Below are 64,774 nucleotides of genomic sequence, written 5' to 3' on the forward strand. Positions count from 1 at the left end.
TAGCCACAGCTGCCCTGGGGCGCACTGACAGAGGCGAAAAGTCATACAAAATCTATAAAATGAATTTCCAGTCAAATTTGACTTACAGTTCAGTGCAAAATTCTTGAGCTACCCCATATTTCTTAATACTTTGGTAGAAAAATGGGAAAAAGCTGCAGAAATGTATTGCTTGCGTATACTAAAATACAGTATATAAGGCTTCTTGAAGGTAATTCAAAGCGCTTCTTTGGATGTTGGCTGCCTTTAGTTCTGTTCTCTGTCAAGATGATCCCAGACTTTGGGTTCATTACTCCGTAAGTTCTGTGACCACGGACATGGACATCAGTGGCTCAGGAAGTAGCACTGGTCCTCTAAAAGGTCAGTGATTTGATTCTCCAGTCTGCATATCAAAGGATGGGAAATCATTTTAATATATCAAACATAAATAAATTATAACCCTGTGTTGCTTCCATCTGAGTATGTGTGCGAATGTTAGCCTTTGTATGAATGTGTGTGAATGGGTGAATGAGGTTTGTAGTAAAAAATGCTTCGAGTGCTCAGTTCACAGGTCCATTTACCATTTCTGACGGGGCTTCAGTGAAGAGTATCAAATGAATGAGCAGATGCATCATTCAGGTCCTGTATCAGGTCTTGGTTGGATTTCTTTTTTCCATTTCAAAGACATGACTTTCATTTCTTCTGCAAATAGTTTTTAGGCCCACTCCTTCTTTTCTTCTCCATTTGTAGTTTTCATGGCTGTTTTTTTAAGGAAACACTGCACACAATGCTGAGGTATGCCAAGTTGTCAGCTAAAAGGTCTTTGGGAATGACTTTGTTGATACAAAAATACAATTTTATGTCAGTCAAACTGTCTTTGGCCTTTTTTTGTGGATTCAACGAAAGAAATGGAAACAAATGATTTGAAGTGGTTAAAGATACAATTTAAAGTCGGCTCTTTGCTAAGTTTTGTGTTATGTGTAGACACAACACTGATTCTCGAGTTAGTGCTTTTGCATGCTTCAGCATGATCACGCAGGGATTCTTCTGGTTTCCATGGTGCATAGCGCCATCTGGTGGTAGTAAATAATTTACAGTTCTTCCGTTATGGTTGTCCTACACGATCCCTGAAAGACCCATAATTTAACTCAGTCTAAAATAAGAAATTATCGATTGACTATTGTAAATAAAAAATAACATGTCTCTTATTGTTTACTGGGCACTTTAGCAAATCGGTTTAATGAAAAAACAAAAAACAGCGGCGTCAGACTCGTCGGTTTCCCGTCCAGAGGTCGTCCAACTGCCCGCCTGATCAGAAGTGGCTTCGGTTGCGGTTGGCTGGCTGTCAGTCTGTGGGAGCGGTGACAGCTCAACGGGTCGTTTTATCTTTAGCTTTGTGCCCAATACAGTCGCCACAATGTTTGAGGAAGCCAGCGAGGTGTTCGATAACATGTTTAAATCTTCGTTTCCCCTCACCTTCATCGTCTTCATCCCGGCGGTGCTGATCCTGGTGTCTCCGCTCCCGGCCGAGGCGTCGCACGAGTTCACGGTGTACCGCATGCAGCAGTACGACCTACAGGGACAGCCGTACGGTAAGGTGGCTGCTTCTTTAGCCTGCTTGTCACAAAAAAGCAGACGTCCCTGCGTGAAGTTGGTGAGACTGGGCTCAGTGTCCGACACCAGTTAGCCTTGCTGTCATACACAGTAAGCGCCCAATTTCCTGAAGCGGAGTTTCAATGACAACAGGCTGCTAATGTAGCTTAGCATAAGCTAGCTCATTTCCCCATGGCCCAAGCAGGAGCCAGGCTCCTTTAAATAATGCAACCAGAGCTCAGAGCTGAAGACGTATCCTCATTTAGTACGTTTAATGATTTTAACTTAAATGCGAGAGGCGCAAAACCCTGGCAGGCCGTTGCTCCTCAAATTGATAACTAGCTGGATGAGTGAATGACCTGTAGGGCTGTATAACATGTACACTGAAGAGTGACTGAGGAGATGAAGGGTGTCTTAAAGGGATTCCTCTGTCTAGTATCTGTGGCAGAAATAAGTAAATAGCAGCTGTCAGCCTTGACAAATAGTTCACCACTCCAAGGTCTGTGCCAAGCAGCTTTTTTCACCCTCAGCATCCCTGTGTTGAAAGATTAGTTTCAGGTCTCACTCAGTGCTGCTCCAAACCTTGTGTCTTGTGTCCTCAGGTACCAGGAATGCCATCCTGAACACGGAGGCCCGTACTGTGGAGGCAGAGGTGCTAAGTCGTCGCTGTGTAATCATGCGGCTGGCGGACTTCTCCTATGACAAGTACCAGAAAGCCCTGCGCCAGTCAGCGGGGGCTGTGGTCATCATCCTGCCAAGGAACATGTCTGCTATGCCGCAAGACATAGTGCAGGTAGCGTGCCAGTCTGTAACACCACAATCCACTATCGCATGCTTCTTCATTTTCAGTTCAGTGCTGTGTTGGTTTCCACGGTGGGTTTAGTATATAGTGAAGTCAGAGTTTATTTCTATAGCACATTTTAAACAAGTTGACCCAATTGCTCCACAGGTTATGCAAAATATACACTCTGCATGAGGTTCAGCGCACGTTCCTTTGACTGTTTCCAGGTTGATTGTTCTTTCATATTAAAGGTACTGTGTTAGGTTTGAATCCAGTCAAGGCCACACGATCAGACTTCAAAGGCTGAAGTTTTGGGATTGCGTTTGCACCATAGCACCTTTTGGCCCATCATTCTTTTTAATTTAGTGAAGCTGTGGTTTTGCTGGCCAGAGTGCTTTTGTTTCAATCAGGGCAGGTCGCAGTCACATTTATGACAAGCCCGTCTGATTTGTATATTATTGGCTTATTTTAGTAACTCTGGTGTTTGTTTTTACATAATCGTCGGCCATTTTTTTAATGAAAATTCACTAAAGCAAAGAGAAATATATAAGCCTACCCTGTCCTAATAAAAGCTCTGCTACCATTGAGTGAGTCATCACTGATTTCGTTAGTGTGCGCTATAATTTATTGCATTACAACAGCAGGTAAGCTACTTTGTGCTCACAGCTTTAGTTTATATTTATAATTTGCAGAAGATATGACCAAGTAAGGCATCAGGTCTTGAGAGAAAAATGTGCTCTTGATGGTTGTATTAAGACATTTCAGAACGTGTGGCTTACACGTTTACATCGCAGGAAGGCACAAATGCAGACACACCCAGTGTTGACATTTTTTTATGCATAGTATATTTTTTCCCTTTCTGCTGCTAATAGTCTGCACAGAGATAAAACTAAAGCATAATTTTACAGCAGTAAGTGCCATGCTCGAGGGCACCTCAGTTGTGATAGGAACAGGAAGGCAGTTGTTTTTTTGACAGCACCACCCCTTTGAGCTGTTTTTGACGGGTTTCTTTGCACCATATAAGCCTGAGCGTGTGCTGTGTTCCTGTGTTCATGCTCTACATCTTGTGACTAATTAAACCTCCCACTTCACGCGTGGGAATCTTCTGGAAAAGGAGGGACGTATAGTAGTAGTAGGCATTTGATGTGTTATGTTAAACTAATTAACATGTCTGGTGAATTGTTATCTGCACAGATTTTTGTTACACAGCTCTGTAAATGTGTAAAGCAGTTTGCTGCTTCCGCCCATCATTTGTTCTTCTCGGCGCTGGCAGAGATGAAGCGGTTGAGTCACATTTCCTTCCCTTTTATTAACTCTGCTGTCCTCGACCGTGTCTCCCGGTAGCAGTTCATGGAGTTGGAGCCTGAGATGTTGGCTACTGAGACCATCGTCCCCGTCTACTTCGCCATGGAGGATGACGAGCTGCTGTCTATCTACACACAGACCCTGACCTCCTCATCCTCACAGGGCTCCTTATCAGCGGCCGAAGGTAGAGAACCTGCTGATGATGTGTATGATTTTAAACGTCACGTTTTAGATTTTTATAATGTTTTTTGTGCTTTCTCTAGTCCTGCTGCATACGGCCACAGCCAACGGCTTTCAGATGGTGACCAGTGGAGCTCAGAGCAAAGCCGTCAGTGACTGGGCCATCACCAGTTTAGAGGTGAGCCACATTACAAACTGATTGGATGTTCATTTATCTTTTCTGATTTCATCCTTGTGTTGTTCCTTGCCAGACTTTGGCGGTGGATAATGCTCCTGCTTTACAGCCATATGTTAACCATACTTACCTCTGTAACAACTGATCCATGAGATAATTGCCAGAGTGTTTACTGCGCCTTATGACAAATAAAAAAAGGAGAAATTAGATATCAGTTATATGCATTTTAATTTGCTTTATGTTTTAGTTTGTTGCTCACAGTTAGTTTATATAAAAATATATATTTGGGGAGGTTGGGGTTTAAAAAAGTCACGTTGATGTAGAAGTCTAAAAAGCTCATGTAGCAGATATGACACCATTACTAGAGGTGGGAACATCCCATAATACACTATTATTTTTTATATTTTGTTATGCTGAATATTGCAATAACATATATGTGAGTTATCAGCTTTTTTCAACTGCAAACGATGTGCTTAAAGGTAAACTTTATCAATAACTTTTATCTTACTGGATAAAACAAATAACTCAAAAATTATTTATGCAAAATGAGATCATCGAGCACACAAACGCTGTCATTAAATCCAACCATAACTGAAATCAGTTTGCGATCGAATACGGTCATTCGATTTGTTTCTGATCATCACAAAGACACAAATGCAGAAAGTTTCCAGATTCATGTTTAACTGTTACATTTGCACCCAGCAACGTTCCTCTGTGGTGCATGAGGTGGGTCCTCTTGTTCTTGTGTTTTAATTCATAAAATATTTAATGTCCCCTGTGTAAATACAATATTACCACACAAAATACTGCAATACTATGCTGTATCGTGTTTTCCCCCCCCACCTCTAATATTTAGATTGCAGGGACCTCCAGTGTAAGATTACAGTTTCCATGTTTGCTACGTGTGTGTTACTTCCAGTAACACTTCCACCACATGGTCAGTTGTCATTGTTGTCATTGCTGTTGTATCTTAGTCACTATTGTAAACTCTGTGTAGGATACCTGCATGTTCATGTCAGGTAGATGTAAAGTATTAGGTGGCTCCACAGTGTCGCCGTTTACACGCTTGTTTGACAAATGTCGCTCCCGGGAGAAGAGACGGATCCCTTTGGCAGTCCTTTGTGAATAAGGAAAAGTAGCTTCATGTATGTTAGAATATTACAGCCTTTTTGGAAGATAATTTTTTTGTCTACAGCCAAAGCAGTACGGTGGTTACGACTATGTTTTACATAATGAAGGGTCACAGTTTTGTTTGGATCGTTTCTCTGAGAGCTTTTGAAGGCGTTTTCGTCCTACGGTGAACACGAGGAAAATCAACTGAGTGAAATGAAACGCGGTTTAATTTACTCATTGGGAACATGGTGCTTGATTCTACTCATTGGTCTCTTAAATGTTGCCAAGGCGAGTTGTGTTAATTAGTATTTTTGTTTTCATAAAAAACACTAATACATAACAAAAACCTATTCAGAGGATTTTCTCTCTGCTTTGAGGTGGAACCTGCTGCTGCCTGAAGCTCTGACTGTTGGTTTAGTGTTTTGTGTGCGACTTCTGAATATGTGGGTGGGCTTAAACTCCTGAACGAGAAACAGTCGAGCAGGTCAAAAGCTGTGGATTTACTCAGCAGGGATTACTCTGACTCAGTGTTTCTGGATGGGAAATAATTCAAAGAGTTCTTACAATAAACTGCAGTTTTAAACTGCTTGGCGCTGTTTGACTTTAGGTACTTGTGTGTAGAGCGATATGACCAAAACCTCATCTCCCGATATCAGACATCTATCGTCCGATAACGATGTAAATCACAAAAATGTAACATTTTCTGTAAACTCGTGAATCTCGGGCAGCTCGACTTGCGTGAAGTGTTTCCAGCTGTGCGTCATGTAGCTGGAGTCGAGTTTTTTAACCGATGCTGAAACGATACATTTTTAGACACAAGTTGTAACGGCGCCGTTTTCTTTGTGAGTATTTATTACACGGCGTGCTGCGGGGAGAAGCCTGTTCTAACGTTTGAGTCTAAGATCTATTTTTTAGCACCTGGCGGCTCTTTTTTACTTCTCATCCGTAAATAATCTGCATCTTTCACGTGATTCAGTTTATTTTGAAAAGTCTCAACAGGATCTTGAGCTTTATTGTGAAAGGTTTATGTGGAACATAAACAAGCGGATACGCGATGGCGTTACCGTCGTTGTTGCTAATGACAACGCATAAAAACAGGCGCTTGTCTGTCCGTGGTGTGGTTATATCAAATATAAGAGAAAGAGAGAACTTTAAGAAATTAATATAAACACTACAGTGACATCAGAACCATGAACAAATATTGCCGTAAACAGTTTATTTTGTGACACCACGAAACAAACGATAGCGTGAAATGAAACGATAGATGTTTTTATATCGTCATCAGATATATATGGTTATATCGAACAGCCCTACTCATGTGTAAATAGGTGATGATGAAGAAGAATAACTGTAACACTGCTAAAAACTGCTAAAACACATGATCATATCTTTTGCTCTCAGCACATTAATTTGCCAAAATAGACTGAACGCAATGAACAAAGTCATTGATTTTGACTGTTAGCATAAATAAATATTCTAATAAAAACACTTTGATTAAAGGCTGCATGTGTTTTAGTCATTACATTTTTTTCAGGTTTCTTCCTGTTTTTCCTGCCCGCTGTTGCTAGGTGTTGGCGCATAAGTGGTCATGTGATTGCTGGACTGTTGTTGAGAATCAACACTCTAAATTAATAAAATATTCATAAAATAATAAAATAAATACGTATAAATAAAATTGAATTGTTTTCTTTTAAACATGTAAATATAAATAAAAGAATACAGAACAAAAAACATAAATGAATGAATAACAATTCATGTTATTTAAAATTTACACGCTCAAAATGAATCTGAAGGCTTTGTCATCTGTCCTGCACAGTTCACAAGAATCTCTCCTCCTCCGAGAGTGGTCGTCAGATTTTAATGAAACAACTTGACTCTTAGTCTGTAAAGTCGGGACACTGATGGGAGCAAGACTTTACATTAGAGTAACCTTTGAACTGTATCAGACGAGCGCGTTGATGTTGTGATGTCCAAATGGACAGAAGCTGTGTTTGCCTGAGAGTTTCATGGACTATCTCAGTACCACAAACTCACCCCTTTGTTAAAAGAAAGAAAAATATTAGTTGTTTATGATCTTGAACAGAATGACTGCAGTTAGTGTGTACTCATATTTAATGAAACCTCTGTAGGGGATGCTTATCTCTGAACTCGCTTTACTCTAATTGGAGATAATTTATGTGAATTTCAGGAGCACATGTCACTCCATCCTCTGCTCTCTTTTAATAAATGTAGGCACGGCCCTGCTGGTGAAAGGTGAAGATTAGAGCTGATGCAGCCTTTAAGTACATTATATTGACTAAAAACAGTCATTTTGAGCTTTGTGTTAAAAAAGCGCTTCAGTCTGACTGCAGAGGATCAGCAGATTAGCAGAAGAGTGGAATTAACTGAACACAGTGAGATTGTTTTCTGTTCCTCTTTTATTCTCAGCGTGATATAACGGCTGAATCTGTTTGCTCACAGGGCCGTCTGGCTGGAGTTGGAGGAGAGGACCTCCCCACCATCGTGGTGGTGGCTCATTACGACTCCTTTGGTGTTGCTCCGGTATGCTTCTTTTTTCCTAACTCGGTCATCACTGACAACTTGGACACAGTCAGGGGGTTTGTCAGGAAATATCTCCAGGATTTGCTGAAGTAGGAGAGGTTATATTTGTGGAGAGCTGGTCAAAAAAGAGAAAATAGGGCAGCAAAGTAATCAGCCTGTGCTCTGTTGTGTAGTGGCTGTCATACGGAGCAGACTCAAACGGCAGTGGAGTGTCCATGTTACTGGAACTGGCCCGACTCTTCTCCAAACTCTACACCTACAAGAGGACGCACGCTGCGTGAGTAACAACGATCACGTTACGATTCTTTCTGATCATTTGTGCCTCAGGTAGCACCGTGGTGCGATGTCTTTAAGCTAGACGTCGCGCTGAAGGTCTGTTCTGCCCCTGCGTTCACAAACGCATGAACTCGAGTGACATTCGTAATCCATACGGTTTAATATGATGTCAGCTATAACAGCTTCCGCTCTTCTGGCAAAGCTTTCCACGGGGTTTAAGAGTTTTGTCAAGAATCCCCCAAACTGTTCTTTCAGAAGCATTTTTGTGAGGTCAGACACTGATGTTGGCTCTGCTCTAATTCATCCCAAAGGTGTTCTGTCGGGTTGAGGTCAGGACTCCACGCTCGCTCATCCGTGTCTTTGTGCACTGGTGTGCAGTCATGTTGGAACAGGAAGGGGTCGTCCCCGAACTGTTTCCACAAAGTTGGGAGCATGAAATGGTCCAAAGTATGCTGAAGCATTAAGAATTCCTTTCACAGGAACTTCTCACATCTTACATAAAGGGCGAGCCCTTTTCCCTTTTCCCACTCCAGAGAACAAGTGTCCGCTGCTCCAGAGTCCAGCGGTGCTTTGCTTCACGCCAACACTTTGCATTGTGCTTGGTGATGAAAAGTAAGATGATTGAGCTGCGTCACTTCTGTCTGCCGTTTATTTACTTTGTGGCAAAATGTCGAGGAAAAGTGCCGAGTTTTATCTGAAGCTTGTACCACTGATATTAATCTTTAATAACTGTCAAAATTGAGAGGAAACCAAAACCACTGCTGTACAATGCTCTCTGCCGGCTTAGTTGAATTGGTCACATGACTGCATCAAATGACTAAAATGCTTTTGAAAGCCTCCGTTTACGCTGTCCACACCGCGACGCGAAACCGGCGCTTTCCAATTTATCCACTTTGAAGAGCGTTTTCAAAAAACGCCGTCTCAGTGTGGCTGGAAGGCCAAAACGGAGAGAAGAAGACGGGTTTTCAAACAAAAACATATCAGTGTGGACGTCTGCGCTCTATGATTGTCGTTCCAAATCACTTCTGCTTCACTTCAGCTGTCTCGGTGCAACGCTGGAGTTCACTGAGATCCTTTCACACGTTTGTAGGAGCGGTCTGCATGACTTTATACACCTGTGGCCATGAAAGTGATGTGAACGCCTGAGTCCAGTGACTTGGATGGGTCAGTGAATACATCTGCAGCAAAGTGTATATGAGAAAACAGACGTAGCATTGATCGCTGACCTCAGTAGTTCATGTGAACATAAGCCAGAGTCTGTTTGTTACGTCTGTCTCATTTGTTATGGTCAGGCTGCTTCTTGAGGACTGTATTGAATTATCTTTGCACTCGGCTGAGATAACGAGCACATCTGACCGTGTTAAACACTCAGAGTGGTCACTAATATCCTGATATGGTGTGTCTGAAAGTACTTAACAGCAGAGGAAGTGAAAGAAATCACTTGTTAAAGACTGTGAAAGTGGACTTTACCATAAGTGCAGCGTTGGCACTGCTGTAGGTCTTATATAAGATGGATGTAGTAAGTGATGGCATCCGTCAATGGTTTTTAATTGGAGCTGAACTGAAGCCTAGAGATTGGCTTCATCATCATTTTTTCCCTGCTGGAGCCAAGTGCGATCAAACATGGGAAGCTGTGTTATTACACAACAACCAAATCAAAACGATGTGACTGCAGGGCTGCGCTTAGCTCCAACTAAACTCCATCAGATGCTTATTTACAGTAAAAGAGATGTGCTGAGCATCTCACTTCAGCTGATTGGGTAATGCCTCCTCAAAGTAATTTACACAAACACAGTATAGATTTGAATTTAAGGACCCTCCTGACATCACTGTAGTCAGTCCAAGCCACATATACTGTCAGTCTAATTTTATTCCTATTTATGGATATTATGGAAACGAGGGTGACACATGACTGGTAATCTGTGTTGTCTTGTTTTATTGAAAATCTGTGAATTTCTCTGTTATTTTGACCATTTGTTGAACGACCACAAGCACTCAGGAGATTTAGATTTGATCGATTGTTATTTCTATAGCCCCGAATCACAACAACAGCTGCCTCACGGCGCTTCATAACAATCAATTTACCCACTCTGAACAATCACTCGGCAACAATGGAAAAGAAACAGGAAGAAACCTTCGGCACAGGCTCAGGGAGGGACGTTCAGACATGCAGTGGAGGAGAGATTGATTTAGTTTGTTCGTTGTTATTTGTGCTTCTTCCACTTTAGCCTCAATTTCAAGTTGTGGCCGTTGCACTTTAGATAAAACTCGTTGGACATTTGCGTCATTTTAGAAAAACCTTGTTTTTTATTTTCCGTAGGCGCCATAATTACAGGCTGCATCGTTTAAACACCACATTCTGTTGCTGACCATGTGTTTACAACCACAGTGATGGCTGCTTCCAGCCGGATAAGACGCCATGTCTCAAAGCTTAAAAGTGTGCTTAGAAGGCACCGCCCACACCATCACATCACCACCAATCACACAAAGGCAGGGCAGATCCATTCTTTCATGTCACATCAGCTTGAAGCATTTTGGACATTCCCCTCTGGGCTCCCATCTCTGATTGGATTGATTTGTTGCCATGTGATTGGCTGTTTAGATGTTTGCAGTGAGTGCATATACCAATATTGCAGAAACCTCTCATGTGTGAATCGTGCTGTGTTCAGGTACAACCTGCTGTTCTTTCTGTCCGGCGGAGGAAAGTTTAACTACCAGGGCACCAAACGCTGGCTGGAGGACAATTTAGACCACACAGGTATCGTTCAGCAGTCTCACACAAACCCTGCAGCATTCATGCGTCCATAATCCACATTTCAACAGCAAGTTAATAAAAACATATTTTATAATTATTGAATGTAGTTTGTAGTATTTTTTAGTAGTAATGTGTTTAAAAGCTGGTTACATCTGTTGTCTCTTCTTCCCGTCAGACTCCAGTCTGCTGCAGGATAACGTAGCCTTTGTGTTGTGTCTGGATACTTTGGGGAACGGAGACTCTCTGCACCTCCATGTGTCCAAACCTCCCAAAGAGGGAACCCCTCAGTATTCCCTTCTGAAAGAGCTGGAGGCGGTAAGAAGTCACAGACTCGATGAGTCTTGGAGCAGCTTAGACGGATCACCTTTCTTCTTACACCCAAAGCAGAGGTTACATTCTTCTGTCTTCCTCCCAGGTGGTTGCGAGTCAGTATCCAGAGGTCAAGTTCTCCATGGTCCACAAGAAAATCAACCTGGCTGACGACATGCTGGCGTGGGAGCACGAACGTTTTGGGATCCGCCGCCTGCCCGCCTTCACTCTGTCCCACCTGCCCTCGCACCGGCTGGCTCAGCGCTCCAGCATCATGGACGTGCGGTCAGTGTCCCCCTCCTCTCGCCACGGAGCGGGAGAGCCCCCTGCTGGGTGGGTTCATTACTGCAGTTTCTTGAATCACCAAAAAATAGTGTTTCCATTCCAGCTGCCGGTCATGAGCTGTGGTCAGATTCTTGTTTTGTTGATGTTTTTGCTCAGGAAGGTTGTGACTGAAATGGTCGTTATGATGAGATGGTCATGTTCTTTAAACTGCATCGATGCACCGTCTACATAACCTGTATTTCTTTTTTGTTTTTACTCCATTTGCTTTATTTGATGATATTTTCCACCAAGATTCAGGAAAATCTTAGCAAAGGCATCATCTAGATGGTCTTTTTTACTCTGCAGACAGGCAGGACTTTTCCATGCTGTCAATAATGTTTATGATGTTTAATCTAAACGAGGTTGTAAGGAGTCAGGAGAGTCGTTTCCTCTCCTGTAGCTGTCGATTTGTCTTTTCTCTGTGAGCGAGCATCTTCTCAGACTTCCTACGTCTCAGCCTGTCTGTGTGTGAAAACAGACGCTCTGTGATCAGCTCCCTGGTTTCTGCTCTTCGCCTCGGACGACTTCCTGTCGTCTAACTGTCTGCAAACTCGTATTTGTGTCTTACAGGCCTCACGTAGATGTGAAGAAGCTCAGCAGGAACACCAAGCTGGTAGCAGAGGCTCTGGCGAGGGTCGTCTACAACCTCACAGAAAAGGTCTAAACAGCAATTTTTAAAAAGGTTTAAACCGATGAAGATTGTAGGCACTGTGATGCTAATGTGACCTGTTTCTTTAAACTTAAAGGCAGCACCTGGAGACCTGCAGATTTTCACTGAGCAGATGGTACGTCACCTGTCTGTCCTGTTACATCATCCGAGTCGCACGCCTCCCTGGAACCTGATTCATTTTATTTTCCTAAAACATACACAGTGCAGCAGATAACTTGATTTTTAGTTCTGAATCTGGATTCGTTACATCTTCAGTCTCTCAGCGATCACAGGTGTTGAGCTCACGTGTCTTTTGTAATATGGTCGGTCTCCTACCAGCAGGTGCAGGACGAGCAGCTGTCAGCCGTGGTGGACTGGCTCACGGCGCAGCCCAGAGCTGCTCAGCTGGTGGACAAAGACAGCACCGTGGTGTCCACCCTGGAGTATCACCTGGGACGCTACCTCAAGGATGTCAAAAGACACTACGTCAAAGCTGACAAGAGGTAAAAAAAAGGAAAAAATCCACACCCGCAGCGATGGGAGGGAGGTTTATTTGATGTATTTCGTAGGTTTTGATCTGTGTCCTCGTCAGCATGTCAGCTCTTCATTCTCTCCTCTTCAGGGATCCAGAGTTTGTGTTTTATGACCAGCTGAAGCAGACGATGAATGCTTACAGGTACGGCTTCAGGGAGCTGGTTTTCTCTGCACAGAGGGGCTTTAAGGCTCCTCGTACCTCTGCAGCTCACAGCTGTGATGTCATAATTATTTTGAAACTTTGTTGCATATGAGATCAAATTCATAAATAAAACATGATGTAGTAACGCTCTCTGCCCCATGTTAAACTTTTCTTTCTCCTCACTCAGAGTGAAGCCCGCTATCTTTGACCTGCTGCTGGCTGTCTGCATCGCAGCCTACCTGGGGATGGTGTATTTGGCTATCCAGGTAAGTGTCACTTTATTCATGATGGCATCGTTTCGACTCATTAGGGGACACTTAACTCTCACATCAGATCCAGGGAACCAAATACTCCAGTCGGGTAATTCACTGAGCACAAAATGATGTAACGAACATCAGCGGAGACGAAAATTAAATTAACCATAAGGGCTTGATTTGATTCACAGTCACAGTTTAGAATCACAGGCTGAATCAGGATGTTGCTGTTCGCACTCCTGACAGTCTGGAGATGAACGCGTTCAGATTTGGATCACTGCTGTGGTGCTGTTTGGTGGATTTGAACACAGTGTTGCATAATGTCCTAAAACGACTGCGTGGGCCCGTCAGTGTCTTTGTCATCCAGGACCTGCAGAGACGCTCTGGGCGCTGTACCCACGTGAGGCCCAACAGCTGGTCTTTCATCCTGGTACCCAGCGGGTTACAAATATGCTCCCCCAGTTATACTGGATTGTGTTGCAGGTGGAATAAAGTTCACCACAGCAGAGACTTTCACATCTCTCACATTTACTCTGTGTGAACGGCTGGTGAAGAAAACGGCGTCCTCCTGTGGCCCCGTCCAGCTCCTCTCATGTTCCCTGGTGTCTCCTCCACACTCTGAGGATCTCTGTTAATTTTCTGTCAAGGCCTCTTTTTGTATAGGACACACCATCTTATTCTTTCGCCTTTTTAAAAGCAAACACTAACAGTGTTAACAAAGAGATCAGGCCTAGATTAACAGATTTATTGCACTTCTCAACAATGCAGCGCCATCTGGTGGCAGGCTGCTGCATAACCTTCAGAATACAACAACTTAGCGGCTTTAAGCATCAATTGAAATGGAAAACAATTAGTCAGGTACCGACTACAAGAGCAGCTAGATTAGCCCCAAGGCCAGCTTCAGAATACCCTAACCCAGCGGTCTCCAACCTTTTTTGCGCCACGTACCGGTCCGAGGCCCGGGGGTTGGGGACCGCTGCCCTAACCCACACCTCACCAGGTGTAGTTAGTCGGGCAGTACCTGAAGACGAGTCCACTGCGGAGCTGCAGAGGTCTGCAGAGTGTGTTGGGCTCATGAGACTAACCCTGTTTCTTTTGTCTCTTTGCAGAACTTTGGAGTCCTGTACAGTGTTGTCCGTAGAATCACTCAACCCAAGGCCAAGGCCCACTAAGGCGTGCAGCAGCATTTACTGCCCCGGACCCTACTGTACCCTTTTTCCTCAAATTCAATAAACTCTAGCCAATAAGACACTGAGGCTGGACCGAGCTGCTGTTGTCACGATGGTTTCCAAACCAGCAGAATCACTTCCGTTTCCTTCGTCCGTAATGCACAAACAATGATGTCAGATCCTGTCTTGCTGCCAACTTTGACCCGTTTGGTCTCATGGACCAGAATAATCAGGAATCATTTCAGTCTCCACAGATGTCTCTGTCATTCATTCAGCGTGGTCACTCATGTTGTTTTTAACCTCTAATGACGGGGGTTAATGTCACAGGTCATGATGAGATTGGTTGAGATGTCACGTGGCTGCACCGATCGCTCCCCGTCCCTCTTCTCGGCGTACTTCACGAGCCAAACGTCGTGACATCACGTGTTGTCTCAGGCAGCTAGAGGGAGAAGCTGACCGCACAGTTTATCCCAGAATTTCCTTTTGTCAGGAGGGCTGATCACCAGGGAGTCTCTCTAAATATAACGCTCGCACGATCAGCCGCTGACGGTTCGCTGTGTCTGAAATCGTCTAGTGTTGTGTCGAGAGCGACTGGAGCGTTTCCTTTGAGTGAAACCCTCAAACACGAGTACTGTTTACGGACATGACGTCGATCTGTCTAAATGAAATGTGAAGTAGTCTTTAGATCGTATCTCCATGCCTTTAATACAAACCCCGTCACATCATTAATGTAGTTGTGCAGTGATAGTTTTCACTTTGGCGTTTCTGTTTGCTTTTCGTGCCATTTGTTTGTTTCCTGTGACGTGTCGTCTTTGTCTGATTTGCCTTTTTTTAAATCTCCAAACTGATTTAGAGAAACGGTCACGCTGGTGGCACCAGCTGCTCGGAGAGCTTGTTTCAAAATGTCACATGGAGCCATGTTTTGTTTTTCTTCCTTATCTAATCAATAAAATGAGCCCCTCCCCTTTCACCCCTTTTCTAATCAGTAGATGGGACCTTTTGCTGACTTGCAAAAATATGATTTGACCAAATCAGATATTTTTAAATCCTTGCCCTCGTCTTTGCTTTGGGTGAAAAGTGTTAATTTGCTTTTTAAAAAAATGTATTTTCTCTGTTACCACATGACCTGTGACCCCTCCCCCTCCCAATCAGCAGACCCGTGGAGGGGGAATATAAGTTATAATTTATTAAATGGCTTTGTTTTTGTTTCGTGCACTGAATCTGCTTCATCTGCAACACTTGATCTTTGCAATGAAAGTGAAAACGGTTGTGATTAAAAATAAATGACACATGAAAAACACTCAAATCGTTCTTTACCCACATGTTTTATTTCATGAGAAAAAAGGAACGATAACATTGGCTGAATGGTATTAAAATCGTATTACAAAAAAGCAAGTATGAGGTTTGTTTTTATCAAGTAGTCGTGTTTCAGAAAGTGGCCAGATTCAGTTCAACCTCGGGGGTCATTTGTACATCTTTGTGCATCAAGGGTCCAAAACAAGTTAAAACACATTTGAAATTAAGAGATTTAATTATTCATCCTTCAGTTGCTAAATCCACCTTTTAATTTTGATCTACTGATGAACAATAAAAATAATATTAAATTACAGTGCAATGCGTAAAAATACCTGCAGGGCTTTTTCTGGCCCTGTCGCTCTGTTAGCGCTCCTCTTTGCTCCCACAGACACTCGCCTCATCAGCTCGGGTGGAAATTTTGGCACAATCAAATCATGACAAAGCTTTGGGTCAAAAACTTTGAGGCAGTCTCTGAAAGTTTGTTTCTGCCACTGAATTTCTTATTTCATCTTTTTGCAATTGAAATTTTGATTAACTCTACTTGCCTTTGTTTTTCAGTGGTGGAAAAAAAGCTTCCATGTTGACCAGAAACAATCTGAACGCCATTTTTGTTGTTTGTTTATTGGGCGAGGACGAAGCTGAGGTGCCGAGATCAACGTGTAATAATCCGCTTACTGCAGCCTCTTAAATAAGGTGACTTCTCAAAGATGCCGTTACACCGATGAGTCTGTGGAAAGTTCCCTTTGTGTCGTCACTCCCTAAAACATTTTTAGTAACTGCGAACCAGCCAACATACCTGAACAACAAAAACACCTGATTGGACCTCATCAGTAAGGTCGCCCTGTCAGTTATGAAGCTTTGGCGACTGTATGCATACAGGGACCAAATACATCCTCATTTTACTTTCCATCACCTGCAACAGGAGGTCCTGTGAGTCCTTCATTCATTCATCATCACTCCCCTAAACATAAGGGAGTGGGGGTGATGAGGTGAGAGCGCACAGCGGGCTCTGCTGCTAACGTCTCGGTCCTGTTTGTGCACTTTAACATCGCGCCCCGATGTTCTTAGTGTGCGCTGATGGGGAGCGATGAGGTCAAGTTCACACGACCTCAGCTGTAAGCCAGTGTTGACAGGATGGTTTTAGTCAACTCTGAGCCGGGGGTGGGCGATGTGGGTGAAATCTGTCATAATGATCATTTTTAATATTCATAATTTGTACTTGCTGATTAAAAACACAATGAGGTTCTGAAGGACAGTAACCAGGGTGGAAGCAGTTAGCAAATTGGCTAGTGTTACGCATAACCATACTGCCCACCCCACGAACAGTTACTTGTACAGACATCAGCGCAGTTGTACGAGACGTTTCTGAGAGCGCCACGTCAGGCTTTAGGGGGCGAGTCACACCCGATCCAGGACGTGGATTTTTGAGGGTTTACTGCAGACTTCATTCTGAGCTCATCGGCAAACTACGGATCGTCTCGCCTCACAGCAACATGTCGGATCAACCGTGTCACCTACAGTACAGATGTGTCACCACTACAGTAAAACGAGCGCAAGCCCGCATTCAGATTAAATGGAAGAGGTCGGAGACTAGATCCAGATGTTTGCCACGTAGATGGACAAGCCCCCCCCCCCCCCCCGAAAATATCCGACCTGGGCTGTCAGATCACGATCAGCGACTCACACGCAGCAGGAAAAACAACGACACATCTGACATACAAACTGCTCTCTCTCAGGAAAAATAACAGCAGCAAATTAAAATAAATCAATGCAGATAATCTGCACCAACAGATACTAAGGAAAAGGAAATAAGTTAGCTCTTAACCCCCCCCCCCCAAACACGATGCGAGCAGTGTGGAAGACACACAAAGCAAAGCGGATCGTCTCGTAGGGACAGACGACATCTGCAGCCTGCTCCAGCAGCACAAGCATGCTGTTCATCCAAACAAGCGCTTGAATTTGATCGAGAAGGTGGAGAAACTGAAATATCCCTTATTTTCGACAGCGGCCGTTCCCACTAAAGTGCGAGCTGGAAACCAGCGAGGGAAAACCGAGGGAACAGTTCCCTTTCACTCGAGTTCAAGTTATTAATATGCTCAAATTAGAAATCATAGAAAAATCTTCCCTTGGGCTGGGGGAAACGTTTCTGGGATATTTGTGTTCGGTGGCCTCGCTGCACCAAAAACATAGAGAAAACAAACAGATCGCTTTTAGGACGAGTTAGTAAAAACTTCATGATTACACAGCTGTAGGATGTTTCGTGATCATTTCATAGCAGTTCCAAAATCATTCCGATGTCATGCATTTCTGAATTCCATAATCTGCGCATACATAACGTTTTGTTTGTCATCGTTCAGTCTTTCCATGATTATTATTGGCTCCTTTTTTTAGCCGCCACCACCTGAAATCTTTTGATTCTGAAACCCAGTCAATCAAGTCCAGCTATTTGCTGTCATTAAACCAGCTTGTACGCCTTCATGTCAGCGACAGATGCTCTGCGACACACACACACACACACGAGAACAAATAATTTAAAAAACAAAGCAAATGAACTTTCCGTACAGGAATGACAGGTGGATATTCCTAATGCCTGCGATGGTCAGTACAAGAGAAACAAAAGATTAAAAAACATCCACTTTACACACACACACAGCCTGGTTTTTTGAAATCAAGATAATTGAAAGCAGGCAGCCAGAGCCGCCTGGTCCCAGCCACCGACTTGTGCGATGATATGAAAATCAATACATGTGGTGAAGCGGCCATAAGGCCAGGCAGCCTTTCTCACACCACTGCGCCATGTTTGTTTTTTACCCTTCCTCCTCATATCATAGGTCAGAGAGGACGGGCGGAGGTGTAAGATGGAGGAAGCGATTCATTAGGAATTACTAAATATCTAAATGTCTACAGAACCATTTACTGGCCAAAACCTTTCCTTGCCTGGGCGCTGCGGTGCTGTGCACGGTGCTGCGCAGGGTGCTGTAGGCCCCGCACAACTGTACGCGACAATCACAGTCCAGCTCTCATTCAAACTGCTCGTTTCTACTGAATCTGTCAAATGTAAAGTTAACAAGAGTAAGACAAAAAGTCGGCTGAAATAACATTCACAGTGCTCCAATTAAACCAATCTGGAAACAAAATGACAGCGATGATTTGAAATGTTCTAAAAACAAATACAGAGAGTAAAAAGTCATCAGACGCGATGTTTCCCTTTCAAGATGCTCTTCCTTTAAAACATGCTCCACGCTGAAGGAGGGCGTCTTTGTCTTGCATGTACCAGCAGCCTAGTGCCAGGTGGTGGCGACGGAGGGCCTGTTATAAATGCTTCTCCTTTGTGATCCCGTTCTGCACGTGTTTCCTGGAAAGAAAGCCAGATGGGAGAGAAAGGAGTGAGAATCCTGAGGTGATCAGCAGAAGTGAGACATCAGCAGACACGGGGCATATCAGAAGTGTTCAAGGCCAGGCAGATAAGGACCAAACAGCACGCCCGGGGCTTTCTTACACGAACTCATTTGCCTTTGGGACAGGAGCGCACATCTGATAACTCAGCCTACCTGAGTTAGTATTCAAAATGAGGCTAGTTTTAGACACAGCACAGCAGGGATGCACATGGCAGCCCCTCAGATAACGACATGAACCTATAACCTCAGCTAAAAGTACACTTTGCTTTTTGTCAGCACTTCTTAGTTTAAAGCTCACTGCTGCAAATACAGATTACACAGGAAACAGCTTGTGACTATCATATCATGTGGTGACTTTTGATGTAAGCTAACTGCTTCCACAGGTTATGAAAGTGCATTTCTTCTGCTTAACCAGCTGTTGGTGAGCTGTGGGACTGTGGAGCTCTGCAGGCAAATATGTATTACAGCATGTAGCAAACCAAGTTTACACAGCGGCACCCAGGTGAAAACAGAGGTTTTAAATTCTGTCACGGGCTGTGAAAGGGATTTTAAAATGTAATATTTCAGTTATAAACAAATGTAATTTGAGGTACCAGAACTTTTTCTGTAACTTTACACATTGGTCATGTAGAAAAACTGAGACTACTGTTGAAACTGAACTTCTTTTTCTTATCTTGAGAACATGTTTAGCTAAATGTCTTTTCACTGACAGAAAGCGGAGTGTCACTGCTCCAGCATCCGGTGTCCCACAATGTCAAATTAATTTACTATCTCTGCATTAAAGCTTCCTCTTTGTCTAAGCAGCTGTACAATGTAGCCTACAAAGGCTTAAATATACAGCATCACATCTTACCTTAATGCTAGCAGTGCTACGTTAAACGCTAATTGTAGTGTCAGCTTGCTAACATGCTAAATTAGCTAAACATTAGCATGCTAAGATTAATGCAGTCATACATGCTGTTTGCAATGGATCATTAGCATCAAGCTAATAGACGCTATGCAGACCGACAGAACCACCTTTACCAGCATTAACGTGAAGTAATGGGAAGGAACTTTGACCTTAATTCTTTTCTTTCCTCAATTATTTCCAGTCAACTGCATGTAGGAGAGGAACACAGCTTTCAGCGTGGCAGTCTTTCTATTGGCCAGTAGGGGGCGATCTCCTGAGCATTGTCTATTAAAACCCCTGGAGGGTCTTAAGGACATTTATTGTCTTTTGAATTTTTAGTTTTAAACCATTTTCACTGTGTTGAGTGGATTAAAGCCAAATTTGTCAAAGAATCTTTTTTTAACTTTTTTTTTTTTAATTGTGGTGTAAATTCATTAAATTAGCCTAAAATGGCTAAGCTACAGCGATGCATCCACCTTTATGCCTTTGGACAAAAATTGTCCCATTGAAACCCATTATAAACGCTATTTTTCACGCCAGAAAAATTAAGGTTTAAGGGAAAGTCAGGTCTCCACCTTAGGTTTCGTTTTTAACTAGAGACCTTAGAGTTGTAATTTTTTTATTTGTCCACCGAGTGGCGCCCTTGCTTCACATTTGACCTCTGCTCGAAAACAGCGGGCTGCAGAACTGAACTGCGGGAAAGGAAGTCTGATTTCCGGCTTGCATCACCAGCTATGCCCGCTGATCGGGCGAGACCAATCCACCCTCTCACCGACGTGAGAGGGTGGATTTTTTTTTTTCAATCAACAGGAAATGACGTATTTGTTGTCACGTGGTATGGATGTGTCTGCTGGAGAAAGGAGTCCCACGCAACATGCCCCGGTTCTTCGTCGCAACTTACCCCGGGAAGAGGCACTAATTTCGGCCTAGAGGACCAGCATTGACCGCCTGGAGACTATTTTCGGTTCCGGAAATTTTTTTTTAAAGTAGATCGAAATTAATTTTGGTGCCGATCTTTGGACCATCTAAAGGCCTAATTATATTAACTATCAAATATTACTTCAAATGTTTTTTTTGGAAAATATTTAGTTTTTTAGGGTTTTTTTTTAGTTTTTTTGTAATACAACTGGGATTTAAAGGGTTAAAACAACGAAAATATAATTAAAACTTTATATGAATATTTCAGGGAGAAGTAGTTTTAAAAGACTGACCAATTTAAAGTGAAATTTTTTTTTTAATATTTAATATTTTTATTGCACTTTTGGGGAATTTGCATTTTTCATGGATTTTTTAATGTGCTCCTGCAAAAAAAATAATGGCAGGTCAAAATTCATTTTGGTGCCAATCTTTTGTCCATCTGAAGGCCTAATTATAATAATAATCAAATATTACTTCAAATGGTTTTTTTTGAAAATATTTAGTTTTTTTGTTTTTTGGGGCTAAAAAAACAGGGTGCTCATGTAATGAAACTGGTATTTAAAGGGTTAAAACAACGAAAATATAATTAAAACTTTATATAAATATTTCAGGGAGAAATAGTTTTAAAAGACTGACCAATTTAAAGTGAAAAAAAATATGAATATATAAAGTTTTTATAGCACTTTTTGGGGAATGGACATTTATTGTCGTTAAGCACAAAGGTGGATGCATTTTTAAGACGCCTCCAGGTGTTAAGTCTACCAGAAAATGATCCTACATCTTACTTGATTGACCTTGTAGTCTCAAGTCTTCCTTAGTATAACATTATTCTTTGTTCCCACTTAAAGTGGAACAGCAGGAAATTCTTTAGGGCACGGCTACTTAGAGCCACAACAATTTAAGCGTCCAGTGTCCTCAGTTTGTCTCACAGCTTAGCACATTGCTGCCTCCCACTGGTGTTGTACATCAGTGCAGTGTTTGGCATCCCACTGAGTGGGTAGCGTTCTGTGTTTGTGTCCCATCAAACAGCATTATAAAGGGAAATCTGTCTAATGTCCAGTTTCCCAAATTCTCCTTTGACCCAGTCACACGGGAACCCACGAGCACATGCAGTGCAGGCTCCAGGAACCCACTGAGTTTCTCTGCTAGCTCCAATCCACTCGCCAGCCTGAATGTCCCGGCGTTAGCCTTGTAAATATGATGTCATCTTTCTGAGGCCACGTTTACCTGATGCTTCGATGTTGTATAGCTTTCTGCTGTCTGCTTCCCACTCAAGCTGTCACTGATGATTCAGCCTCTCGCTGATGAATCGGTCAGCTCAAAGCACAAAGCGCAGCATCAAAGAGCTGCTCGCATGGCTTTGGGCTCGCCGTTTTGTTTGTTTGTTTAGTATACTCGACATATTCCAGTAAGGCTTGGCTATAGAAATGTGTTTCATCATTAAATGTGTATTTTGGTAACGTCTGGATGTCTTGTACTGTCAGGCAGCGCTCAGAGAGGATGGTTGAAACAGGACCGTTTACAGTCTAATGTGTTAAATCTAATAATTTATTAATGTGGAAATTCTGCCACTGAACATCAGCACAGCTGCTTTGGTTTCCTCTAAAATAAGATCTACATTACATGACCCAAAGTACACATGCTGAAGGTTGGGCTCACCCCTGTGCAGAGTTGTGATGTCCAGCATCATCAGTGCTGTTTTCTGCTGGAGGCTCCTTCCTGCTGTCCTCGTCCTCGTACTCCCTAACATCGTTCACCTCCTTTACTTTCAGCAGCTTCACTACAAACATCACAATGAACTGCACACAACAGGGGAGGAAAACAGGAAATGCAAAGAAATCAGACGGCGTGTCCAAAAATGAAAGACTTTCAGGGTTTGAATGAAACATTTGACAAAACCAGTGTCCTCACCAAGAACCAGTAGATGTTCATGAGAAGCAGGGCGAAGAGAAGCGCATTGAAGAAGAAGTAAAAGGGGATGTGGGGGACGGACTGGAGGCTGGACACACATGTGGCATACATGACTTTGAGGGGGAACCAGTACAGACGGAACCAGAACCTGAGAGAGACGAAAACGGGAACACAATGTATTACATATCCGCTCGTCTTCAGCGTCTTCCAGACAGAATAATTATAATGCTGTCAAGACTACAAAACGCTTCACCGTGATGGAGAACAAATGGAGAACAAGCAGCTGAGGAAAATAAGCCGATGTTAAATCTCTCACCAAGTGATGCTGAAGCTGACAGAGCCCAAGTTGGACAGCACGTCGTTTAGCAGGTAATAGCCTCCTCCTCTGGACTTCAGGTAGACGTTGAGCTTGGTGAACTCCAGCTGGATGTCGTTGATGTCGTGCAGGAATAACACTAGAATCCCGATGTTGTGGTATCTGGAGGGCAGAGAGCACAGACTGTGGCACGAGGATCCTGATAGATGCTGAGCTCGGTGACAAGAAGAAAGCAGACTTGACTTTTACATTTTCTATACATTCACTCTGTTGTCTTTGTTCTTTGGGTCGGTACAATGTGATATTTAGACACACCACATAGCTTTTTATCCTTTTTACCTCAAAACACTGAAGAGGTCAGCGGTCCAATTACAATTCAGTCTTATATATATATAGCTCCAAATCACAACAAAAGTTGCCCAAAAGCATTTTGTATGGCCTACAACAACACAGAGAAAGCCACAGTAATCATATGAGCCCCTAAGAGCAAGAGCTCTGGCGACAGTGGGAAGGGAAAAACTCCCTTTTAACAGGAAGAAGCCTCCGACAGAGCCAGCCTCAGGGAGGGGCGGGGCCATCTGTAACGTGATAAATGTCATTCCCTCGATGTTGTCAGCAATCGTATTTACAGATTTACTTTTTTCTGATAATTTGCATTTTACTTAAGGCAGTGAACGAACACATCTGCTCTAGTTTCCACTAAACTCTGCCTCCTACCCTCCAGTCAAACTGGTGTTTCGACTAACCAACCAAAACTATACAATCATTCATGAACTGTGATTTTGTGCTTCTGTGTTAGAAAATGAGCTGAAAAACAAAAAGTACCTGAATGCGTAGGAGAAGCTGATGAGCGCCAGCGTGATGATGTGGTGCACCACCATGACAGCAGAGTCCTTCCTCCATGCGTCCATATAGATGGTAGCATAAATGGAGTGGCCGTAGAAGCTGCCCTGGATCAGGTAGGCGATGGCGATGTCTGTAGGCACTGACATACCGCTCTTCCAGTCTGCAGGGACAGATGGGAAATTTTATCCTGCTTGCATAAGAAGGTGTTTTAAGAACACGCTTGTGAATGTAGATAATGAATGATGTACAGTAAAGCATTTTGTTTTTATTCTGGACTTCACTGTTTCCCTTCCTGTCGCCAACGCCGTCTTTAACACGACCATAAATAACAAAGATACTCTGTTTACAGGGCAGCAACACCACACACTGGGCGATACGGGTTTCTAGTCTTAACGAGCTTTTGTGGGGTTTTTTTGGTAATACTTTTTTGTAACACTTTGTAATTTTAAGCCATTAAACTGTGGTCAACCAAACATGCAGAAAGGCCTCAGCTGACAGTGAGATTCAAATCCAGAGCTCATTAACATCCGTGCACAAGTCAATCATGTGTGCACTTCTTAAAGCCTCTAAAACACATGACTACCTGCCGCTCATCAACATCTTTGTTAATCGATAAATGCACGATGACCTCGGTTTGGATCGAGACGCGCAGTGAAATCAGAACATCTTCCAATAAACACAAAGAGTCGTGCAGCCTCTTGAAGAAGTTCACCTCTGAACTTCCTCACATGCATCCTATCTACATCCTTCTTCTCATAAGACAGCTTCTGCTCTTTGCACAATTTCTCACAAGATAAAAGGCGAAGAGGCGACTGCGTTGCATTTGTCACTGCGGTGGAACAGAGGCGTACCTTTCATATCAGGCCCCCAGCTCACGTGATGGAGGCACATGTTTGTCTCTGCCAAAATGTGGTTTAACGCACTGTCGACCATTTGTGGCCAAAAATAGAGTCACAGTATCTGTCAGATCAGATTGTGGTGGCGTCTAGATCTCAGAAACATTTACAGTCAAACACCATCAGCATCTGCTGGTGACTGAGTGAAGAATGACTCAGCCACACTGTTTGTGACACATTTCATGAAACAGACGACTGTGGAGGCTTTTTTTTAAACTCTAACTATGACTGTAACTCTAACTGTGACTGTAACTGTGACTGTAGCTGTGACTGTGACTGTAACCTTAACTGTGACTGTAGCTGTAACTGTGACTGTAGCTGTGACTGTGACTGTAGCTGTAACTGTGACTGTAGCTGTGACTGTAACTGTAACTGTGACTGTAGCTGTGACTGTGACTGTAGCTGTGACTGTAGCTGTAACTGTGACTGTAACCTTAACTGTGACTGTAGCTGTAACTGTAACTGTGACTGTAGCTGTGACTGTGACTGTAGCTGTAACTGTGACTGTAGCTGTGACTGTAACTGTAACTGTGACTGTAGCTGTGACTGTGACTGTAGCTGTGACTGTAGCTGTAACTGTGACTGTAACCTTAACTGTGACTGTAGCTGTAACTGTAACTGTGACTGTAGCTGTAACTGTAACTGTGACTGTAGCTGTGACTGTAGCTGTAACTGTGACTGTAACTGTAGCTGTGACTGTAGCTGTGACTGTAGCTGTAACTGTGACTGTAACTGTAGCTGTGACTGTGACTGTAACCTTAACTGTGACTGTAGCTGTAACTGTAGCTGTAACTGTGACTGTAACTGTAGCTGTGACTGTAGCTGTGACTGTAGCTGTAACTGTGACTGTAACTGTAGCTGTAACTGTGACTGTAACCTTAACTGTGACTGTAGCTGTAACTGTAACTGTGACTGTAGCTGTGACTGTAGCTGTGACTGTAGCTGTAACTGTGACTGTAGCTGTGACTGTAGCTGTAACTGTGACTGTAGCTGTAACTGTGACTGTAGCTGTGACTGTGACTGTCGCTGTGACTGTAACCTTAACTGTGACTGTAGCTGTAACTGTAACTGTGACTGTAGCTGTGACTGTAGCTGTAACTGTGACTGTAGCTGTAACTGTGACTAATAACGGCTCTGACTGGGGGTCTCTGGAGTCCAAAGCCTTAGTAATGGCTTTGTAACTCTTTTCAGACTGATAGATGTCAATGACTCATGTTGACGTGTTGCTTTTTGAGCTCTTTTAGCTAAATTGACTCAGTCAGCAGGTTTTATTTAAGTGAGTTCTTGATTTATCAGGTCTGGCAGTGGCTAATGGTTCATTCACAGTTAATTCATGACTTAACAAAAGTGGCCAATTACTTTATTCAGGGTCAGGTAAGATTTTTTTCCCTTAATAAATGAAATCATCATTTAAAAATGTTTATCTTTGGCTAATATTTGATGCTCAACAACATTTAAGTGTGACACATATGCAAGAAACCCGCTGCAAATGGACAATAACTTCCAGGGGATACCAGAAGTGAAGGGTCAGCTGTGGTAGTCAGGATGGGAGGAAGCTGGAGCGATCGCGTTTATCCCCGAGAGCTTTACAGAGGGTTTTTAAAGTGCTGTGAGAAACGAGCTAAATGCATGTAGCCTGGCTTATATCACTGAAACCTATCGGATGTTGGACGGAAACTTTCTCCTCCTGTGTTTGAGTAAGGCTCGTCTCCAGTGATATGGGGTTACGTTGGGGCCTTGTGTAAAGTTCATTGATTGGACCGTCCGTCATTAAACATTGAGAGGAGGGCCGCTAGCTGCATCACAACAGAGGAGCTGCCAAGGGGGAGGCATGGGAACTGGAGCCTTTTTCCCCCTCTACTGGGGACCAAAGCTTTTCTCATCTCTTTGGGGCAGCGATACACTCCTCCTCCTCAGTCCCGTCACTGCACTTTGATTTCGACTAATTTCCTAAATTCTCACAGTAGCTGTATCTCTCTTTCCCTTCCTCCCTCCATTAGTAACAGTCCAGCCTTGTAGAGGAATAAAGCTTCTGCACACATCTCAGGCTGACAGCTATTAAAAGCGAAGCAGCGATTAAACACGAACCTGGCGCCGTCAGCTAGCCTTTGTGAGCTCGGCGCAGGAGCCTTGACAACTCTGTGTCTGATAGAAGAGGCTGAGAGACTATGAAAGGCACCACTGAATTATATGTGAAATCCCCAGTGTGCATCTATCCTCTATTAGCAATGCAATGATGAGCACTACACAGGGTCTCAGCCGCGGCGCTGCTCTCCATGAAGTACAATTTGCCGCTGATTTATTGTAAACGGTGGGGCAGAACTCGGAAAACATGAATAAATTATTACTAGATAGCTTTATTTTAACAAATACTGGTCTGTATAAACAAGTAAATGAACCTTGGTGTTCATCTGAACAACAGACTGGACTGGACTCATAACTCAGACGCCCTCTACAGGAAAGGGCAGAGCAGGCTGTACCTGCTGCGGAGACTCAGGTCGTTTGGAGTGGAGGGCCCACTCCTGAAGACCTTCTATGACTCTGTGGTGGCTTCTGCTATCTTTTATGGTGTGGTCTGCTGGGGCGGCAGCATCTCTGCTGGGGACAGGAAGAGACTGAACAGGGTGATCCGAAGGGCCAGCTCTGTTCTAGGATGCCCTCTGGACCCAGTGGAGGTGGTGAGTGACAGGAGAATGGCGGCTAAGCTGTCATCCCTGTTGGACAACGTCTCCCACCCCATGCAGCAGACTGTGACAGCACTGAGCAGCTCCTTCAGTGGGAGACTGCGGCACCCACGGTGTGGGACGGAGAGATTTCGCAGGTCTTTCCTCCCCACTGCTGTCAGACTCCACAACAAAGACTTTAACTGAACAAACACACACATCCACACATGTGCAATAACACTAAGTGCAATAATCTTTTCTGGCATCGTTGTATTTTTACTCAGTTGTATATAGCATTCGTATTCTATTTTTATCTTATTGTATATTTTTATTCTATTTTATTCTACTGTATATAGTATATTATTTTATTCTATTCTGTACAGCTGTGTACTGTATTTATTCTTATTGTATTCTAATTTTTGCGTCATAACTTTTGCACTGTCCACTTCCTGCTGTGACAAAACAAATTTCCCACGTGTGGGACTAATAAAGGTTATCTTATCTTATCTTAAATAAATATGCTTTTTGCATTGTATAAAAAAACTACAATAAATCCTAAAGAACCATAAAAGGTGACCAGTTAAAAGCTGCAAATATGCATAAACCAGAACCACATCCTGCATGCGCTGCTATAAATATCTGCCTATTTGAGGACTCAAGGTGGCATTTTACCCCCACAGTGTCTCCACAGGATTAGGCAGCGCTCCTGCTGTTTCATTAGATTAAAATGGCTTCAGCTTCTGAGCTGAGAGGTTCGGTATCTGTGTAAGTTAAAGTGCTGAGAGAATTGTGACTTAAAAATCGCCTGTTCGGGTTTTGTAGCATCCTGTATGATGAAGAGCTTAGGATTCAGTTAGCACAGGCTACAGAAGACATGTGATCAGTGTTGTGTATCGTACCGTAGAAGACAGAGGGCGGGTCATGGAAATAGGAGTAGGAGGTGAAGAAGAGCAGGTAGGTGCTGTAGGACCAGGACATGGTGTAGAAGACCAGCTTCCACGCGCTCTCTGGCATCTTGGCAGCATCTTTGGGCAGCAGCCTACACCACTGTCCGAGAGGCTGCAGAGAGAGCAGAGAGAGAGACGGTGAGAAAAAAACACCAGAGGAAGTCGAGCTGAGAATTAAATGAGCTGTTTCTAGACTTTTGGGTAGATCCTTGGAAACTGACGCTTTTTAAAAAATCTATTCTACATGCAGTGAGAGTCTGGGAAGGCAAACATGGCTGCTCGCTCTGCTCACGGTCGGCTGATACACGTTGAGGCTGCAGAGCTGAGGAAGTCGTTTAGTTGCCCATAATTCATTTTAGAGAATCGATCTTGTCTTGCGCTGCACTGCAAGTACTGAGAAAGATAATTAATAATTAATTTCAAATATTTTGCACAGAGTTGCAAGTTTATTGCCAGTAAGCTAAACAGTTCATGCATGAAGCTTCATGAAGCTTTGAGAGTTTTGCAGGTGCAGTGCTGTGCAAAAGTCTCGAGCTGTGAATAAGTAGTAGGTACAGCGATTTATTGAAATGTGCAATAGTATATGGAAATGCAGTATGCAAGGCAAAAATGCAATTTGCTTGAAAGCCAATATTTGGTGTGACCAGCTTTGTTCCTAACAGCGTCTGAAGTCTGTTAGGCATCTTCTCTGACCGGATGAGGCCAATCCATGACTGATCCTCTTCCACTGGTTGCTTTCGCTGCACTGGCAGCGTGTTTGGCATGACTGCAATGTTGACACTGAAGCTGCTGCCAGTCAGGTGGACCAAAATCTGATGGCACTTTTCTACGTCCATAATTTGGATCCCCAGCACCTCTTACTGAAATGTTTTACAGATGTGTGCATCTCTCCTCACCTCGTCCGTACATACTGATGATGATTTGAGCCGAAGAATCTCAAATTTGGTTTCATCACTCCATTATTATTATTTCCACTCATTTTCACTCCAGTTCTGCTGTAATCTGGCAAACCTCAGCCTTTTCTGCCTGTTTCCTTATCTTAAGAATGGCTTCTTGACAGCAACTATCCACTGACCGTGACCGACTGCATCAGGTCTTTGCTCCCCATTTCTAAAGGACACGACGTCCACAAACAGTTACCACAACTTTAAGGACACACTGCACATCATGCCATTTTTTTTGAAAAAAAAAATACAAACACACAATTAGTTAGTTGTTAAGTTGTCTGTAAATAGTTTGGTTCCTTTTTTATGCTTGAATGGACGGCATGAAACGAACACAGCCAGTGCTAAATTTACTCACATTTGTATACAGTGTAATAAAACATCTGTTTAACTTCTGCACTTCAAAACTAGACTGAAAAGTAAAACCAGCATGTTGAGGATTCATTCCACTGCAGTTTACAGCCAGGCTATCATATGCTTGTTTAATTGTTCCTAATAATCTGGCAACTGAGTGCAGAATGAAACCAAAGTACAAACAACTGAACAGACACTAAAAAATGTGCAGGGGTCGAAATGCCCTTCGTTAAATAAGAGAGGTCAGCTGCACAGTTTGGAGAACAACGACGTCCTGCAGTCTGTGAAGCTCGCGAGCTTCAGCACGCCTCTGCAGACTACAGTAGCAGCACATGACCGCCAGTCCCCAGAAAAGTCTGCTAATGCTTTGCTTTCAAGCAGAAATAGAGGAAGTTGGTGAAGAGGCTCCTCATCAGACAAACCCGTGTAGGCGGTACCTAACCGACCCACCCACTCACGTTGAGCCTGTGTTATCTTCTTGGTTGCCCTCCCCCAAACTCACTTCCACCACTTTGTGAGGCCTTTTGTTGTCGCGGCAGCAGAAACTCTTAAAAATGAGCATAATTGATTAATTTTGAATGAAAGGGAGGAATCACTTGTGACCGTCGAACTAATAGAGACGTGGACAAAGGCACAGCACGTAGGTGAAGTAGTGCACCAGGTAAATTAATCAGACAGGCAAGTGCTTAGTGTTGCACAGCTGCGCCAAGACAGGAAACCAGAGTCAGCTCACCGCCTCGTACACAAACGACACGCACACGCGCTGGAAAGCAATGAAACGGTAACAGGAGGCAGCAGAGTGAAAGCTGGCTGTGTCAGTGATACGCTGCATCTCAATCAGTTGTTACCGAGCTGCTGGTCTACGGCTCCGTGATCCTTTTACATACATGACAAATTAATGGAGCGAGCGTGGCTGCAGATTAGAAAGCGTTCTGGTTTCTGCTTTTCCTGCATGACGCTGCTGTTTCTAACTTTTACTCCCGTTTTTAGGTTTTTTATCCTTCTTCTCCTGCTTTTTTGTGTCTCTGCTGTTTTCTGGGTCTGACGTCTGTCTGCGTCACACGCACGAGTCAAAACAGGACGAGAAGCTGATGGAGCAACACAGATGTGAGATTATGTGTTACATGTTCAGAAGAACAGGCAGCACGCGGGGGGCGGGGCACACGATCCCCAGCCGGGGCTGCTGACTGGTTGAGACACGGTGCGTGCTGAGTAAGTCATGACACTGTCCACGTTCTTTTAAGTCTCCAGTACATCTCCATCAGCCCTCCCATCCGTCTCCTCCCCTCACCCCCAGCTCTCTCTCACTACCCTCTTCTCCCTCCTGCCTGCGACATTTATTTATAGAAGCCAGCTGTCAGCACACAGCCCCCCTCCCACACTCTTTTAACACACACCCCCCTCGATTCACTCAAAAAAATAAGCTTTCCCACGTTCACAGTGGCTGAAACACTCGAGTCTGCTACAGGCTGCAGCAAAAGCACCAGCTCATATCTCACTGGTTAGTCGCCCTCATTCCGGATCCATCTCCAAGTAAAGTTAAAAAATATGGATCCTATCTGTTATATTCACCTCTGGCTGTTTCGCCCAGACTTGTCTGTCACTACACTACATAAATATATACACACACATCACATGCATTACATGTGTTTTGAGTCATCTGCAGTATTTCTGTCACTGTGTTTCCACTGCAGCGACTCTGCACTGGGTTACACAACCAAAGGTCTGTCCCAGTCGTGTAGTGACAAACACTACCATGTGTTTCTGTGGACTGTACCAAAACTGTCTAACACGAGCATAGACTGTTTATGGAAGACAGACGTCTGGGTGTGAAGAGTAAACTATCGTAGAAGTGCTTCTCTGATTTATGGCCTCAGTTTATGGTTGAATCTGTCCTTTAAAACTGTATTAAATAAGACATCGTGGTCCTTTTTTAAAATTACAGTAACATGTAGCTAGCCAATGAGTGAAAAGTGTCCCACAGTTTGATGAGTAGAGTCCATCTTGTGTTTGGAGTCTATGGATTTGAGTACTTTTCATTCTTTCTGCTATTCTTGTTCAGGCTGAGAAGAGAAAAAACTGATAGCAGCCAAAACTATTTACAGAGGAAGTCTAAAAAAAGAGCTGAACGCTTTTAAACTTTTGACTTCTAATAGTTTGTTTACTCTGATCCAAATCATGCACGAGTTTGCACGACTTTTAGCTTTTTCGTCTGGTTTGGTTTCTGTTCACACAAAGAAATCTGCACTCGTAGCAACCCAAATGTGCTGCTACAAACCAAACATTCAGTCTGCTTATTGGCCAGATGTGTCTGCAGCGAGAGCAACAAAAGTAAATAAACGAAAGACAAATGTGGTCATCTGACCAAACATCGCCGCTCATCCAAATGAGTCCTCGGGTCATTTTACAGCTAGTTACTACAGCTTGTGTACTCTGCTGCATCCCAGAATGCAAAGCATAGCTAGAAGGTATTTCTCAGATATACAGATATTCACCTATATATATATTTGTGTATACAATATAATATCAACACATACAGCAGCGTACACATCACAGCTAATGCAGTGCAGAGTCAAGCTCTGCCTCCATAGTAGCTGGTCTCCTACACCTGACATATATATATAGACAGAGAGAGAGAGAGCGAGCTCCTGTATGACTCAGGCTCTAACTCACAGTACAGCAAATCGATGGTTGTTACTTTTTTATACCCTTTTGTGTATTGGTGCTCCTTACATCCTGAGTATTAAGTCCAATAATAAACCAAGTTGTTATATTTTTTGGTGAGTGTGTATAATCCCTACAAGATTACAATGACAACCACAAAACATTGGCTTCTTTGTAGACGTGCAGGCAGGGATCTATTACTTTGGCCTTCCTGGTTTGTATTAGGTTTCAGTACTTGTTGTAACATGCACACAGCAAGGCAGCCCCCCTGTGCTGGCTATTTTTTGACAATGCCACTCTCAACAAAGTGATATGACCCAACAGCATCGAGTGGCTGTTAGCAGATTTATGACTGAGTCACTGGTGTTTTTGGGGAATACCAAAGATTCATTCTGGGAAAGGTGCGCTCTCTATACTCTGGTCTTCTGGCCTTCGAGTATCCCAAACCCCACAACATTTGTTTCAAATGCAGATTGTGAGATTATGTAACAGTCTGCCAACGGCTCCCTTCTTGTCTCGCTGCGTGCCACCCAGCCCACCATCTCTTTGGGTCCTCTCCGCCCACTCCATCCATCTACCCTTCGGTTTTCTGTGCCAGCCTACAGAGCGGGGGTATAGTGGGTCAAGGACACTGAGATAATCCGCTCGTCCTCTGTCGGATAAATGACAGGGCCTTGAGTTACACTCAGCTGGGACCTACGACCACTCAACAGCTCCCCCCCCCCTCTTCCTCTCTCGCTCTGACAGACAGACTCTGGCTGAACTCGTTCTCTAGCCGGAGGCTTCATCTCTCTGTCCCCTTCTGTGGTTTCTCTCCCTGCCACAGAGAGAGGCCGGCCTTTAAAACAGAAGGAGAAAAGCGTATAGTGTACAAGTGTATATGGAGGAAGTGTGAGAGGGACTTGATGACAAATGGCTGGTTCCCATAGCAACCATGCAGGGATGCTGGCAAGGCCCTGCAGTGTGGCTTACGATCTCTTTCCATTATGCTTCCACTTCCTTATCGGTTTTCTCCCCACTCTTTCCCAGCTTAAGTGTAGCAGGACCCCCTTATTACCCTCTTCACTCTCCCTCCCCCTGCACTTCCTGGAAGCGAGTGATGAGAGAAGGTGAATGGACTGTGGCCTGTTGCATAAGGAGATAAACTGGGCCAGTGAGTCAGGATGCTGGCTCATGCGTGGCTCTGTTCAATAAGGGTTGCACTCTCTCTCTAAACCTCTTTCATTCCTTTGCTTCAGCCTGGCTTCGATTCCTCTCAGCGAGTCTGACGTCACTGCGTCCGTCTCAGTGTCACCTTTAAACTGGATTCTGTAACACATTCCCTCTGTGCTCTTTACATCTTTTTTCCACACCGAGGCCAAATAGGATTTGCAAAGGCTAATCCAAGGGATGGCCAGATTTTTACACTATATATATATGCGAGTAAAGACAGCCTGTTTATCTGTGATTAACCATTTACGCAACCCCATCTCGTAGAAGTTTCTCGTGCCGTTAAGTAGGTTAGAATCCACTGGCTTGACCTTAATGCGAAATTACCAAATATCCTTTTCATTACACTTCCAGCCCACCTCCTCACCTGATTCGGGTTATTTGGCTCTCTAAAGACAAAATCATCTCGCTCACTCCATCCATGTCATTGCTTGTTCCTAACAAGGTGAAGAGGGGACAGTTGTCAGTGGGGATAAAGATTATCGCCCAGAGAGACAGAAGGAGCTGGAAACACTCCACTTATTGCATTGTTTAGAAAGCCTGACCTGTATAGCTGATTTGATTAGTTAAGAACACTCTGCATGCTTACACTTCCTGTTCCTGTCTTTGATATTTGTGGTGAGTTGATCTTGCGCTCATCTTGTTTTCCATGGATGTAGAAAATCAAGCAACCACTGCTTGGAGTCCTTAAACTGGATCAGCTTAGATCAAAACACCATTTCATAAAGTTAGACGGACCTCACAGAGCTTCATTTTCTTGTTTTTCATACCATCTAAAAGTGACCACAGCAATAAGGACTTTACACATAACTGAAGTTTACACAGCGATGCAGTTATTCAATTATATCACGTAAAATCACAACAACAGCCACCTAAAGACACTTAACACTGTAAGGCAAAGAGAAGATTAATTAAAATAGTCCAGCCTAGAAGTAATGTAGCTAAATGTCTGCACTGAAGGACACGCAGTGTTGCTGGAGGCCACCGCAACACTAACCAGAGTAAGTATGTAGTTAGATACAATGTTTCTTTTTTTAGGGCGAATATAATAACGTCAGAAAATGACAAGACGTCCAGGTCTTTATGTCTTTAAGACGCCTGTAGTTTAAATAATTGATTTCTATCTGGGCATCATCTGCATAGCAATGAAAATATATGTAGGGTTTTCTAATCATATTGCTTAAAGGAAGCATGTGTAATGTAAAATGTACTGGTCCCAGCACAGAACCCTGTGGAACTCCAGGACTCGCTTCCATATGTAAGGAAGGCTCCACACGTACAAGAACAAACTCTATCAGACAGATAAGATTCAAACTGTTTCAGTGAATTTCATGTCAACAGCGTATTCTAATCTCTAATCTAAGAGTCAAAGGAGCTTGCAAAGAAAAGCGTCTGGACTTCTTTAAGTTGCTTGAAGACGTTTCACCTCTCATCCGAGAAGCTTCTTCAGTTCTAAGGTCAAATGGTGGAGAGTCCCAGATTTAAACCTAGTGGGAGTTTCCCCCCACAGAGGGACAAAAGGACCCCTGATGATCCTCTAATCGCCTGAGCCAAGGTGGGAAACTGGGCGTGGGTCCCAATCAGCCAGAGTTTCGGGTTTGTTCATTGTGAAACCTGGCCCCACAGAGGCGGGGGTTTACGACACCAACTCTCTGCCATCTATAATCCAGTTTTGAGATCCCTTCCCAGACGCCTTAACGCCCACTCACATCCTGGGCCATCTGACCTCAGGAATTCGCATGATAAGGTGGGGCCAGGTTTCACAATGAACACACCCGAAACTCTGGCTGATTGGGACCCACACCCAGTTTCACACCTTGGCTCAGGTGATTAGAGGATCATCAGGGGTCCTTTGTCCCTCTGTGGGGGGTTACTCCCACTGGGTTTAAATCTGGGACTCTCCACCATTTGACCTTAGAACTGAAGAAGCTTCTCGGATGAGAGGTGAAACGTCTTCAAGCAACTTAAAGAAGTCCAGACGCTTTTCTTTGCAAGCTCCTTTGACTACGATGACCTGGATGACTGAGAATCTTCACAGACTCTAATCTAAGATGCATCATGTACCCACTAACTTTACAATGTAACAAGTATTTGTAAGAAATATTGGACAAGCTCAGTGAATCAGTGGAGACTGTGTAGCAAATGTGACCCGTTTATATTATTAGCAGTCTCTATTGTTCTCATTAGAAGCTTCTGGGTAGTTCAAGAGTGGCTGGCCTTTAATGTGAAGCAGCAACAAAGGAAATACCAGTAATGTGAAAGTCGAGTCATATCAAAGATGTGTTGAAGTGTTGTGGGCCAACAAGGAGATAAAGACAAACACCACTAACGTCACTGATTTGTTTCTAGCACTGCACTGTTGGTGCATCTCACACTTCCTTCCTTCTCTCCTCCTATTCTCTACGGACAGCGACAGACGCGCCCTGACTCGTCTTCTAATCTCTCCAGTTGGTATGTTGTAGGCATGCATTCATATCCTGCCTACTCAGAGGTCTGCTGAGGCCGACGGCGAGCCGTGGATGCTGGGAAATGAGTCAACTGCTAATTTGTATGTGACTAAACAGAAAGAGATGGATTTCAGTTCTCTCTGAGCCTTGGATGAATCAGCTCACCACGGCATGAATGACTTTATGGAAAAAAACTGGATGATTAATCACAAAGGGAAGGAACATATGTGTCTTGATGCACACATGAACAATTCCCACTACGGCAGTCAGATGTTTTACAAACATACATTTGATTTGGTACTTTTATGCTGGTTTTCACACCTACACTACAGCCTATGGCCAGAAGCTTTTAACTGCTGTTTGCATACTGTAGAACACAAAACTTTCACTTTTTAATTTACAGAAAATCCTAAAGACCCGACTAAATAACTCAGAATTCAGCCCCATAAATGAAAGGTCAAATGTGGGCTTTGAAGGACACCAGAAATATTTTCCTGTTTCAAGGGAAACAACATATACTGTAATTCTAAATACATCTGTAGGAAGTGAGCCTAACAGGACCAAACAGCATCTGATGGGTTTTTAAACTTTCATGTGAAGGTTCCTAAACTGCTGAACATTTCAACTTGATTTGATTAAAGACACACGATTAGACAGGGCTCTGTCTAGTGAAACAACTAATTTGCATGCCAGAACGTGATTGGACGAGCGCTGATAACCCATCAGCATCTCCAGCTGAGCGAATGAACAGAAATCGTGACTGACAGCTGCAGAAGTGCATTAGTGTGGCATGGAAAAGCCATTTCTGAAGATTTGACTCTGCTGGCTTCAGTACGCCACAATCATGATTATTGTTTTTAGGTGCACTCAACACAGAAAAATGGAAACAACTTCAGGATGAACAGAATTTGACTGATTATCAACTTGATTTGGTTATTTAAACAAAGGTTTGCATGCCATACATACTATAAACGGCACAATAAAACATGAGGAACTCTCTGAATCTGTTCAGCGTGTTCTACCAGAGACTTCGGAGGCAAAAATAAACCTGTAGTTTCACTTCCTGCTGAGTAAATTTATTATTTCATTGACATAAGACATGGGTAAGGCAGGGTATGTGTTTTATATTCCAGCACATATTGTAATGTGTCAAACTTAACATGACATGGGGAGAGAAAAGGCAGCCGCTCCTATTAGGAGGAGGTGTAGCCTGTTAGTGGAGCCAATAAGCCGACGCTTGTTCTCAGATTAACTGACAAATGATCATTAACTTATCATTACATATGTGAAGCAGCATTATGTTTCCTAACTAACAGATTAGCAGCTATGCTGACTGAGACCTAACGTTCAACTGGAAGAGGACTGAACAGTTTCTTTTTTGTATTATACAGTTGTTATGTTTATATAACCAAGTTTTTACTCATTCGTTAGTCCTATTTTTACACCTGCCTCAGAAAAACAAAGCCGAGCAAGTGAAGTGTTTACGTCCTGCATGACACTGACCCTCATCTACCTGGTTCCTAATGACAAGTAGACAATTATATAACCGCTTCTGCAGTTTTGCACAATTAAGTATCGTTTCTAGTGTAGATGGAGCTGGTTCAAGTTTCATATTTGCTGTTTGCAATCAGACCAGCAGGTTTAAGCAGGTTACAGCAAAGTTTCTAAGCTGATATAGACCAGAGGACTGTGTCCATCCAACTGGTAAAAATGACAAAGCACTATGGATCTGTCCGATAGCAGGAACAACATGTAACACTGCTACCCAGAAATACAGTTTCATAAGTGTCATACAGTCTACTTCATTAGTTCTGTCACAGGCAACAGCAACATAAAGCCTGTGATGGTCACATGGTTATCATTTGTGTCTAATGATTTAATGCCATAGTATTATACTATATGTCTCTGTAATATGATTTATGGTAACAGTAGTGAAACCCACATTGTGACATTGTTCTATAAACTTTGACCTCCAGGCACTTTTCTCCTTTAGAAGTAACACAGGACAAGAATCTTCTGCAGAAGGACCAAAGAAAGCAACATACACACTCAAAGAGCTGAGATACTCCAACTAACAGCTAGAAGACATATGGCTGTCGTTCATAATGCAGTATGGACCATATTGTGACAGCACAAGGACTGTAATAGTAAAATGCATGTGTGCGTGTGTGTGTCTTCAATGGAATAATTTACTCTGATCAGACAAAGCTTTATTCAGAGGTTAAGTGAGCAACATTGATTATGTATCAGCAGCACACCCGGCTGGATTAAATATGTTCGATGGTAAGTAAACAGTTGATTCTTGCTGTGAACACTGACGGTTGTAGCCAGTGTGAAGTCCAATTACAGTCCTCGAGCTGAGCACACTTTGGTGTATGTATGAGTGTGAAACGACCTACTAATTTGTTAGTAACTGATGTAAATATTCTATTTAACCTGATCTGAAACTAATGATTGAGACCATAAAGCAATCAGGAGCTCAAGGCTGTTGTCGTAAAGACTTTTATACGACGCTTTTAACTCATTAAAAAGAGAATCTAGGTTCAAAGGACTTAGCAGACATGGAAGTTATGTTGTTTTATATGGTTGTGAGCCCACTGGATACGAGCTTATTGGCGTCATGCAGCCATACAGAGGAACAAGTTTGATGCGTTGCAAATAGAAAGATGGGACTCTTTCCTGCGGTGCCAGAGGTCTTGCAGAGTCTTTGCCTCAGGTGGTTCTAGGTGGACGTGAACGTATCTGTCATGGTTCGTTACGTAGCTGCACTGCAGGTGGCGTTCGTTAGTGCATCACAGCAATTTACTCATGATGGTCTAAACCATCATTAAACAAATACAGAGGAAAGCTAACTGCTACAATGGAAAGGTCATATGGTGACTTACCATAACTTTACATTTGATGAACTTTTATAGTTTATTTATGCAGTCTGCATATTATAACCACTGATTGTTGTCACGTCTGAGACGTGTAAAATGATTCGCAGTGAAAGCAAGTGTGCAGCATAAAGATACCCAAGCTCAGCTGCTAACGTTTAGCCTAGCTCTGGTGCTAATCCCTCATGTAGCTGCTTTAATGTATCCAGGATGTAATGAAAAGAGTTGTTGTTTGCAAGCCACATATTGCAACCATGCAACTGACAAAAAGACACAAGTGCGTCAAAACCCCCAAAGGAAGAATCGCACCAGAGCGGTGTGGAAATCTAACTTCGTCCTTTTTATTTAAGATTAATTTATGATGCAAGCACCGTAAACATATCAAACAGCTTCTACACAAAGGCCAGGCGTATTAAAAATGAACAGAAGTCATTGAAAAAACCATTCTGAGAACACTTGGATGGAGTACTTCAAAGTGGCACCGAGATATTGAGAAAGATAAAGACACTATTAATTCTTATAGCTACCACAGAGAGACCTCATTACATAAATGATGGAGTTGAAATGAAATAACGACTTTAGTTGAATTGTTAGTTTGGACAGAACCTGTGATATGACTCCACTCACACCTGTGCAGACACCCACTTTAGCTTTCAAATGCTTCAGTATTTAATAACGTTTTCTGTTGATAGTTTTCCATATTTATTTATTTTTTGTAATTTCCCACATTTTATAGTCACAGTAAATGATCGCAGCCAGAAAGAGCGGATCATCTGTGAATCAGAAGGCTGGTTGGAGCAAGTCCCCGCCTACTCTGGTCTTCCTTCTCTCACCCCAACCAATCGCAGCAGATGGCCCCGCCCCTCCCTGAACCTGGTTCTGCTGGAGGTTTCTTCCTGTTAAAAGGGAGTTTTTCCTTCCCACTGTCACCAGAGTGCTTGTTCATAGGGGGTCATATGATTGTTGGGTTTTTCTCTGTATGTATTATTGTAGGGTCTACCTTACAATATAAAGCGCCTTGAGGCGACTGTTGTTGTGATTTGGCGCTGTATCAATAAAACTGAATTGGATTGCATGTTGAAGTATGCTTGGGCACGATACTAAACGCATCATGGTCTTTTATTAGACTCTCGAGTAATGACAAATACACAACAGGTCTGTTCTAAACACAGATGTTCATATCAAACACGACCACAGTTTGTGCCCGGGATCACTAAGAGCTCAAAGCTCTTTAAATGGTTGGTTAGAAACTTTTTTTCTGCTCTTGGCTCTGTATGATGTTAAGGAAATTGAATATTCTTATATGGTCTTCTCAGGCCATCGCAGAAGCCCCACCCACCTGCTGCTCAAATATTCTATTTGCACGTGGCAGCCAATCAGAAGAAAATTGGCTTAAAAGGAGCGCATGAACTGATGGGCTCCACTGAAGCCTCGCGAGAGATAAATAAGTCTTAATTTGAGCTGTAAGTCATTCGAAGGTTAGTCCAAGAATAAAACCATGCAGCCAAACTTTAGCATGATGGATCCACTTTAAAAAATATTATCACACACTAATGTTCATATTGTTTGTAATGCTACAATTTGTCTTGGAGAGGATGGTGAAGCGTGACATGCCGGTGTCTGCATGCTGTCTCTGACTCACTCACCTTGGCTATTCCTGTAAGAACAGCCTCTATAATCACTGCCAGATGTCAGTGAGAACCTATAAAGGTCCAGCTCTAAACTCCAGTTTTGCTATGTGTAGCTATAAAATCCAACAGCACATGGTGGGTGGTGAGACAGAGAAGAAGATATCCAAGGGCGAGTGCAACAGAGGGATGGAGAGGAAGAGATTTTGAAAGAGAGGATGACAAAGACTAAAGAAGGAAACTATTCTGGACGCATTTAGCACAGACTGTGTCTGTGTTTGTTTCCCACAGAGAGAGAGAGAGAGACTGGGGTAAAGAAACTGATCTAATTGCATCTCAAAACTGCTCCAAAGAATGCCTGGATCTTAGATTCCCCCTAACTACACTGAACAAATGAAGCACGCAAGTGCTGCAGAGATGGCTCTGAAAAACAATGCGTGCGAAGTGATGAGCAGACCGAATGAACTGGGGTTTCTCATGACTGCTGAGTCCTCAAACACTTTTGTAAAGTGTCCTTGTTAGAGGAAGGACATCTGCCAAGTGTGAAAACTTGAGTGACAGCGTGTTATTGCACAGTGGCGGCCTGTCCACTGTGTCAGTCTGGAGGAAAACAAGGGGAAGAGAAAAAAGCTGGCCAGCGGCACGGCAACTCTGCTGCGGTCAAGGCCGCACGACACATGCCAGGCAACCGGAGGGAACGCCGTGACACTCACCAAACAGAGCTGATGCATGACCCCGCTCTGTAGCTGCTGGTGCACGCTGTTAAAAGCTGCACACGACTCCCAGTTTTATCTGCAAATCAAATGAACGATCTGCTGTGCTTTTCTGTCTGGAGTCACAGAGACTCACGGTCGCACTAAATCCTGGGATATGAAAGAGTCGTCTGCAAGATGATTCAGTAAATGTGAAGAAAGTCTGCAGAAATCTGAAGCCTGCTGGAGGTTAACATTAAGGACTCAATTAATGACAACTCATTAATAATCTATTTGACACTTATTTATATAATTCAGGCTATGAAATGTCAAACATGTGATGACTCTGTCTGCAGAAAAAGGCCAATTTTTGGGAAGTGGTGACCAGAGCGGTTTGCGCTGGTTTGCGCTGGTTTAATTTCAGAAACTCTGCTTCGGTTTCTGAAATGAAGTTAGCGTGGCACTGATGGATAGGCAGCGTGTGGGAGCTGTGTGGGAGTTCCAAATGATTTTAGTATCTTGACAAAAAACAAAACAAAAAAACACATATGCAGGTATACGAAACTCAGCAGGTGAAAACATCTAGAAAGCAAAGGAAATAAAATCTGCGCTAGTCGGCATGAAGCCGAGTGCACGCTAGGCTGAAACGGACCAGTGCAGGACCAACTCTGCAAGTGCGTGAAGCCCATTATTAGCACATGAGCTATGAGCAGACATTCAACTATGTGTGAGCACTGTCAGGAACACGCTACGCTGGTATTATTCAGACTAAAATGTACATGTGCACGTATAACGTATAACATCCGTACTGATCCAGCACAGTGACAAATGATGATTAATCGCAGCCATGCTCTGTGGAGAACACAGCGGGGATAGCCTGGCACTTTAATGCACCTGTAAGTGCTGTGTATTTATGATGTCTGACACACTGGAGCACACAGGAGAGAAAGATCGTGTGACAGGTGATGGAGGAGGTGCCGCCTGTCTAAATGCAAAGTGATGATATATTAGAGGGGAGGGGAGGGGAGGAAAACTTCTCGACAAATAACGATTGCTTGTAATCAGTGTCAAAATTACACACTTCCTACAAGTTTCACCTGAGTGGGCACTTTTGGCTGAATAGATATCGCTTCCCCTCAACCTCAAGTCCAGTTTCAGGTTTCTCACTGTGGCTCTAATGCAAAACAATGAGCAGAGGCTTAGTGGAAAGTGATCTGGGATCTGTGGTTGGGAACCTTGTCAAACCTCAGGCTGCTTTCACATTTAGAGCGGCCGAGGATGAGGAACCATTCAGCTCGATAACGGGAGACAACCTCTGCAACAAGGCTGAAGCTGGCAAGCTGTGTGTGTGTGTGTGTGTGTGTGTGTGTGTGTGTGTGTGTGTGTGTGTGTGTGTGTGTGTGTGTGTGTGTGTGTGTGTGTGTGTAAGACAAATGTTCCTGCTCCCAGTTTGACCACTGAGCACTTAGTACTACCACTTTTAAAACACAGACACTATGCAGCCTAATGCAGCATTTAGATGGTGAACAGCAGGTACATGTGCTTTTACAAACATGTGCGTGCGTGTGGGTGTGTACGCACATTTGTGTTAGCGATTGGCCGCTGCCTGCTGAGTCAGCAGGCTCGGCCCCAGCCATGACACCCTTCAGCTCACTTCCCCCTCTCCTTCCTTCCTTCCCCTGCCTCCTTCTTCATTAATTTCTTGATTATTGTTTTTATTATTATTCCCTCTAATCACCGCTTCTCTCTTCTGCTCACTCCTCTATCGCCCTTCCTCTCTCTCCTCACTGATTTCACACACCGGTCGTCATTCCTTTGCTGCCGGGAGTCGGGAGTGGCCCGTTTTGAAATTGGACTTAATGACAGACAAAATGCATGCAAACATAAACAAATGTTTTTAAAGTCTTACGTTCTCATAAACACAAGCACACGCCCTGATAAGTGTAATGCACACTCTAACAACAAGCATCCGTGTAAACCACGTAAACACAGAACCAAAGATGTTTGTGCAAACAGGAAGGTGTCGTGTGTAATTATTCTGTGTCACACTTTCCTCAGAAGAAAAGTCTTCCAGCACTTGCAGGTCTCGTGCACCTTTGAAACGGTGTCGTGGTGCTAATGATGCGCTACAGCATCTTGTGCAACAGCAGACCTCAAGTGCCTTATAAACAAGTTGTATTTAACCTAATAAGGTGCTGCTGTGCCTCAGACACCAAACCGAATGTGAAACATTCTGAAAAACACTCGACCACACATGCGCTTCGGTGCCACCCCCACTGCGCTCGGCTAACCCTCCCCAAGGGCTCGGTGACGTGAAGTGATAGTAGCGTGTGTGCAGGCTGCTTTGGTATCTTTCTGGTTCACACAAACACCAAACACAACACCGTAGGATTGTTGCCAGGTTTGCAACCTTGACCTAATTTCCTTGCTTTTGAGGCACAAAGTTCACGCACCATAAAAAGATATGCGCTTGTCCGCGTGCCTGAATAGCCGCTGCATCTAAATGTCTCCGGACTGCCAGGTTGTGAATATAAAGCCTCCCAGAAAGCGTGATGCCTCTTTTTAACTTTGAATGTGTCTCTGTGCTTCTATCAGTCATCCAAGTGGAACAAGGTTCGGCTTTTGTTACAAGGCAAGCTGGCCAAACACCAATCAAAATCCAGTATTCTGCTCTGCTTTCATAATTGGGATTTCCACAGTGAAAAAATGCAAACCCCGGTAACTGTAGACTTGTAAAGTGGGTCAACTTTCATTCTTCAAAAGGGACTGGGAGCGCTGTAAGTAACAAAACAGGAAACTAATTATTTTTATCCGTCAAAGCATCATCTACAGGTGTTAATGTTAGAGGCGAAAGCAGGGCTGCAATTAACCATGATTTACTTTGCAAAGATAAAACAGCCATTAAAATGTCCTTGAGTACCAGGCGATACCTTTAAATGTCCACGAAACAAAATATTAGTTGATGCAATGTAAAAGCAACAAGATCACAAAATCTTCCACTGAAAACAATTCAGTCAATTCTGTTCTTTCATGTGAAGCCTTTGTGTTGAATTGTGTTGCATGTCAATGCTCCTCTGCTGGTAATAAGGGACACAACGTGTGACAGGAAAATATCCCCCACAATTACACCACCACTCGCAGCACCGCTCTGCTGCATACTTTGGTCTTAATGAGTGGTTATATCAGTCACTTGCCTTCCTATCAGCTCGAAGCAGTCTCACCACCCTCTGACCTCTGACCTCTGATCACATCAGCAACAACCTTAAAGTCTCTTAAATCACAATTCTTCCTCTTTCTGATGCTCAGCACGTCATCTTTACCATGTTCACTCAGTTGTTGCCACGGGAATATTTGCAGTACCTAATTTATTTCTTATTTATTTATTTTATTTAGAAAGAGGGGCAATACATATTAATTAAGATTTTAACAAATGTAAATATGCCAGATTACAGCCTTGGGCTAACTTCCATCCGCAGACCTTCCGGCAGGTTGGTGTTAAACACAAGTTAGTAAAAACATACAGAGACACTATTTACAGGTCATGTGACGAAAACAGTGATCACATCATATTAGAAGAAACAATGACAAGAAGAGTGGACAACAGAGGACAGTATAGATGACAATAACGGAAACACGTCAATTATATTGCAAACCCCAGTATTGCACATGCCCCGACTGCCCTGATGTTGCACTGACCAGTTACACTAATAGTTGTTTCCCTTTTTGTAATACACTAACTCTTTTTAGTGTACGCACTCCCTGATATGACAGAGCATCTGTGAAAAGGTGCTCCGTCTGAACGCCAGTTCAGTCACCTCTAACAGTGGCTCCAGTCAGGCGGGACCCGGCAACACTGCTGGACTTTTGTTTAATAAAATCACTCATTGGTGGAGGCGCCGGACCATGTAGACCTTTGTATATTAGACAGGCAGATTTAAACAATTAGAAATTAGTAAAATGTAGAAACTTTTAATTTAAGCACATTTTATACTGTGCTTTACTACTGCCATATATGAGCTACTGTGTAGAGGTCTGGGGAAACACATACAAAAGTAACACACAAACAATAACTATAATACAGAAAAGGGCCATTAGATTAATAAATAATGTAGGGTACAGGGACCATACAAATGCACTCTTTGTCAAAATGCAAGCTATTAAATTCCAAGACTTGGTGAAGCTTAAAACAGCGCAGATAATGTATAAAGTCAGAAATAAATTGCTTCCCAAAGAAATCTGTAAATTGTTCATAGAAAGAGAAGGTGGGTATAACTTAAGAGGGAAATGGAATTTAAAAATACAAAGTGCTAGAACAACTTTAAGAACTATGTCAATCTCAATTGCAGGAGTTAAATTATGGAACAGTCTAACAGAAGAAATAAAAGACAGTCAAAACATAAAACAGTTTAAAGTAAAATATAAAAACCTAATTTTAAATAAGTATAAGAATGAAGAAAACGGGGTTAACCCAGGACGGTAATGTAGCTGGTAATGGTGTTGTGGTTCTTTTTTGTTTTTTTGTTTTGTTTTGTTTTGTTGTTTTTCCATAACTTGTGTATCTGCAAATATACACATTCTGTATTTTTCATATGAAAGAAACTATACTGTGGTGGGGCTTGCTAATTTCTTGTTTTTGATTTATGTATGTTATGTTTTGTTTTACTTCATATGTTTCATATGTTTCATATGTTGTTTGTTTAATTTAAGACAAAAAAAAAAAAATTAAATGAATGAGAGGTAAAACTTGAGGGGGTAGGGACAAATAAGTAAATACTTCAGCCTACTCCTTTTCAAACAAATAATGGAATGATATTTTGTAATGATTGTGAAGGCACATGTTTGAAATGTTTGAAATAAAAATGAACTGAACTGAACTGAAAAATTTGACAATGGTGATATGAAAAAGGTTTCTTATCTAATATCTTCATTGCTCTTTTGTAGCGTTTGATTGGCCCAATAGCAGCAAAGCTGGTATGAAATACAGTATTCGATATGAGCCAGTATCACAGAGTGCAGGAATGTAAGCGCTGCTGTCTGGTAATGATGTGCGGATATGTCTACAGTTCTGTATATTAACATTTACATGTAGCTTTGGCACTGTTCATTTGTGTGACTTTATTCCTTGCAGATATAAAATTTAATCGATCAGAAAAGCACCAGGAAACATCTAACATCTGTGCTAGTATCTGATGCACGTAGGGTCTCATCAGCTCTGAAGTTAATGACGTGTGTTTATGTATAACAGTTTAGCCACTTTACTCCAAATCAGAAACCACAGCAACAGCACAGAGTGAGTAACTATGAACAGGTCGAGGTTAAATGCTCTGTCGTTTACTTCAAATCCAAGTTCAGGAGAGGGAGGCTTGTTCCCATTCTGCTAAGAAAGACATCGCACAAGGACGTCGGGCTCCTCTGGCAGCCAGCTGAGCTTTTCTGATGAGTAGCAGTCACATGGCTGAACGAACACTGAGCCCATCCTCTTTATCCCTGATAAGAACTCGAAAAGTGAACTGAGCTTTGACTCAGCATCTACAGCCCCCCCCCACCCCCCCACCCCATTATGTAGCACATATGTTTCATTGAGTCAAACATACATACGCTGACACACATGCATAATGTAAAAATGAAAACAGGCCTCCTTCTTTACATTCACAGGCAGCATCTGGCTCTGCACACAGTGCTTTCAGCTCCTGTGTGCAACTCTGGCCGAATCATCCTCATCACAACATCTATGTGTGTAGACACCCCGCCCCCACCACCGGGCAGATTAACTGGCCAGAGACCACATGCCCAGTCTGTGGTCAGAGAGCCCCTCCCTGGCAACGCCGGCCGGATGGAAATGCTCAGGCCTCAGATGAGTAAAAGAATAGTCTGAGTATGTGACCAGCAGGAGACACGCAGAGGTAAAACACATGCTGCCAGGCTGCTCTCAGAGACACTCTGTGCACATGGTTACACACATTAAAAAAATCACCATTTCTACTCTATGAAAGCAGATTGGTGTGTGTGTGTGTGTGTGTGTGTGTGTGTGTGTGTGTGTGTGTGTGTGTGTGTGATAAAGAAAGAAGCGAGGGGAGGCGCAGGCAGGAAATCCGCATCACTTGCTAATAATATGGTTAGTTGCCCTTAAAACACAACAGTTGTAATCTGTGACTAATTACCAGAAACACGACGAGTCAAGATTTACATAATAATAATAATAATAACCGTGATGATGATGATGAAGGATAAAAGGAAGAGAATGGATGGATGGATAACAATAATAATAAACTTGCAGAAACAAGGCATGCAGCATTAATAAAATACTCCAAAATAAAGTGAAACTAGAATAATTTTTCTAACAAGCATCCATTGGACCTGTTCACCCAGCACGTGTAGATAAGGCTATCTAACACGCACACATTTCTTCCCCTGGGAGTCCCCCTGTCTTCCTCTGCACACAGCGTGCACATTCAGAGCGTGCGCTGTGAAGCTGTGCGGCAGCTACCGTGTGCATCTGCGAGAGCATACGGACAGTTTCGTCCCCTACTTGAACGGCACTAAAATGAGAACCTGCGGTACGGGAAGCTGCGCGCGCCGCTGCAGCTGTGTTTGTGGTAGCCTGAGAGTCAGGTTAATATTTTCTGACACTGTGGTTAGGCTATCTGAGAAGGATTTAAGGTGCCCCTTCCTCTAACTTGTTCCTTTGTATTAAACCTGCAACAGGTTCCAGACAGTTCTTCTTAAACTCCCACCTGCCTGCACAGAGCATCGTGCGCCTCCCGTTATAACTACTGACAGATGGGAGGCCACACTTGTTTCAATTAGAAGAAAGAATCCCTAAGCCGAGCGTATTAGGGACTGCATGGCACCCACCTTAAACAGACTTTCTGTCAGTCCCCTCCTGACCTTCGTCCACAAATAGGCGCAAAAGAAAAACAGGGCGATTTCGGTCCAGGTAATGTAAGCGTTATCCAGGAAAGTCCGTTTGCTGAGCTCCAGACCGCAGCTGCTACAGTCTCTCCATGCGTCCAGCATGACGATGGCGGATCTGGTGATGAACTCTATGTAGCCCGGCATGGGCTCCACTTCAACCGCCCCGGCGCTCCCGGCAAGACTATCCATTGTGGTGAGGCGCAAAAACCAGCACGCAAGAAAAATATGGGCAAAGACACCAGCGAGCAGTGCGGTCCAGACGCGGCGACTGACTGGTTCAACAGCTTGCTAGCTGTGCTTAAAAAAAGAAGCCAGAGCAAGCCTCTCTAACCAGCTTAACCTCTTCAGTAGCCTAATTCTTTGTTTTCCAAATTAAGACCGGGGCCCATTCTTTTGCGTCCAGGACAGTTTATGAATGATACAGGGCCCCCGCCAGGTATGAGAGCAGACACGGCGGACTGCGCGGCTGGATTCGAGAATCACGCAGAAAAATTACGAAGCCAGTACAGACAATTAATGTGAGCCATCAGCGGCAGTCTGGAGGAGGTTTCTTCTGTTAATCATTCCGCTACGCACTCAGCTCATCTGCGCCCCGGTTAGCCGCCTAGCTAAATGAAATCGCAGCGCACACCGCAGTGAATGGAGCAGCATTGGCAGGGGCTTCCAAGCTAGCTAGCGACTTGAATGAATTAGCATTTATCGCCTTTGAGCGCACAAACACAGAGGGAGGGGGGTGAAAAAAGAGGTCCAAAGCTCCTGTCGCTTCTCCGGTGATGGTGGCAAACCCTGCTGCGCTGTCACACGCGCTCTCATCGGGGTCCGTTATTCGCCTTATATAACGTCTCCTGAGTTTAACCTGCAGCTTCCCGTCACACGGCCGAGTCTCAGACGAACACAAGTTACTCCAGCTTCAGAAAACGGATGAATGAGGATGTTCTCATCCCACCAGGAGCCCCGTCGCCTCCTCTTATTCTCCTCCTCCTCGTCTGGCTACTAAACGTGTCCGAGGGTTTGACGAGCTCTGTGCGTCTTTGAACGCACCAGTGAGCGCGGCTCACTGGTGCGTTCAAAGACGCACAGACAACCCAGCTACGCTTAAAAGAAACCGGGTAAAATAAATAAATGGAAGAAAAATAGAAAGGGGGGGAAAAAAAGCAGAGGGGCTGTGACGTAATTACCGTTGTCTTTGTGTTTGAAAGAAAAAAGCGTCATGTGCACGATTTGCATCACAGATAATTCAGAAAGCGTGTTCATGTCTGAATTTCCGGTCTCTAATACATTCAGGCACACAAATCCACACACCATCACACAGCCGGGTCACACGTTTATTATCATTTCAAAGGAATGCTCGCATTACACAGATGTGTTGTAAAACAAATGCAATTTTCAAGAGTGGATAGCAAAAGAAAGACGCGTTGGGCTGTCCCCACGGGGAGTTGTGACATCCAGTGTGGTTTAAATATTACAGCCAAAGTTTCAGAGCAAAAAATACCAAAGCACAGTACACGTTTAAATGAAAGGGAGAAGCTGGGTCTGTGGTGTTAAAGTGAACTCCATCCATTGTTAGAGCGCCTCCTCGGTACGAGCAGATGCTCTACGCTGTAGCTGTGGGAGCGTACTGCATGGCTAGTCTGTCAAACTCGTTCTCCTGCAAGAGAACAAAGAGCAGAGGGAACAGTTCAGCACCACAGGAGCACTGTAACCCACTTTAAGCATGTTTATGTACATCTGCACTCTTATGTAATGACACCAGTGTGGGACAAGGGCTAAAGACCCACAGTGGCTTCGCTCCAAAGGACACCTGGCACTAAAACTTTCATAACATCCATTAAATCGTTATATTTGTCAGAATGCTTAACGACAAGAATGTTACCTTAGCTAAATAGTCTTTGAGGAACGGGTGGGCTCTGTGTGCATCTTTCAGCTGGGAGAGGTATCGACTGGTTACCTGGGGACATCATAAACTCATCAGACACACAGTACCAAAAACAGGTAACAATAATAATAATAATAATAATAATGGATACTTTATTGATCCCCATGGGGAAATTACTTGTTTTTCTCTGCATTTGACCCATTCACTCAGTGAAGCAGTGGGCAGCCCACTAAGCAGGCGCCCGGGGAGCAGTGTGTAGGGACGGTACCTTGCTCAGGGGTACCTCAGGGTAGCCGTTAAGTGGATTCGAACCGCCGACCTTCCGATCATGGGGCGACCACTTTACCTACTGAGCTATCCCTGCCCCCGTTGGCCAAAAACAAAGTTTAAAAGTCCACAAAAAGCAGGTTTACAGACGAAAGGTGACACAGGGTTACCAACAGAGAAACAACTTTTCCAAAATGTCTGCAAACAAACTGTAACATGTTACACTGGTAAAGAATATCAGAGTAATGCCATAAAACCTCTAAATGCTCCACCTGTGTACTCCTTTCTATAATACCAGATATTAAGACCCTGTGTTTCGTATAGTTTGCAAATACATTTCCTCACAACTCCAGGAAACCTTGAGTGAGATGTGCTAATCAGCAGTTACTGCAGGTGGAAACAATCTAATGATGACTTGTAGCTTCATGTCAGCAAACCAGCTTCAGCAAAACAACGTTGGTGAAGTCTGGAGAGGCCTCAGAACCATCTCAGGCCACAAACAGCAGAACTCTCTGCCTGGGAGGGATGTGAGGTGGGCAAATGAACTGAATCATTTCTTCAACAGATTTGATTCAACCATGAGACAGTCTACAACATCGGCTGCAGACTCACCCACCCCCACTGCTGCTGTTCCACCTCAGACACCTCACACCTCCTCTATTCACCCTGCTCACTCCCCCCCACCCCCAACAACAGCATCCAATACACACTCAACACAAGGCTCCAGCCTGTCTCTCTCAACCACCCAGGTTAGGAGGGAACTGAGGAGGATTAATGGCAAGAAGGCAGCGGGCCCAGATGGCATCAGCTCGAGGGTCGTCAGGTCCTGCGCGGACCAACTGTGTGGGGTGATGGAGCACCTCTTCAACCTGAGCCTGAGGTTGGGAAGAGTCCCACAGCTCTGGAAAACCTCCTGTGTTGTACCAGTGCCAAAGACTTCACGCCCCAAGGACCTCAACAGCTACAGGCCGGTGGCTCTGACATCCCACCTGATGAAGACCCTGGAGCGGTTGGTCCTGGCTCAGCTTCGGCGCCTAACAAGCTCATCACTGGACCCACTTCAGTTTGCCTACCAGCCTGGCATTGGAGCGGATGATGCCGTCATTCACCTCCTACATCGTTCCCTCGCTCACCTGGAGACCGCTGGAAGCACTGTGAGAATCATGTTCTTTGATTTCTCCAGTGCCTTCAACACTATTCTTCCCTCGGTTCTGAAGGACAAGCTGGAGAACTCTGGAGTGGACCATCACCTCACTACCTGGATTTTGGACTACCTCACCGACCGACCACAGTATGTCAGGGCTGTGTGTCGGACAGGGTCGTCTGCAGTACGGGGGCCCCACAGGGAACGGTTCTGGCTCCGTTCCTCTTCACCATCTACACTGCAGACTTCTCCCACAATTCCACCCAGTGCTTCCTGCAGAAGTTCTCTGATGACTCTGCAATAGTCGGCCTCATCACTGATGGGGACGACAAGGAGTACAGAGGTCTGACCCAAGACTTTGTGGACTGGTGCCAGCTGAACTACCTCCAGATCAACGCCAGTAAAACCAAGGAGCTGGTGGTAGACTTCCGCAGGCACAAGCATTCTCCACTGCAACCACTGAACATCCAAGGTATGGACATTGAGGCTGTGGACAGCTACAGGTACCTTGGTGTTCATCTGAACAACAGACTGGACTGGACTCATAACTCAGACGCCCTCTACAGGAAAGGGCAGAGCAGGCTGTACCTGCTGCGGAGACTCAGGTCGTTTGGGGTGGAGGGCCCACTCCTGAAGACCTTCTATGACTCTGTGGTGGCTTCTGCTATCTTTTATGGTGTGGTCTGCTGGGGCGGCAGCATCTCTGCTGCAGCGTGTTGTGCGCTCTGCTGAGAAGGTGATTGGCTGCAGACTCCCATCTCTGCAGGACCTGTACACCTCCAGGACACTGCGGCGTGCAGCCCGGATCTCAGCTGACCCTTCTCACCCTGGACACAGTCTGTTTGACCTGCTCCCCTCAGGCAGGAGGCTCCGGTCCATTCGCACCAGAACCTCTCGCCACAAGAACAGTTTCTTCCCCTCTGCTGTTGGACACATGAACAATAACCATATGATTGTCCCCGCCACTAACACATGACCCTATGCTGTGTCACTGCATCATTTCATGTTTGGCACTGATCACCACCTGCACTCATGTATATATCTTTCTACGTAGCACTCATAATTCTTATTCTCATGTATATATCTCATGTATATCTCATGCACATATCTTTCTTTCTACATAGCACTTTAATTCTTATTGTCTGCACTGAAGCACCGCAGCAATTTCCTAATGTTGTAAACCTCAACATCTGGCAATAAACCCATTCTGATTCTGATTCTGATTCTGACAGGAAGAGACTGAACAGGGTGATCCGAAGGGCCAGCTCTGTTCTAGGATGCCCTCTGGACCCAGTGGAGGTGGTGAGTGACAGGAGAACGGCGGCTAAGCTGTCATCCCTGATGGACAACATCTCCCACCCCATGCAGCAGACTGTGACAGCACTGAGCAGCTCCTTCAGTGGGAGACTGCGGCACCCACGGTGTGGGACGGAGAGATTTCGCAGGTCTTTCCTCCCCACTGCTGTCAGACTCCACAACAAAGACTTTAACTGAACAAACACACACATCCACACATGTGAAATAACACTAAGTGCAATAATCCTTTCTGGCATCGTTGTATTTTTACTCAGTTGTATATAGCATTCGTATTCTATTTTTATCTTATTGTATATTTTTATTCTATTTTATTCTACTGTATATAGTATATTATTTTATTCTATTCTGTACAGCTGTGTACTGTATTTATTCTTATTGTATTCTAATTTTTGCGTCATAACTTTTGCACTGTCCACTTCCTGCTGTGACAAAACAAATTTCCCACGTGTGGGACTAATAAAGGTTATCTTATCTTATCTTATCTTATGTGCTGCTATCTGTGTGCTCTGAAGTCCTTATAATGTAAGGAAGATAAGTGAGCGTTATCTCATGAACTCTGATCTTCAGATTGTGCAACTCCTCTATGGCAGAAAGGATTTGTCTGGTTCAAAACAAAACAAGAAGTGCATCTTATTTTTAATCCTCGATGTAGGCATGAAGGGTGAGGGGGCAAAGCTGCTTCAAACCTCTTTGAAAGATGGTGACTTAATCTATAGGATATTGATAAAACCAATGGTTAAATCACAGACGGCTTTGGGTTCAAAGTCTCACCTCGGGAGCTTTGCCCAAGTGCTGGGTCAGCACGATGAGGTTGATCAGTGTCTCAGGGTGGCTGCTGTCCTGATAGGGATAAGAGAGAGGAAGACGCTTTACTGTCAGCAGGTTTAAAGTTTCTTACTGAAAGACTCAGATTGACCTGCTGCAGGTCGCAGTGATCCAGTTTAATGTCACCCTGCTTTAAATGAATCACAGCAAAAACATGTGTGCTTACAGCAACATGAACCAATGCTCTCTAAAATCAATACCTGCAAACATGATAAGACCAGACTCACAGCAGGCATCACCAACCAAGGTTATTCCAGGCAAATCGTTAGTATCTGTTAGTTTGGTTAAGATTTCCTAACAGTTTACCTGATGTGTTTATTGAGAATCTGGACTCAAATTAACCCCGAAACTAATACAAGCTAAGCTAAAGCTTAACATTTTAAAACAAAGATGTTAACTCAAGTGAGAAAATACACCCAGGAAACCAAACTGAATCAAAAAGGCAAAATCAAATAAAAACTAATTAGAAAAAACTATAATAACCACTGGCATCAAAGCGATCTGCACTCACAGATGGATTCAAAATGCAGATGACTTTGATTTATAAAGTGACCTGTAGTTTTTATTTACAACAGATTATATTCAATAGTTTAAATAATGAACACGGATAAATAACATTTGTTGACTGGAGGAATAAAAACTACAGTCCAACCAAATCCTGTTAGAGATCAAGTGCAGGAAGTGTGCATGTGCTGCCCCCTGCTGTCACACTCAGATCATTTACTTCTTCAGTTATACACTAAGATGCTTTATTCTTCAGGTCGTCTGGATTCAGCAGTTATAATATGGTTCACACTAAAACGAACCCCGCCTCCCACCCAAACACACGACCAATCACGTTCACTGAGCGTGACGCAAAATGTAACAGCTGCTGTCACAAACAAGAGGATCAGCAACAACTGTCATTTTTATCTGTGTTGAACCACTCACTGGTGGTCAGGATGCACGAACGTGGAGTCAGTGTGAAGAAATTCCCAGGTTTTCTAACTAAACTTGTGTTAAGCAGAATTGATGGTGCGGCAGAAGCGGCGCGTTTGCAGTCCGCTCAGGTCCGAGGACGGCCCGTCTGGCAGCGTACCAACTAAGTTGTACGACCATAAATTATGCTTTAGGAGTTCTTCATCCCCAGAGCAGTGCAGAAAACGAATTAATATGGGGTTCAAAAATAAGCTTCTGTGCAGGCTGTACATGTAACACAAGCATCTGACTGACTATCACACATATTGGCTGAGATCACGACAAGGAGGAAGATGTTCCTTAACATGAGTTTATTCATTACGTAAAAAGTGGCACTACTCTCAGCTCTAAGACCGTGGATCTAAAAGCTGCCTTAGAAACAAGTTAATAAAGCATTAAGTGAATTGTGCATAAATGCAGAGACCAGACAGACACACAAAAACCAAAAAAGCCAACTCCTGTGGTCCTCCAACCTTATCAAGCGCCTCCTGCAGCACTCCTTCAGCCTCCTCCCACTTGTTCTGAGCCATGTAGCAGGCCGCCTGGCCATTGAGGAGCAACAGTGTAGAAGAGTACTTGTCAGACATCTCTTGGAAAATGTAGTAGGCATCCTGCAGCTTCTCTCCACCCTGGAATAACAAACAGACTGTGAGTCAGTGATGATTCTGAAAAGTCAGTCGCAGCTGCTTTATATGCATCGTATTGTTTTTCTAATGAGGACGGGGGTGCAGAGCTCCTGAAGATATGAGCTGTTTAAGAAGCAGAACAGTCCATTCACCACCTGTCACACTCTGGCTAGGTTAGCTTTACACTGCACCAATATTTCCTGCTGCTTCAGTTCGTTTCAATGCAGCTACACCAACTCCTGTATTGTGCACTGAGGGTTAGCACAGAGGGACATTAATGAAGGTTTGTCCCCTCACCACAGCAATGTTAACCCAGGCTGTTGCTAGCTGGGTTAGGGTGGCGTCTTCATCCTGCTCCTGCATCTTCTTCAGTTCTTTCCTATGAAAAAAGAAAATGTGATGAGAGGATGACTGCCCCAATTTACAGTCTGTTTTTGTTAATGCAAGCTTTTCTAATTCACAGAATTAGTAACACACACTGCAGGTCTGCTGAGTTTAACTGTTTGATAGAGTGCTGTGCAAAAGTCTTGAGCTCCCCCTCATTTCTCTGTATTATGCTATTATTATTGAAACATGCAAACATACGATAGAAAGTAGCTGCTCTCTTATTTCCCAAGAGGTCACCACAGCGGATGTACGCGCATGCTGATTTTACACACAATGCCCTTTCCTGACGCCACCCTCCCATTTTTATCCGGCACTAGGAGTAGGCTAGCATGTGACCCCTGAGACTGGGTGTGTGTCTGCTGCCATAATCTTGTAATTTCTGTAAGCAGACTTCACGAATAGTTCTCCAGGCTTCTTGAAGGATATTCAAAGCTCGTCTTTGGATGCTGGCCTCCTTTTTTTTTTTTGTTCTCTGTCAAGACGATCCCACACTCTGGGGGATTTCATCACACCGGCTGTGTTTGGGATACACTGCACACCCTGCAGAGATAGCTGTGTTTTTGGCTAAACGCTCTTTGAAAATCCCCCAGTCTGTGTAAGACGCTTGTTTGACAAGTTGTTCATTATGTGTAGATACAGCACTGTGTCCTCCTTTTTTAGGCTAAACTCCTTTGACAATGGTCGGGTACAAGAGCTGGATTAACCCTTTAGGACCTACCATAGAACCAAGTCCGCCTGAGCTATCTTTATAGTTTTACATGCTGTAGCGCCATTTTTGGGAGCATTTCAAGTTGCTATACATCAATACAGCGGTTATATCCCAAATTTTAATAATATGTATGCTTTAAGTCCATAGTAACTACATAAATAGCAAAAAAGTGCAATAAACTACAAAAAAGAAAATCATTTTTGGTTCTTTACACATATTTGCAGTCAGAGAAATTTCAGAGGTTTATCCCTCAAAACCGTAAATGCAAAAAAGTTGCACAAAATAGTTTCCAACCACAGGAAATTTATTTTGAGTGTCTTCATAGTTTTATGAAGACACTCGTTTTTATATACTTCTCTCTATACTTTTTATATACTGCAGGGAAAACGAAAATATTATAATGCAAATTTGGAAAAACAAACAAAAAACGGCGTGTGCATCAAAATAAACTGTTTCCAGCAGTGTAAACATGAATTTTAATAACACCAGCATAGCTTTGTAAATGCGCTATAGAAAAAAAACAACGATATTTTCCGCAAAAATGACGTCACTTCTGGTTTCGGGCAGGTGATGGCGGACATCAGATAAATCGCACTGACGTCTATTCCAACGTAGGAAGTGTCATGAACAGCTGATCAGATCGGCAAAGCGTGTTTCTGGAATATTTTGGTTTTGTTGCTGCAAATGCTTTTAAAGAAATTTTTGCAAAGCCATGTGTGGAAGGAAACCGTGACCTCGGACAAGCTGAATGCATAAGATGTAAGTACAACTCTTCTGGTATCATGTGCACAAAAAACGATTGCGCTAGCTTATGTGCTTCCAGTTCTACCAGGCTTTTAAAATAGTTACGCAAAACGGAGCGTGCCCACTCCGACCGGCCATAAAGGGTTAAAAATGAGCCAATATCCAGAGAAGAACCTGGAGAACTATTGTTTGACACCGCATCAAAATAAATCATAAGAACGCCTGAAAGCTGGTTGAAGATTTTTGTGCAGAACTGTAGATGTGCGCTTCCAGAAGCTGATCAACCAATTCTAGTGGAAATTCTCTAGTGTCATGTTCATTTTTCTCTTGGATGAAAACACCAGGTAATGTCATACCTCGCCAGGTCAACACGATCCAAGCTCAGAAGCACCTGAATGGTCATGGCCATACTGATGACAAAAACAGAACAACAAGGGTAGGGCTTGGTCAGTTTCATGCAGAGCTCTTTAAACAGCAGGGAGTGAAGATCCCACTGAGTACAGATGACACAGGACACATTTCACGTCCCAAAAACAAATTACGAGGGCTCAGAGTTACAGAGTTCAGACTGTAAACAACCCAGAAATCATCTGTGATATTTAGAAAAACGTCAAACAAAATACATGATTGATGTATATGTAAATGTAGTTCATCTCACACTCCCACATATTAGCTGTGTAGGCACTTGTGCGCATTTGTCAAAGCAGCACAGTGAGTCCAGTAATCATGCAGATGACTGAGCATCTCCATCAAATATTGGTTATGAATAAAAATGAACGTTAAAATTTAAACTGTTCTTGTTTTTGTGGTGATTACTAGTCAAATATGGGGGAAATGTTTGGAGCGGATCATAAATCAAACCTTGTTAAGCTAAAAATTTCACTCCCTTCTTACCACTCGAGGCTTTCTCCTTGGTGCAGAGCCCTGAGGGCAGCATCAGTATTCATCTCGTGGTGATAGATGGAGGCAGCCATGAGTAGGAAGGTGGTGTTGGCAGCATCCACACTCTTTGCCATCTTTTTGTCCAAATCGGCAACGATTACGTCCCTGAACAAAAACAAAGCCTAATTAAAAGCTGTGAAGAAAAAACAACTACCATCTGAAGAGTAAGCTGTTTCCATCTTCTGTCTTCTTCATTCAAATTTGTACATGGACACCTTCCTGAATTCTGTCAGGCTTGTTAAGCAGTAAAACATGAATAAAAACTAAGCAAACATAACATCACAAAACACAGTTTCCACTGAGAACAGGAAACAGTCTGTAACTATGACTATATGAGAGTGAAATAAACAAAAGTCCCACCATCAATATATATTTTTATACAATCTGTTAACCACAGAGGAACTGAATTATTTATTGTATCTTGTGTGCATTATTAACACAACACTTATTTCTCTTCTTTAGGACACACAGGACATTATTGAACACCTGGAGTTTGGAGTGGCAACAGATATAAGACCTGTTGGTGTTGATCAGGCCTGTATCAAGAACGAATGAAAACCCGGGACCCTCAAACACTCAAGAAGTCTCTGCTGAACCCAAATCTCTGCATTTTAAAAGTCATCGCACATCTAATTCTTCTTCTTCTTTCAGCTGCTCCCTCGGGGGATGACACAGTCAATTAACTGCCCATCACACCAACCCTCTGCACAGCTTTTCTCAGAGGTCTTCCTCCTACCATATTACAACATCCTTTGTCCAGTATATCCACTCTCCTCTTCTCTGCACACGCAGACCATTTCTGCTTCGCCTCTTTAACTTTGTCTTCAAAGTCAGAAGCCTGAGCCGTCTGATATACTCATTTTCACAGAGAGAGATCTGCGCATCTTCATTCGGCCTCCAGCTCCATCATTTCGACATCACACATCAGAGCATGTCACTGCCATCATATAAACCTTCCCTTTCAAGCTTGCTGCCATCCTTCTGTCACAAATTGCTCCTAACACTCATATCTACCCACTCTGTCCACTGCCTTGGATGATCGTCCTTTACTACCTCTCCTCCTTGTATTTTCACTCTTACACAGACATGCATCTTTTTTCTGTTGACATTCATTCCTCTTTTCTCTAGCACATATACACACACACACCTCCACCTCTCCTCCACCCATTTTCTCCTCCCACTACAGTTCAGAATGTTGTCTGCAATCCTCAGAGTCCACAGAGACTCCTGCCTTACCTCATCCGACAGCCTGTCCATCACCAGCACAAACAAAAAGGCGCTCGGAGCCAGAGCCTGATGTAATCCCACCTCCACCTTGAAACCACCTCTCACTCCTCCCTCACAACAGTCTCGCTGTCGTCATACACCACCCTCAAATAAACTCTTGACACCCTCACACAGCATTGCAGTTCCTCTCTTGGCAACCTTAAATCTGCTTTCCACAGAGCCACAAAGACCAGCACATATCGAACTGCTTGTGTGAACTTTAGCCTACTACTGATACAGACTGGAAGGCCACAGTGACAACTAGTATTAACTACAGAAAAATAATACGTTTTATCCATATCCGGGGGCGATCGTGGCTCAAGAGTTGGGAGTTCGCCTTGTAATCGGAAGGTTGCCGGTTCGAGCCCCGGCTTGGACAGTCTCGGTCGTTGTGTCCTTGGGCAAGACGCTTCACCCGTTGCCTACTGGTGGTGGTCAGAGGGTGGCGCCAGTGTCCGGCAGCCTCGCCTCTGTCAGTGCGCCCCGGGGCGGCTGTGGCTACAATGTAGCTGCCATCACCAGTGTGTGTGTGTGTGTGTGCGTGCGTGCGTGCGTGCGTGCGTGTGTGTGTGTGTGTGCGTGTGTGCGTGTGTGTGTGTGCGTGTGAATGGGTGGATGACTGGATGTAGTGTAAAGCGCTTTGGGGTCCTTAGGGACTAAGTAAAGCGCTATACAGGCCATTTACCATCTACTCTATCGCCAAGTCCTATGTCCCTCCCGTGGCGGACTAGTGTAAGTGGATGTACAAATGGTACGTCTCGATGCATCTCAATCATCCAGGAAAGTAAATCTCCAAAAGTTGATTCTGTTCATCTGGACGTAGCGTTTTGTGGGAGAAACGTTTCGTCACTCATCCAGGTGACTTCTTCAGTGTCAGCTGACTGCAGGTTTCCCCATCTTATAAAGAGTAAATTTGCATAATGACTGAAACCAGCCCACTGAAGGAACAATGGGCTGGGAGGTTTATAAGATGAGTGACGAAACGTTTCTCCCACAAAACGCTACGTCCAGATGAACAGAATCAAGAGGTAAAAATGGTACCTTTTGCTCTCACTCGACAAATACTCTGCAAACATCTTCACAGCCTGCAGCTCGGGGGGAGAGTTGGCCTTGATGTCATCCAGGACAACAGCATACTTCCTCTGCAATAACACAGAAAGTAAGAGGACGGGTCTCATCGACACTCCGTGACAGCGGTGGGTGCGCAGTGACAGAGCTCTGATGGAGACACTCACCTGAGCAATGTACGCTCTATACAAAAACATGTCCCTCTCGATCTCCTTTTCTGGTGACGACGGCTTCAAAGACAAAACACAGGCAGCATTTCAGCACCGAGAGAAGTTTGAGCTAACAGGTTTAGCACTGCTGCTCGCAAACGGGACGCTGGCTCACACAGAGCCGCGGGACAGCTTCGTTTAAACGCATTCAGGTGTTAACTGTTTGTCACCTACCTTCACTTTCTGCGCCTCGTTGATGCACTGCTGATAGCTGCCGATGTAATACGCATTTTTCACATCGAACAGCTCATCAACATCTCCCTGCTGCGCCGCCATGTTGACTACAGAACTTCCTGGACACGTAGCACATATACGTCACCTGCTTACGTTTTGCTCAGGATTCTGGGAGATGGAGTTCAACAACAAACTGCTGAGAGCATAGATTTATGATATATCTCTGTGATACATGCTGAAAATTTGCTGTCTTTAGTCAACTCTTTTTTTAATGCTCTGGTTATATGTGTTTATATTTTTTTGAATTTTTACATTTCTATTTTGAGGCACTTTGTGATCGTCACTTTCTTACTTTGTTAGGAGTAGTACCCATTTATAGCACAGAAGAGCCCTTCCAGCTCTCCTCTCTCCTGTCTTGTCTTACTTCTCTCTTTCACCTTTTCTATCTCTTTGAAGAAGTGAGGCTCCATAAATATTAAAGAGGTAAGTATTACTTCTCAGTTGCAGTGAATTGATAGAAGAAAATAAAGAGAAAACTAGATCAGTAGAAAACTAAACAGAAGAAAGTAGAAGAGAAATAACAAGTTAACATAAACCAGTGACACACTCCGGGGCCTGATCAGCCCTGGCAGGGCCTCCTTGGATGAGGGTGTCTAGTGATAATGGCCAAAACACACGATGAATCCAAGGTCCACTACTGACAATGTGTCCCAAATTTTAATATGATAATCTAGATCAGATCTCTAACCCCTAAACCTAACCAAGGAAGGTAAAAAATGGCAGATTAGCCTGGGTAAAAGACCGAAACACCCTGTGAAGTTGAGGCACACAACGATGTGTGCCGCTGGTAAAGTTTCTGGGCTGCCTTTCCTCATAACAGCCATCCCTCAAGACTTTCTCCATTTGAAGCAATGCATTACCAGGGATTGTAACATCTAGTCCTTTTACTGTACCCATTTATATGCGCCTTTACTTATTTCAATGTGATTTATTCTTGTGCATTTAGACAAAAGTGATTATTCTGCTTTAGTTCTGCTTGACGTATCTGCAGCCTCTGACACCAGTAATCATGGGAGGGGTTGGTATTTCTGGTTCAAATGGTTCTCATCATACTTACCTGTTTGACCTCATCGGCCCCCCTCACACGTGGGGTTCCTCAGGGCTCAATCCTTGGTGCAGTTTTCTTTCCTGGGCATTCTGCTAAACAGCTTCAAAGGCACTTCCTAGAATTTCTTTGCTGATGACACACAGCTGTATTTTTCTGTCAAGACAAACAACCTCTCCTCAGTGAATGCTCCACTGAGATTAAAAACTTCTGTTGTGCTAAAACTGAGGTTTTTATTAGTTCGGGCCTGAAGACATCTCTAAGCAGGTCAGTTATTACACCAGCCTGCTCTCAGGCAACATCAAATCATGTATTAAGGCCGTTGGTATTATTTATGAACAGCAAGTTTGAATCTCAGAGCTCAGCCAGTCGTGTTTCTTTCATTTAAGAAACATCTCAAAAATCAAACCTTCGCTGAAACCCAACAGTTTGCCACTTTTAGTGCACACTTGCATTTTCTGCTCGGACGCCTCCCTTGACTGTGTTCATGGTCCAGAACGCAGCAGTGAGGCTCCTTACATGAAGGTGCTCGCACATCACCCCTATTCTTGCTTCCCGCCTCAGTTTCCAGTGATTTTCAGAATTTGTTTAAAGATTTCTGAAAATCAGCCCTACATAGCCAGGCTCCTGTCTATTAGGGGTGCAACGATACTCGTATCGATATTGAACCGTTTGATACAGTGCTTCCGGTTCAGTAAATGGTAAATGGCCTGCATTTGTATAGCGCTTTTCTAGTCCCTAAGGACCCCAAAGCGCTTCACACTACATTCACGCACTGGTGATGGCAGCTACATTGTAGCCACAGCTGCCCTGGGGCGCACTGACAGAGGCGAGGCTGCCGGACACTGGCGCCACCGGGCCCTCTGACCACCACCAGTAGGCAAACGTGGGGTTAGTATCTTGCCCAAGGATATTTGGCATGCAGTCAGGATCGAACCACCGACCTTCTGATTAGTGGCTGACCTGCTCTGCCACCTGAGCTACAGCCACCCTACACCACGCATATGTATCGAACAATACAACATTTTTAATTTATTTTATCAACTTTCCTTCTGACGATGCTGTCTGTGTTGAGCACTCAGTGAATCTGCGTTCAACTACTCCGCCTAGGCTGCACTGTCGAGCGCAGATCCACTGAGCGCTCAACACAGACAGCATCGTCAGAAGGAAGAGCGCAGGGCAAGCTAGCGAGACAGAAGCTAAGCTCTCCTTGCAACATGGCAAATTGAACCTCCCCCACCCTCATTCAGATCTGGCCTTTGGAACTATTTTGGTCTTCATGTGAAGTATGACCCTGAAGGTAAGCGCGTCATGGACTGAAGTAAAACAGTATGTTGGATGTGCCACGCAATGCTCAATTACATGGGTGGGAGCTAGTGTGTTAGCGCAGTTAGCTCGTTAACGTGTTGGCCGTCTAGCCCCATGCACGGGGCGATCCACGGTAGCTCGTTAACGGAGATTTGCCGTGTTGTGGCGTTAACGTCATTTCAGATTAAGGCTGACAGCACTAGTGGGAACACAACGAATATGACTGCACATTTACTCCGACAGCATCCTAGTGCAAAGACAAGTGGAAGCAGACAAAAACAACAAGCAGCATGCTACAAACTTTACCCGAGTCATTTAGACAGCCGTTAGCACAGGATTCTCCTTATGGGGACCTGATATGTTTAATATGCTGCTGAGAATATAGCCCAGAAGAAGCGTATAGTAGAGCTTTTATTTTGAAAGAGCCATTTCTCTGTAATAAACTCTCTTTTCCAAAGATGAGTGATTCCTCCATCAGATTTATTTTTTATTACTTTGTTGTTTCAGCAACATTAAATTTAAAAACTGTACTTTTGAGTTAAAATATATATTTATAATTTTAATAAATGACAAATTAAAAAGGCACGAACATTTTTTGTATCGAAAAAATATCGAACCGAACCGTGAATTTTGTGTATTGTTGCACCCCTAGTGTCTATATATGAGACCTTACAACAGCAGTCAGCCTCTCAAGTCTTCTGATCAGGGTCTTTTAACTGTTTCATGCACCTATTTTAAATCCAGAGACAATCACGCTTTTAAAGTCATAACTCCTAAGCTTTGGCTTCAGGTCAGCTGAATCTGTGGTTTGTTTTAAATGACTGCTGAAGAGTCATTTTTACAGGCTAGGATTAGCCCTTGTTCTTCTAATGTGCATATCTCACTGTGTGTTTCCATGTTTAAATATGAACACTTATCACTGTGTGATTTTATCCAAACTGTTAAGCACTTTGTAAATGTGTGTTTTAGAAAGTGCTATACAAATACTCATTCTTCTGCTTATAATTATTACTTATTATAAATGGGCATCAGTATTGTTTTAAAACCCTGCTGTACAACAAACAGCATGTAAGCTGAAGGCTGTGTAAAAATGGAGAACTCTCAGCCCCAACTATATGGATGACAGACTGCCCGACAGGACACAGTCTGTGAGATTGGGCAGTGCTCTGCCTGGTTTGGTGATGTGCAGGGCTCCACAGGGGATCGTGCTTTCTCCATTCCTGTTTACCTCGCACACCTCAGATTGTCAGTACAAGTCCGGGTCACGCCACCTACAGAAACACTCTGATGACTCTGCAGTGGTTGGATGTATTGTATTTTAGTGATGAGCAAGCAACTGAACACAAGTAGACGATTTTGCTGAATTGTCTGGGGGGAATCACCTGCTTCTGGAAGTAAATAAGACCAGAGAGATGACGATTGACTTCATGACCCGTGTCTATCCTGGGACAGGATGGTGATGAGTTGCAGGGAGTACAGGCACCTACGCATCCACACTGGCAATAGGCTGAACTGGAAGACCAACATAGATATGAGCATGGCCTATCGTCTAAGGAAGCTGAGATCCTTCAATGTGTGCAGCAAAATGATGCAGATTTAGTGTCCTTTGTCTGCTAGCAGCATCAGAGCTGAATGAACTGCAACCTGGACTCTTTCCAGGATCCTTCTATCACAGATAATCCCGACCACTCTCTGCACCACTTAGTACTAATGGAAGAAAAACAGCACACGATTTACTTTGTGTGCATTTCTGCAAAGGTCTTCAGCTTACAGAGTAATTTCTCACATTGTACCACAAGGGGGCGCTCCAGATCAATCTCACCACTGCAACTGTTCCATGTTATCCTCATTGTCACAGACTCATCCCATAGAAACACAAATCTTACAGTAAATGAGATTATACAAAAATGTTCTTGTAGCTCAGTAAGATAACGCCTCAATAATCACACCTGAACATAGCACTGC

The 64,774-nt window shown here is 43.7% G+C and overlaps 3 protein-coding genes across 7 annotated transcripts; 1 reads left to right on the forward strand and 2 right to left on the reverse strand.

Annotated features, from left to right (window-relative positions):
* The first annotated feature begins 1,283 nt into the window (after positions 1-1,283).
* On the forward strand, positions 1,284-15,376 carry ncln (nicalin). Of its 5 annotated transcripts, none has more exons than XM_085397517.1 (15): positions 1,284-1,568; positions 2,172-2,362; positions 3,695-3,839; positions 3,919-4,013; positions 7,584-7,664; positions 7,838-7,941; positions 10,610-10,698; positions 10,871-11,010; positions 11,111-11,289; positions 11,899-11,986; positions 12,075-12,113; positions 12,317-12,480; positions 12,600-12,653; positions 12,841-12,919; positions 14,017-15,376. In XM_085397517.1, exons 1-15 carry the CDS (start codon positions 1,394-1,396, stop codon positions 14,077-14,079), a joined length of 1,686 nt encoding a protein of 561 aa, XP_085253643.1. In that variant the 5' UTR covers positions 1,284-1,393; the 3' UTR covers positions 14,080-15,376. The 5 variants fall into 5 exon arrangements, with proteins under 5 accessions (XP_085253643.1, XP_085253644.1, XP_085253642.1 ...); XM_085397518.1 differs by having other exon boundaries at positions 12,320-12,480; XM_085397516.1 differs by having other exon boundaries at positions 3,698-3,839; positions 11,111-11,337.
* Positions 15,377-15,875: 499 nt separating this feature from the next.
* Positions 15,876-48,883, reverse strand: cers1 (ceramide synthase 1). The gene is made up of 7 exons (XM_085397519.1): positions 47,826-48,883; positions 28,109-28,268; positions 23,630-23,810; positions 22,805-22,966; positions 22,489-22,636; positions 22,237-22,376; positions 15,876-18,727 (listed from the first exon to the last, which is right to left on the reverse strand). Exons 1-7 carry the CDS (start codon positions 48,072-48,074, stop codon positions 18,685-18,687), a joined length of 1,083 nt encoding a protein of 360 aa, XP_085253645.1. The 5' UTR covers positions 48,075-48,883; the 3' UTR covers positions 15,876-18,684.
* A 313-nt stretch (positions 48,884-49,196) lies between these two features.
* On the reverse strand, positions 49,197-60,556 carry cope (COPI coat complex subunit epsilon). Its single transcript, XM_085397520.1, has 10 exons — positions 60,397-60,556; positions 60,181-60,243; positions 59,987-60,087; positions 57,632-57,784; positions 57,094-57,147; positions 55,195-55,276; positions 54,745-54,900; positions 53,261-53,329; positions 49,759-49,833; positions 49,197-49,533 (listed from the first exon to the last, which is right to left on the reverse strand). Exons 1-10 carry the CDS (start codon positions 60,496-60,498, stop codon positions 49,480-49,482), a joined length of 909 nt encoding a protein of 302 aa, XP_085253646.1. The 5' UTR covers positions 60,499-60,556; the 3' UTR covers positions 49,197-49,479.
* Positions 60,557-64,774: the final 4,218 nt, after the last annotated feature.

The sequence above is a fragment of the Rhamphochromis longiceps genome, linkage group LG23 (assembly GCF_057381845.1).
Source record: "Rhamphochromis longiceps isolate RC_006_pf linkage group LG23, R_longiceps_female_GT1.1, whole genome shotgun sequence".
NCBI classification, from domain to species: domain Eukaryota; kingdom Metazoa; phylum Chordata; class Actinopteri; order Cichliformes; family Cichlidae; genus Rhamphochromis; species Rhamphochromis longiceps.

What these genes read in the sequence shown, in the direction of transcription:
- cers1 (XM_085397519.1), bottom strand. Translation starts at nt 48,074, where the DNA reads ATGGATAGTCTTGCCGGGAGCGCCGGGGCGGTTGAAGTGGAGCCCATG. An exon ending in CCCGCCCTCTGTCTTCTACG is followed by an intron (nt 23,811 to 28,108) that starts GTACGATACACA and finishes CTGTCCCTGCAG; the next exon opens with ACTGGAAGAGCGGTATGTCA. An exon ending in CATCACAACTCTGCACAGGG is followed by an intron (nt 18,728 to 22,236) that starts GTGAGCCCAACC and finishes CTTTCTTTCCAG; the next exon opens with GAAACACGTGCAGAACGGGA.
- cope (XM_085397520.1), bottom strand. Translation starts at nt 60,498, where the DNA reads ATGGCGGCGCAGCAGGGAGATGTTGATGAGCTGTTCGATGTGAAAAAT. An exon ending in ACGAGGCGCAGAAAGTGAAG is followed by an intron (nt 60,244 to 60,396) that starts GTAGGTGACAAA and finishes TTGTCTTTGAAG; the next exon opens with CCGTCGTCACCAGAAAAGGA. An exon ending in CCTGGGTTAACATTGCTGTG is followed by an intron (nt 54,901 to 55,194) that starts GTGAGGGGACAA and finishes TTGTTATTCCAG; the next exon opens with GGTGGAGAGAAGCTGCAGGA.
- ncln (XM_085397514.1), top strand. Translation starts at nt 1,394, where the DNA reads ATGTTTGAGGAAGCCAGCGAGGTGTTCGATAACATGTTTAAATCTTCG. An exon ending in TCTACAACCTCACAGAAAAG is followed by an intron (nt 11,987 to 12,074) that starts GTCTAAACAGCA and finishes TTAAACTTAAAG; the next exon opens with GCAGCACCTGGAGACCTGCA. An exon ending in AGATTTTCACTGAGCAGATG is followed by an intron (nt 12,114 to 12,316) that starts GTACGTCACCTG and finishes GTCTCCTACCAG; the next exon opens with CAGGTGCAGGACGAGCAGCT.